Genomic DNA, 72089 nt, shown 5'->3' with positions numbered 1-72089 from the left:
GGGGTTGCATGATCAGGATCAGCCATTTTTATGATGGGACAATATTTTGTCTCCACATGAATTTTTCTTAACATATTGTCACAATCATATAATTCTTCATCTTTAATATATATTATTTTGCTATAAAATAATCCAATGTAAGCTAATATATTAATTATCATTTAAATTATCATAACTTTACACATTAAAAAAGAACAAAAACAAGAGGCACAGGGGCCACATCGCTCACCTGAGCAATTGGCTTGGAAAAATCACACATCAGATCAGAACTGAAAGTTTACTGAGGGGGGGGGGGGGGCTTGAATTTTAACCCCCCAGGGCATCATGATTTGAAAAAAACTTTGAAAATCTACACTACCTTAGGATGATTCCCTATAAATATCATTAAGCATGGCTTTAAAGAAATTGAAAAGAAGATTATAAAAGGTTTCTCTATATATTCCTATGTTAAAACTTTGATCGGCCATTTTGGCCCCACCCTACCCCAGGGGGTCATGATTTGAACAAATTTGAATCTACACTACCTGAAGATGATTCCACATGAGTTTCAACTTTCCTGGCCCGGTGGTTCTGGAGAAGAAGATTTTTAAAGATTTTTCCTATATATTCCTATGTAAAACTTTGATCGGCCATTTTGGTCCCACCCTACCCCAGGGGGTCATGATTTGAACAAATTTGAATCTACACTACCTGAAGATGATTCCACATGAGTTTCAACTTTCCTGGCCCGGTGGTTCTGGAGAAGAAGATTTTTAAAGATTTTTCCTATATATTCCTATGTAAAACTTTGGTTGGCCATTTTGGCCCCACCCTAACCCAGGGGGTCATGATTTGAACAAATTTGAATCTACACTACCTGAAGATGATTCCACATGAGTTTCAACTTTGCTGGCCCGGTGGTTCTTGAGAAGAAGATTTTTAAAGATTTTTACCTATATATTCCTATGTAAAACTTTGATCGGCCATTTTGGCCCCACCCTACCCCAGGGGGTCATGATTTGAACAAATTTGAATCTACACTACCTGAAGATGATTCCACATGAGTTTCAACTTTCCTGGCCCGGTGGTTCTGGAGAAGAAGATTTTTAAAGATTTTTCCTATATATTCCTATGTAAAACTTTGATCGGCCATTTTGGTCCCACCCTACCCCAGGGGGTCATGATTTGAATCTACACTACCTGAAGATGATTCCACATGAGTTTCAACTTTCCTGGCCCGGTGGTTCTGGAGAAGAAGATTTTTCCTATATATTCCTATGTAAAACTTTGGTTGGCCATTTTGGCCCCACCCTAACCCAGGGGGTCATGATTTGAACAAATTTGAATCTACACTACCTGAAGATGATTCCACATGAGTTTCAACTTTGCTGGCCCGGTGGTTCTTGAGAAGAAGATTTTTAAAGATTTGTTCTATATATTTCTATGTAAAACTTGGATTTCCTATCGTGGCCCCGCCCTACCCCAGGGGGTCATGATTTGAACAAATTTGAATCTACACTACCTGAAGATGGTTCTACATGAGTTTCATTTTTCCTGATCCAGTAGTTCTTGAGAAGAAGATTTTTTAAGATTTTTCCTTTATATTCCTATGTAAAACTTTGATCGGCCATGTTGGCCCCACCCTACCCCAGGGGGTCATGATTTGAACAAACTTGAATTTACACTACCTGAGAATGATTCCACATGAGTTTCATCTTTCCTGGTCCAGTGGTTCTTGGGAAGATTTTTTAAAAATGCCATTATTTTTTCTCTAATTCATAATTATCTCCTCTTGGAAAAGGGCGCGGCCCTTCATTTGAACAAACTTGAATTTCCTTTACCCAAGGATACTTTGAAGCAAGTTTGGTTGAAAATGGCTCAGTGGTTCTTGAGAAGAAGATGAAAATGTGAAAAGTTTACAACGACAACGACAACGACAGACAACGGACAAATTTTGATCAGAAAAGCTCACTTGAGCCTTTGGCTCAGGTGAGCTAACAAAAAAAAAAAAACATCAATTGAATCAAAATTTTCGGTCTACTCATAATACAGAAATATTAAATTTAGGAGGGAAGGGGTCTCGAGTTGTTTTCAAGGGGAATATTACAGTTTCCCAAGTAAATACGATAAAATTAGGGCGGTTGGTCGTGGGTCATATGAATGCGGCTTCCCCATTTTATTGGGTGACCGAAACCTATGGATTCCAAAGGTTTCGGCCATGTGGCATTTGCGCCGAGCCATTCAACTGATGCTATAATTCATTGTGCTGCTGCTGCTGCTGCTTAAACAATCTCATTTACTGTGAAAATGTGTGCTGCTTTCATCAAATTCATGAATTGGTGTGCTTTGCTTACTTGAAACAAACTCAGTTGCTGTGCAAAATGTGTACTGCTTTCAACAAATTACATGCACAGTGTTTTGCTTCCTAAAATATCTTTTGTAACGTTCGCGGTTTGATAACCCGGAACGATAACTACTACATACATATAAATTTGTAAAGTTTATTTAAAATACATCATTACATGTACATAAAATTTAATTGTAAGGTTAATTACCATTCGCGGTATACCCGGAACGGCCATTATTATGCTTATTATATGTACATGTGATATTATGCTTTCATGTTGCTTGCTGCTGCTTGTTGTTATTTGGGGTCGCCCTTTTACGCTTGGCGACCCCTGCTGCTTTTAATATGCCACGACCAACAAACGCCAATATCAAAATAAACGTGTATAAAATCGTGTTTGTTTTATTTTCCTCTATACAAATAATCGAGGTTTAAAAATCCGAATATTGATTTGAAATTGTCATCTTATTCTGGCAATAAATTGTACCGACTTATAAGCGGGTCACTAGCAAATTCTACCAAGATAACCCCTGCTAGACGATCATGAATAATTCATGAATTTCCTTGAATTTTTCATGAATTTTATTCATGAAATGTTCATGAAGATCCTATGAACTTATTATTGGACATTTTCAAATCATGAATTTTTTTTCATGAAAGAAAATTGATGAATATTCATGAATATTTTTTTTCATGAATAATTCATTAAGAGTCATATTCATGAAGATTCGTCATTTCAAGAATGTCCAATAATAAGTTAATTGGATCTTCATGAACTATTCATGAATAAACTGATGAATTTTTCAAGAATGTTCATGAATGAATAAAATTCATGAACCATTAGCATTCATGAATATTCTTGCTTATTTGTAAACAAAAAATGTAATATTATTATTCATGTTTATTCATGAAAATGCATGAAGTCATGCAAAAAAAGTAACAGCAGATGATTTATAATACAACATCTTGAAAGATTTCACAGAAATGTTGTTTGTTTACCAACCATGGCAACAAAATCTTTGTTAAAAAACTTATAATAGACAATTCTGACACATTAAACCATAGTAAATCAGTAATGTAGTTCATTCCTGGTAAAAGTATAAAAAAAATTTCAATTCAAATGCAACTCTTTGCAGAATGTTTAACCTTACTTGGTCAAAGGGAGAGGGGGATCCTTTATCAGCATGTTTCAAATTGTGTTTTAATGTCAGAAATTGAACAGTTTTTAATTCCAGTCTAGGAGAAAAGTTTGTTCAGCACCAGGGTAACAGTTTTCAGTGCTTTCAAGCACTTCGAGCAGAGATGGTCAATTCAAAAATCCTTATTGTCTCTCCATGTGGAATTTCCAGAATTTCATCATTTGGATCCTTTGATTGAATATCATTCATATCTTCATTTCTTTTTTTCTTTCTTTTTCAAGAGCTCAGATTTCTGTGCAGCCAGAGTTTCTTGTCTTCTGCCCATCAACATTTGTGAACTGCTTCTCTTTTTCCTTCAAAAAAGAAAGATTTTCTGAAAGAACCCATGATTGTAAAACATAAGACTTTTTTGTATTTTCTTGCATTTTAAATTCATTTAATTTTGCTCCAGAGACACTTCCAAAATAAAACATTCTGAGTGGAATTTAAGCCTATTTTCATGGACCGCCATTTTGTAGATCACTCAGGCCTATGAATGTTTTGAGTCTCATCTATAATTAATGTATGTTATATGAGTTGGATCCAAACTCAAAGCAAAGTTAGACAAAAATTGCATTAAAAAAAGAAACATGTTAATTTATCATTAAATGTGCTTTAATTAGTTATGTTATAATTTTACAAATAGACAGTAACATTTATAGACAGATTTCTGACTCAGTGATTGCCTCCATTTTTGTCACTCACCAGTTATGAAGTAGATGATCCTATATATTGTCTTCCTTCTTCATATTCTGTTATTTTCTTAAAAAGTTGACAAAGATCAGTGACTGTACTGTTTATTGGACACACCTCGTGAGAGGGTGAAAAACTACAAATTACAAAAGCATAATAAGAATTTGACAAAATATCAAAATCATAAGCAATCATACAAAATTAAATGCGTAACTTTAACATGTGAGCTGAACAGGCCTATGCCTATCGTATGCTGGAAATGCACGGTTTTACAAAACATTGTAGTTGCAAAATTTAAACATGATAAAATATGTTGCATAATAATGTTAGATACAGATGATCAAGTTAGATATAAATTCAAGTAAAACAATATAAAACTTACTCCTTCGGGAGGCCAACATCACCAAACTTAACAGCCAAAACGCCAGGCAAACCGCATGGCTACCATAATTAGTATAAACAGAATATTGAACCCGATCGAAATAAAATTATGCAATACGAAAACGGCACAGTGACTATGCAAATAATAGATCACAAATACTGATTCTTCCACTCTATACAAATTCCCACTTCCAACGTCTCGCGCGTTTTCAAGTTTGCGCCTATTCAAAAGTGTATGGTAGAGCTAAGAAATACGTTAGTTTCGAATTTCCAAGATTTCTGTTTAAAAAAAAATTACAAACACTATCTGAATAATTTTTCACTGAAAATACAATTTTTTATATCAAAATAAGTTTTATCAATGAAGAAATCGAATTTTTTACGTCATAAATTTTACATGTATTGACTTTTAGTTTCGTATATCAAGGGCGGCCCCCTATGACATGATAATAACAATCTCTCGCCCTCAGACAGAATATTCTGAGCTGTGAAGACACATAGGAGAATTAAAACTACAAAATACGAATGTGGATTATGTCATAGATACTTTACAACCATGCAGTCTGTGCTCTATCATTTACGCACGAAGCAAGGGAAACTTAATATGACATTTTAATGTATATAGCGTTTCGATCCAGGAATAATACGGTACGGTACAGACAAGTGATATAATTTTTTAGTTGTTAATAAATATATAAAACGTTTTTTACGCAGCTCACAAAGTTCATTTTCCAGAATGTTTCATTTTCCTACAACTTGTTTAAAGTTTCATGTTAGAGAAAATTCGGTCGAACAAAGTTGTGTGATGAAAAACGACATTAATTAAAGCACATTATGATGAATATATCTGTTTAATTTAAATTATGAAGAAACACAAGTAATGAATTTGAAAAAAAAATTCTGTCAATGGTGATGCAGTGTTTGTTTAATTAAAATCAAACTAGTGCTAATTGTAACGGGGACCGTTACAGATGTTCCCCAAACGCTCCCCAAGTCCCTTTTGGTGCCATATTCCCTGTAATCTCTATTAGATAAGAAATACTTTATAGAATTTAGACTTAATCAAGGTCTTCCCAGAAAAATACAAAATATATTTAAAAATAGGCATTGCACGCGTGTTCATGTGCGTAACGACCATATTATCTTGTCTACACTATCTCAAATTTTAATATACTTAAAATCAAAGCATTTAATCCAAAAGTATTAAAAAATACACTTATTCGAGTGTATTTATAATTTTACTCATTTCACGTGCACGCACGCGCAAGCACGTGCATAATGACTACACCTTCTTGTAGGAGTCCTTTATATTTATCTATGTTCTAAATCAAATCCTGTTTGGTTGAAAAACAAGGGAGTTATAGCCATTTGAAGTTTCAGCCAATCGGATTACAGCACACATGCATGCGTGTGATTTCACAATTTTTTATCTTTATCGTATTGAAGGATATCTAAATGAATGACTATATTTTAAAATTCGAAACATTTCGTCAAAAAACAAAGGAGATATTGCCATATAAAGTTTCAGCCAATCAGATTGCAGCACACGTGCATGCGCGTGATTTCATGATTTTTTTCTATATCATATTTTAGGATATCCTAATGCATGACTATGTTTTAAATTTCAAAGCATTTCGTCAAAAAACAAAGGAGATATAGCCATTTAAAGTTTCAGCCAATCAGATTGCAGCACGCGCGCATGCGCATGCTTTCATGAATATTTTTATATATTATGCTGTAGACCTTCATAATGTAGGACTATGTTCAAAATTTCAAAAGATTATGACAAGAAACAAGAAAGATATTGAGGTTTTAGTTTCAGCCAATCAGAGCGAAGCGCACGTGCATGCGCGTGAGATCTTGCTATTTTGACCATGCCATCTTGTCTATACTACTAATGTGTCCTTACATTATGAGTTTCAAAAAAATTCATCAAGAAAAAGAAAAGTTACAGCAATATCCATTACATTGGTCATTTTTCGTGTTGCACGTGCGCGCTCTTGCAAGCACGTGCGCGCAAAATGACCTTCGTTCGGCAAATCTACATAAGATGTCTACTGACCCTAAAAACATTTTACCTTAGTCGGATGTGTAGTTTACAAGATCACTCGTGGACAAAATTTTCCCAGGAAGAAGAAAAATAATAATAATAATAACTAGTGCTAATTGTAACGGGAACCGTTACAGATGTTCCCCAAACGCTCCCCAACTCCCTTCTCGTGCCATATTCCATGTAAGTTTCATTAAAGAAGGCAAAATCTATGCATTTAAACAACGTTTTCCCAAAAGTATACCAAGTATTTCAAATTTAAGCAATGCAGGCGTGCTCATGTGATTGCATGAGCGTAATGACGATACCATCTTGTCTACACCATTTTACTCATTTGCACGTGCACGCACGTGCATGATGACCATACCTTCTTGTAGAAGTCCATTATGTCTGTCTATGTTCTTAATTCCATCCTGTTTGGTTGAAAAACAAGGGAGTTATAGCCATTTAAAGTTTAAGCCAATCAGATTGCAGCGCACGTGCATGCGCGTATTTTCATGACAATTATTATATATCATATTGTAAGACATCTTAAAGTATGCTTATGTTTTAAATTTCAAAGCATTTTGTAAAAAAAAAAACAGAAAAGATACTGAGATTTTTGTTTCAGCCAATCAGAACAAAGCGCACGTGCACGCACGTGCATGCATGTGAATGGTGACCATACCATTATTTAGAAGTCCTTTATGTCTATCTATGTTGTAAATCCCATGCTGTTTGGTTGAAAACCAAGGGAGTTATACTCATTTAAAGTTTCAGCCAATCAGATTGCAGCGCACGCGCATGCGCGTGATTTCATGAAAAATTTTATATATCATATTGTAGTACATCCTAATACATGTCTATGTTATAAATTTCAAAGCATTTCATCATAAAACAAAAAAGATATTGAGATTTCTGTTTCAGCCAATCAGAGCAAAGTGCACGTGCATGCGCGTGAGTTCATGCAAATTTGACCATGTCATCTTATGTACACAACTTATATATCTTCATATAATGAGTTTCAAAACATTTTATCGAAAAATATAAAAGTTACAACCATATTAAATATATCAGTCATTTTACTCATTGCACGAGCCCGCACGTGCATGCGTATGCGTGCAAAATGACCTTCGTTCGGCACATCTACACAACATGCCTACTAACCCTAAAAAGGTTTTAACTTAGTTTGGGGAACAGTTTCTGAGAACACTTCCGGACAAAAAAGTACCGGAGAAGAAATAAGAAGAAAAAAGAATAATAATAATAATAACTAGATGCGTTCTTGTTGCTAGGGCAACAAGTAGGTCTTCCGACCGACTTTTCTTTAGAGTTCTATGCTGCGTCATCCCATGAAATAGATTTCAGATTTTTTTTTTCGTTTACGTTCATTTACAGTAGTTTCACAACACAGATCGTGATTGTTCAAGGTATTTCACAAAATATCTCCAAATATAGCTTTAAAAAATCGGTAAAATGTTCCACACATGTTATAAAAGAGTGAAAAGTAATTTGCAACTGAAAAAAGACAAAAACAAAGAAAAAATTTTGGGAACGCCCCGAGCGGGATTCGAACCCCCGACAGTAAGACAAAGTTTGGTTCGGTCATATCTTTGCAATAAACACACGCATGAAGAAAATGAAAACATATATAGATATCTTTGAAGACGCTCTATAAACCCTGTAAATCCGAAAGAAAAATATTGAAAAACAAAAAAGTTGAAAAATTGGACTTTTTGAATTCACTTCCGTTTGCGACCGGAAGTAAGAACGACAAAAAATGAAGGACGTTCGGCACATCTACATGTGATGTTCTTTCATGTCCATAAGTTTCAATGTCATATCTTTAGCCGTTTTCGAGAGAAGTAGTGTACAAAAATCTATTTAAAAAATACAAATTTCCCCAAAAATCGCGAACGGAAGAAAATTTTGAAAAAATGAAAAACACGTCTGGAGATATTAACCTGATGCATCTTTCCTGTAAAAATCTTTGAAATCCGTACAGTCACAGCTGAGATATCGCCATAAATATGAAAAAAATAATAATAATAATAATAGGAAACCGACGGAAAACAATAAGGTCTTCCGAAGGAAGTCGGAAGACCTTAATAATAATAAACTAGATACGATCTCGTTGCGAGCAACGAGTGGGTCTTCCGTCCAATTCTTGATGAGATGAGATAAGATTTTGATTGCGATTTTCATTCTAAAATAATGATTTACCACAATCTGTAAAAATACATTGAACATTAAAGACTTTAAAAAATTGCCCTTCTGCCCCCTTACGCCCCCTAATTTTAGGATTCAGCCCTTTTTTTTCAAAGCATCTTAAAGCTCTTAAGATTTTGAACATTTTGTGTTCAACAACTATTCAGAAATTCTTTTTCGTTTTTGAGATATTAGCAAAAGAAATATTTAGGGGCCAACCCTTCAACTCCTTAATGGGGACGTTGAACAAAAAATAAAAGTTTGCATTTTGTTCAGAACATTATTTTGAACATCTTTTGTTCAATATTGCTTATCAAAATATTTCTCCCTTTCGAGATAGAAAGCATTAAACATTTAGCATTCTGGCCCCTTGTGGCCCCTAATTATGTACCAAGCGACATGAAAATCATAATATATAGTTGTAGATGGTTGAGATAAACATCTTTGCTTCAGTAATGTATTACAAAATATTAACTGATAAAGAGTTATCGATTGAAGACTTTTGGCCCCTCTTAGCCCCTAATTTGAGTGCCCAGCCCCTTTTTCTTGATCTCATTTTAAAGATCTTAAGATTTTTAACATTTTGTGTTCAACAACTGTTCAGAAATTCTTTTTCGTTTTTGAGATATTAGCAAAAGAAATATTTAGGGGCCAACCCTTCAACTCTTTAATGGGGACGTTGAACAAAAAATAAAAGGTTGCATCTTGTTCAGAACATTATTTTGAACATCTTTTGTTCAATATTGCTTATCAAAATATTTCTCCCTTTCGAGATATAAAGCATCAAAGATTTAGCATTCGGGCCCCTTGTGGCCCCTAATTATGTACCATGCGACATGAAAATCATAATATATAGTTGTAGATGGTTGAGATAAACATCATTGCTTCAGTAATGTATTACAAAATATTAACTGATAAAGAGTTATCGATTGAAGACTTTTGGCCCTTGTTGGCCCCTAATTTGAGTGCCCAGCCCCTTTTTCTTGATTTCATCTTAAAGATCTTAAGATTTTGAACATTTAGTGTTCAACAACTGTTCAGAAATTCTTTTTCGTCTTCGAGTTATTTGCAAAAGAAATATTTAGGGGCCAGCCCTTCAACTCCTTAATGGGGACGTTGAACAAAAAATAAAAGGTTGCATATTGTTCAGAACATTATTTTGAACATCTTTTGTTCAATATTGCTTATCAAAATATTTCTCCCTTTCGAGATATAAAGCATCAAAGATTTAGCATTCCGGCCCCTTGTGGCCCCTAATTATGTACCATGCGACATGAAAATCATAATATATAGTTGTAGATGGTTGAGATAAACATCTTTGCTTCAGTAATGTATTACAAAATATTAACTGATAAAGAGTTATCGATTGAAGACTTTTGGCCCCTCTTGGCCCCTAATTTGAGTGCCCAGCCCCTTTTTGTTGATTTCATCTTGAAGCTTTTAGGATTTTAAACACTTTGTGTTCAATAACTATTCAGAGATTCTTTGTCGTTTTCGAGTTATTTGCAAAAGAAATATTTAGGGGCCAGCCCTTTAACTCCTTAATGGGGACGTTAAGCAAAAAATTAAATGTTGCATATTGTTCAGAACATTATTTTGAACATCTTTTGTTCAATATTACTTATCAAAATATGTCCCACTTTTGAGATATAAAGCGTCAAAGATTTAGCATTCTGGACCCTTGTGGCCCCTAATTATGTAACATATGAAATAAAAATCATAATATACAGTTGTAGATTGTTGAGATTAATATTTTTGCTTCAATATTGTATAACAAAATATTGATCATTTAAGAGTTATCGAAAAAAGACTTTTAGCCCCTTTTGGTCCCAAATGTGATGAGTCAGCACTTTTTTCTTGATATCATTTTAAAAATCGTGTCATTCTGCACAAATTTTGTTCAATATGTTATAACAAAATAATTATACTTTAAAAGATATGATGCAAAATGTCTTTAAAAATCAGTCATGATTCGAGTCCTAAATTTTGACCCCTACGAGCTTCCATACTGGGCACTTCCGGAAAATATAATGACCCACGTGCACCATGGCAACATGTCCTCTATCATCCCTGAAAATTTCAGCTTTCTAGCTTGAGGCGTTTTTGAGTAACGCGACAGACACGGAGGTCCTCTAAATTTCGATCAAAGGGCGATAACTCTCAACTGAAAAGGAATTTCCAAAAAAGGACTTGCCGGAATTAACTTCAGATGTCAATGCAATAACCATGAAAATTTGGATAAAATCGAACGAGCCATCTCCGAGAAATCCTCTGCACAAATTTTGTAAGAAGAAAAAAGAATAAAAATAATAATAATAATAAAGGGGAAAAAGAAACCGAAGAATAATAGAAGGGTCTTCCGCTGAAGACGGAAGACCCTAATAATAATAATAATAATAAGAAACAGAGTAAAAACAATATGTTCCCCAACTTCGTTTGGGGAACATAACTAGATGAGAAACTCGTTGCGAGCAACGAGAGATCTTCCGTCCGATTCCGGTAAGAAAGCGTAAAATCGACCTAAAAAAGTAAACAAAAATTGCACACAAGAGGGATTGAGTTGCCAGCATGAAAATCCAACGAGCTAAATATTACAGTATTGGGACCTCTGCTCTGAATCTTCTTGTATATACCTCTGTATAACAGTGCTTTTTGTCTTAGAATTATGAAAGGCGAGTCACTATTCATAATTTCGCGCCAAACGCTACGAGTTAATTATAGCGCCTTTTCTTTGGAATGTTTTATCAAATAGGTGTGATAGCTTCAATGAAATAAAACAAATTGTTCGTATGCCTAAAATTCGAGGATTAGAAAGTACCCGGTATATTTAACACATTTTACAAATTCCATATCGTTTGTAAGCAAGTGACACTAAAGCGGTGAAACAGCCATGGATTTTTAACTTTTTAAAAATTCCCTGTTTATCCCCAAAGTGAACTCTCCCGATTAGTTAAACTTTCATGAAAAGGTTGAACTGTTTCGCCGAAAAAAATGCTCGCCTCACGACGGTCAGGGAATTGGATACCATTTATGCTCAATAACTTGAATAAGCTCTTTGAGACAAGAATGCTGATATAAACTCCATTAAACGATCTGTCAAAAAATGGTTCTCTTATTTTTGTCTTTTCTATTAGTTTAATATGACACGAATGTGCATCGGAAAGACAGTGGTTAAGTTTTATACTTACAATTCCATTGATATTCTTTCTGAGAGAGTATTACTTATAACTATGATTTAAGATCTGTTTTTCCGTCGTACACAAGATATTAAGCATCGAATTTCATTTGCATAATATTATGATGTCTCTTCTTTTTTTTTTTTACTTTGAGATCCAGCCAAAACCCATTATAGAAGATACGTTAGTTTGAAACAGAATTGCGACGTAACTACGACGTGTCAATCCAAGAATTCCTTTACATTTCATTTATCCTTATGAAGCAAACGCTCAGCTGCCTCCGTAAACCCCGACTGCGAAATACCGGAGACAGCCGCCATTTTGGACCCGCTTCAGATTTTTGAATGCTTTTATCTTGAGTTTGGATTAATGAATATTCAAAAAAATTATAAAGTAAGCATTATAAGAAGGGTTTCTATTAACATACCAAAAACAAATGAAAAATATTGAAAAACAAAAAAGTTAGAAAATACGATATTTTTTAATTTGCATCTCGTAACGACCGGAAGTATTGACGACGCACGAAAAGGTGATTCTGCAAACCAGAAAGTCATGATCTATCATCTCCAATAAGTCTCCATTTCATATACTTAGCTATTTTCGAGAAAAAGGGGCGACAAAACTGCATTTTAAAATCAGGAAATTGTCCATAACTTGGCACCAGAAGAGAATTTTCCAAATTTCTCTTCGGATGTAACAACTTCATATAATAACACATATTTTGTGAAAGTTTTATGAAAAACCGCTGAATAGTTTTCGAGAAATCGCCTGCACAAAATTTTGTCAAAAAAAAAGAATAATAATAACTAGATGTGAAACTCGTTGCGAGCAACGAGAGGTCTTCCGTCCGATTCCGGGAAGAAAACGTTAAATGGAGCTGAAAATGTAACCCCCCCCCCCCCCCAAAAAAAAAAAACCAAAATATTTGCACAGAAGAGGGATTGAACGCAAGTCATCAGCATGCGCTCTGAATATTACGCTATTGGGACCTCACGAAACAGTGCTTCTCTCTAAAATTTATCAAAGGCGGGTCACTATTCATAATTCAGCGCCAAACGCTACGAGTTAATCTTCGTACATTTTCTTTGGAATGTTCTATTAAATAGGAGTGATAGCTTCAATGAAATTAAAAAAAAGAACGTTCTTATAGCCTACATTTCGAAGTTTAGGAAGTATATATTTAACACATTTTACAATTTCCATATTGTATTTATGCATGTAACACTAAAGCGACGAAACGGTTATAAATTTTCAACTTTTTTTTCAATTTCCTGTTTATCCCCAAAGTGAACTATTCCAATTAGTTAATCGAAAAAGGTTTAAACGTTTCGCCGAAAAACATGGCTCGCCCTACATGTACGACAGTCTAGGAATCAGATATCATTTATGCTCAATAACTTGAGCTCAATAACTTGAATCAGGTCTTTGAGACAAGAATACTAAAATAAACTCCATGAAGCGATCTTTAAAAAAAATCGTTTATTTATGTCTTATTTTAAGTTTTATATGACACAATTGTGCATAGAAAAACAGTGGTTGAGATTTATACTTGATATTGATATTGATATAATTGATATGCTTTTTTGAAAAAGTATTATTTATTAGTATGATAAATTTAAGATCTGTTTTTCCGTAGTGCACAAAAGATATTAGGTATCGAATTTCATTTGCACATTTAGTCTTTTCTTTTTCTACTTTGAGAACCAGCCAAAACCAATTATAGAAGACGTTAGTTTCACACAGAACTGCAACGTAACTACGACGTGCCAATCCAAATATTCCTTAACATTTCATTTATCCTTATGTTACTTTCGTTCAAGCAAACGCTCGGCTGCCTCCGTAAACCCCTATTGCGAAATGTCGGCGTTGAAATAAACAGCCGCCATTTTGGACCCGCTTCAGATTTTTGAATGCTCGTATCTAGAGTTTATATTTATCAGCATTCAAACAAATTATATAGTAGGCATTATTAGAAGGGTTTCTATTTACATACCAAAAATAAATGAAAAATACTGAAAAACAAAAAAGTTAGAAAATACGATTTTTTTCAATTTACATCTCGTAACGACCGGAAGTACTGACGACGCACGAAAAGGTGATTCTGCAAACCACAAAGTCATGATCTATCATCTCCAATAAGTCTCCAGTGCATATCCTCAGCTATTTTCGATAAAAGTGCGCGACAAAATCGCATTTTAAAATCAGGAATTTGTCCATAACTTGGCACCAGAAGCGAATTTTCCAAATTTCTCTACGGATGTAACAACTTCATATAATAACACATATTTTGTGAAAGTTTCAAGAAAAACCGCTGAATAGTTTTCGAGAAATCGCCTGCACAAAATTTTGTCAAAAAAAAGAATAATAAGAATAATAATAAGAAACAGTAGAATCACTATAAGGTCTTCCGTGAAGACGGAAGACCTTAATAAGAAGAAGAATAATAAGAAACAGTAGAATCACTATAAGGTCTTCCGTGAAGACGGAAGACCTTAATAATAATAATAATAATAAGAAACAGAGTAAAAACAATATGTTCCCCAACTTCGTTTGGGGAACATAATAAAAACACGAAATGTTTAGAGATTTTATGATTTATTTTTTCAGATGGTGAAAGAATGTTATTAAATATAAATTATACCAGGGGCTTGTTCAACAATTGCATCTGCATGCAATAGTTTTATCATGAGAGTATTGAGTGTTTTCTGTCAATCATTTTTGTCAATTATTTTAGTCTTCATGAAAATTCATGAACATTCATAATACCTTGAACTCTACATTTTTTCTGTCTTTAAAATGAAAATTACCAATATTCATATATATTCATCATTTGTTCATGAACTACATTTGATGAATATATTCATGAATAAAGTTCATGAACCATCTTTATGAACCAGTCATGAACACATCATGAATGTTCATGAACGATTCATAAAAGTTCCTGAAATTATGAAGCTGGGTAATAATTTGCAGAGTGGTTTCAATAAAATGTCCAATAAATTACTCAGTCGTTGGGTGCTTGATGCAGGTCCAGCGATGATCGGACGTATTTTAAGGTCAGCAGGTTGGGATATTTTTATATATGCGTCATCACAATTTTTCACAGTCTACATATTATAAATGAACGATTCCCAAAGGAATTCATTTTAGAAGGACTGAAGATAGTGTTGGAAAATAACCATTTCCATTTTAACAATGAGTTCTACCTACAAATAAAAGGAACCGCCATGGGGACAAAAGTTGCTCCCTCATACGCAACTTTAGTGATGGGATATTTAGAAGATCAACTCTATGGAAAAATACCTGAACTGTTTGATGTCGACTTTGCTAACTACATAAAAAATAATTGGAAACGTTACCTAGACGACTGCTTCATATTTTGGACCAGGAGTGAAGAAGACTTATTAATAACTAAATTCCATTCACTTCTAAATAACCTAAATGATTCCATACAATTTACTATAGAAAAAAGTCGTACGGAACTTCCATTTTTAGATCTTCTTATTATAAAGAATGGATCGTGTATAACTACAGACTTGTACTGTAAACCCACGGACACACACCAATATTTGGATTTTAGATCGTGCCACCCATCCCACACAAAACGTAATATTCCGTTTGATTTAGCACGAAGAATTTGTATAATTATTACAGATGAAACCCTACGATGTAGACGTTTGGAAGAATTAAAAATATATTTAAGACGACAAAATTATCCATTGGATCTAATAAACATTGGAATAGAAAAGGCATCCGAAATTCCAATAGAGGACCTAAGAAATCCACGCCATATAGACGACACCGATGATGACGGGAAAATAGCCTTTGTAGTTACCCATAACCCAAGGAACAGAAACATCCCTATGGACGCTAAAAGATTTTATCCCATTTTAGAACAATCGGAAAACATGAAAAGTTAAGTTCAGCCAAATGATATCATAAACAGTCGACGACAAGCACCAAGTCTTAAAAAACTGTTGACCAAGGCCCGTTTTACTACACAGGAGGAAATTCCAACCATTAAAAAATGCGGAGATCCGAGATGCGGAACATGTACATATTTAGAAGAGGGGAATAAAATCCAACTTAAATCAGGAATGGAAATTCGAACCAACTCATCTATGAACTGTAAATCCGAAAACGTCATCTACTGTGCCATCTGTCCGACGTTTAAAGAATATTATATTGGACAAACGGGAAAATTAAATGCCAGGGTTCGTGTGCACAAGCAACAAATTAAAGACCCTAGTGTGCGTTATACACCATGTTGTGAACATTTCGCAAAATGTGGCAAAGGAATATTTAAGATTTTCCCTTTTTATAAACTTCAAAATGAAAACGAAAATTTACGTTTGGCAAAAGAAGACTATTTTATCAACCTCTTTAAACCCAAACTTAATCGCAAATGATACTGTATATTTTATATTTTGAAATTTCATTTGTATAATGTGTGAAAGTTAGTGCAAGATTTGTACATTAACAATTACGCCAACTTAACGCTACCTACATCTATTATGACGTCACAATGAACTTTATGCTTTTGACGTTACCAGGTAACCTACCTGACACTTGTATAACTGCCTGAAGAGCCGAACATGGCGAAAGCGCTTGCAGTAAATGTTTTGTGATATTTTTGGATTTTTACTTTTAAATATACATATATATATATATATATATATATATATATATATATATATATATATATATATATATATATATATATATATATATATATATTATTTCCATTTCTAAATTTTTTCTCTATAATAACCCTTTGAAAGTAAGCGGAGGTGATTTCCTGATAATTCTGCCGGAATGTAAATAAGAAGGTCGATAGGTCAGCAGCTAAGGAGGCCTAATACGCATGCAAATCTCGTGCGCATCTGTCTCTGAGTCTGACGCTAAGGAGGCCAAATATGCATGTAAATCTCGTGCGACTGCCTTTGTGTTTGACTTCAGTGTGCGAGGACTATTGAAATTGGCATGGAAGTCCTCGTGTAATTTAAATCGATTAGTCTACATTCTTAATGTCTAAGTCTACAATTTTATTTCACAATGAAATGGAAATATTGCACGTTATGCAAATTATCACATGTTTCCCACTATTGTTGATGCCCTGGCATACTCTCAAAACTAGACAGTGATTCCTTAAATACAAGAAAACATTGATGGAACCATCATCTGTCGCCCGCGAAATATATGAAGTAAACAATGAAAATGAGTCTTGTTCAACAAACCGCTTCGATATGTGTAAAAAGGCATACGTCTAATATGACGGAAATGAAAGTCGCAAATATTTAAAAAAGAACTGGTAGTCGGATTAAAATCAATCAAAAACGATACCATTTTAAACTTGATCAATTCCTCAAGTAAATATTGGCTGCATAAAATATAAATTGAAGTTAGACACACGCATCATTTATATTTAAAAATGTCACATTAATTTTCAATTTTAGAATATAAAACATGAACTCTGCAGAGTACGTCTTTATCCGAGAAGTAAAATTCGATGTTCTGAAAAAGGGACCTGTCGTTTTTTCGATAGTAAATGATAAGCAACTTTATATATTAAATATGAAAAACATAATTATTTTTACAGATTTACTTTATGGAAGTAAATATATTATGTATCTCGTAATTTATAAACGAAAAGAACATTTTGATTAATAATCTTTTCAATGTTTAGAAAATCTTTAATTCTAAATAACTACTCCCATCCCAATCTCCACACACCAACACTTAAACTTATATGTATAGAGCAACCCGGTCCTCCGAAATAACGAAATTAAAAACATCCAGCATGCAGATGCTTTGACTGTAGCTTTAAAAGACGAAATATCAATGAAGCGAACTTTGGGTAATTACTAGAATTTTGTAAAAATGCGGTTTCAAAAGTAAACAGTCGCCCGCTTGGCGCAGTTGTTAGAGCGTCTGCTCTAAAGTCGCGAAGTAAGGAGTCAATCCTTACGTCGGGGGTTCGAATCCCACTGTAGGACGTGGATACCGGTCCTTCGGATGAGACCGTATAAACCGAGGTCACGTGTCGCAGTAGGTGCAGGAACGAAAAAGATCGCTCCCTGCTCAATGGACCTAAGTGCCGAGTATAAGACAAAATTTGCAGCTCTCCACCGGCAAGTGATGGCGTCTCCATATGAGTGAAAAATTCTCAAGAGGGACGTTAAACAAGATACAATCAATCAATCAAAAGTAAACATACATAAAACATTTTGTAATTGGATTTAGGTCTGAGCGCAATAGAAAAATTGTATCACTAAACACACTCATCTCTTATGTTGCCAATAGAAATTACAAATATAAGATGTATTGTTGACTGCATTCCTTAGATGAAACTAGCTATAACATTTTTAATCATGTTAAATCTTCAATTTTTTTCTATGCCTACATTATGAAAAATTTAAACACTCATGTAGACTACAGACTTTTTAACAATTTTGCATAAAATACTTCTTATTTTTCTGATTGATTGATTGATTGTGTATTGTTTAACGTCCCTCTTGAGAATTTTTCACTCATATGGAGACGTCACCGATGCGGTGAAGGGCTTCAAATTTAGACCTATACTCGGCACTCAGGGCCATTGAGCAGTGAGGGTTCTTTATCGTGCCAACGCCTACCGTGACACGGGACCTACGTTTCTAAGGTCATATCCGAAAGACCCGTGACTTTCATTTCTAGTGCCGAGCGCTTGGCGAAGGAACAGTCACTACCTTTGTTTACGTCTTAGGTATGACGCGGCGCCGCGATCGAGAATCGAACCCGGACCTCCCGATCACGAAGCGAACGCTCTACCACTAGGCTACCGTGACCGGTTCTTATTTTTCTGATAACTTGTTTCTACATAATTATCTTGCATGATGACATAAATAAGTCGCATGTTGACATACTTAATTTGCATGTTGACATAAATAAGTCGCATGTCTACAAAATTATCTTGTATGTTGACATAAATAAGTCGCATGTCTACATAATATATGTAATTTTGCATCTTGCAACTACAATGTCAGATACGAGCGTAAGAATGAAAATATAACCATATTTAAACTAAATTATACATTTTTTTAAAGAAAACTTAATTTTCATTTTCATGTGAATTTTCATTCCCAACGCTATATCTGTTCTATTTTTACTTAATATTTTACTCAAAATTTCCAGTAACATTATCACTTGCTGATTTAAAGTAACAGAAAGATTATCTTTATAAAAAGTATTACAACTAGAGCCGAGCTCGTTGCAAAGCAACGAGTAGGTCTTCCGTCCTGTTTGACCGGAAGTAACTTTCATTAAAAAAAAGTAATGAAGTCCAAAAATGGGTTAATCCTCCAAATCTATGCTAAGTATTGCAAAATTAAGCCATTCTTTGGTACTTCCGGTTTGACCGGAAGTGACGACGACGGACGTAAAATTAATATTTAAGCTTCTAATGACACATGTTAACCCAAAAACTGTCAAAAACGGCAAAAATATGAATTTTCTGACTACTTCCGGAAGTGACGTCGCCGGACGTATTTTGCCGACCCCATTAGATAAAGCTGATATTTTGAACAACTTTGCTTCTTTGGTGTATAACAAATTCTCAATACTTTTTGAGATATCTGGAAAAAAATTTTGGCCCCTCTAGGTCCCTTAATTTAGGGGTCAGCCCTTTTTTCGACATATCATATGAAAGATCTACTAATTCTGCACAAATTATGTTCTATATATTTTAATAAAATATTTTTAGTTTAGAAGATAAAAAGAAAAATATGAGTAATTTTTCGTTCTTTTAAGCGTTCTAATTTTTGACCCCTATATAGCGCCATTTTGAATAGAGAAATCGAAAAATAAAAACCGATGTGCACAACTTCAATCCTTCTATTATCTAAAATCAGTAGAATTTCTGCTCCAGCTTTAGCCGTCTCTGAGCCTTTGTCTGGAAACGAAAGCCTATAAATTTTCCTTTAAAGGGAAATAACTCAAAACCGGAAGTGGCTTTTTGAAATTTTAGACAGCATTCTGATAGAGTTTATTAACGTCTATAACGTCTGATTGATTGATTGATTGATTGATTGTATACTGTTTAACGTCTCTCTCCAGAATATTTCACTGATATGGAGACGTCACCATTGCCGGTGAAGGGCTGCAAATTTTGGCCTATGCTCGGCACTTACGGCCTTTGAGCAGGGAGGGATCTTTATCGTGCCACACCTGCTGTGACACGGGGCCTCAGTTTATACGGTCTCATCCGAAGGACCGCCCCATTTAGTCGCCTTTTACGACAAGCAAGGGGTACTGAGGACTTATTCTAACCCGGATCCCCACGTCTGAAAATTTGAGCGAAAACCGTTGAGAAATGAGCGAGATATGAGAAGAAAAAAAAGAATAATAATCTTTACCAACAGAATCAGTAGAAGGTCTTCCGTTGGAAACAGAAGACCTTAAAAATTTGCAATAGATCAATTGATAATTTTAAAATAAGGCTCATTCTCAAATGTCTGATTTCATAATCTTCTTACGGTGGTCTGATAGGCAACATTTCAAACTACATGTATTTGAATAAACAAGAGGCCCATGGGCCTTATAGGTCACCTGAGCATTACGCAACAACTTTCCACTGACTGAATTTTATTCATGTTTTAAGCCGGATGCTATGGCATTCACAATTTTTGAAAGAGGCACCATTGATCATTATAACGATACACCTAGCAGTTGCATAGTTTGGTTACTGAATACCCAAAGGCAGGGTAGGGGAGCAAAAAATGCATGTCAACTAATTAGTAGTGCCCCTTTCACACATGATCCCCTGACCCTTGCACAATTTTTAAAAAGGCATTTTCAAAAATATTTCATACCAAGGAGCAGATTTCAAACAATTCATTCATTTTTAGTATATAGATAACCCCCCCCCCCCGTCTATGGTACCCCTGACCCAGGGGCCTTGAAATTCAAAATTCTGGAAGATTGGGACCCTTGCTCATCATAACTATATAGGTATGTTAACCTGCTTAATACATAGGAGCAGAAAGGAAAATTTTCAAAGAATTCATGTATTTTCACTATAATATCAATAGAGAGCCCCGCCCTAACAATAGAAAGCCGACCCTGGGGACATAAAATTCACAATTTTGGAAGAGGCATTCTTGTTCACCATAACTATAGTATAAACTTAGTTTATTTAATACCTAGGAGCAGGGAAAAAAAAATCAAAGAATCCATGTATTTTCACTATATAATCAATAGAGCCCCGCCCTAACACCAGAACCCCTGACCCTGGGGCCATAAAATTCACAATTTTGGTAGAGGCACCCTTGCTCATCATAACTATGCACTTAGTTTATTCATTTAATACCTAAGAGCAGATTGTCTAAGAATTCATGTATTTTCACTATATAATATATAGAGCCCACCCTAACACCAGAACCCCTGACTCTGGGGCCATAAAATTCATAATTTTGGTAGAGGCACTCTTGCTCATTATAACTATGTACTTACTTGGTTTATTTAATACCCAGGAGCAGAGAAGAAGATTTTCAAAGAAATAATGCATTTTCACTATATACTTATTTAGCCCCGCCCTAGCACTAGAACTCTTGACCCCAGGGCCAGGAATTTCACAATTTTGGTAGAGGACTCAGTGCTGACTACAATCATGCAAACAGTATGACTGCTTGATGTCCAGAAGTAAAGAAGAAGATTTCAAAGATTGCACTAATTTTAGTGGTTTTGGCCCCACCCCTCAGGCCCCAGGAGGGGAGGGATCATGAAAATCACAAATTTTGTTCCCCTTTACCCATAGATGCTTTGTGACAAATTTGGTTGAAATTGGTTCACTGGTTGCAGAGAAGAAGGTGAAAATGTTCAAATGTTAACGTACAACGCACGACAGACGACGACAGACGAAAACAGATTGCAATAGGCCACCTGAGTTTACTCAGGTGACGTAAAAGTGTGTGGTTGAATTTCTTTCATATCATATATAAAGAGAGATTTTGTTTCCTAGAACAAAATATCAAAGTTTTTAGACTGGTTCGATTTATACTAAAAAATAAACTTCTAACGGCAAATAATTATTTTTTGGCCCAGTATTTAAACATATTTCGCGTACGCTGAATCCAAAAAAATATGTTGGCCTTCATGAAAATTTCGTTAAGTAGGTCAAAATGGCGATTCCAAATGGCGGACACCAAATCTTTCAAAACTTTTTGTTATTACCGTTCAAACGAGAAACAGTGTGCTTAAAACATCAAATATACATAATCTGATATATTTTTTAAGGTAGCAACTAATAATGGACCACTTCCACTCTGATTAAAACAAATTACGCGTTTAATTCCCAAAGTTCGAATTTCCTCTGTTTTTTGCTTTAGTTCTACATTCTTTTTTGCTGAAGTTTTTGCATTTACAGATGTTCATACATCAGAGACTGGCTCATTTGCATCCAAATTTCTCTGTTCTACAACCTTCTGTGCAGTTGCAAGCTACAAAATCTAAGCAAGCTCATAATTATCTCTGAATACCCACAGGGAAGATTTTTTTTGAAATACCATAGAAATAAGATGTTGTGTCACACCCTGGCAGTACATGAAATGCTACTAAATATTTGCGTAACTCTGAAGAAGAGAAGTTTTTCTAGACAACGACATGAACAGGAATGTTTTTTAACTTTGAAAAAGTTCCTGCATTCATTCATAAGTGCTTATCTGATAAGAATTATATAAGTAGCAATAAGACATGAGTATCGGATGCTAAAATGGCAATAGAGGTGCAAGCGGATACTTTAGATCATTGTATGGCATGAAGCACTATTCTAATGTCTGCCTTTTCATGCGTGGCCTCTAGCGTAGACAATTCTAACATCCAATCATTGCATTTTACACATTTTTTTTTTACAAACCCCCAGTAATAACGGTTTTCCCAATAGGGGCTTGAAAAATTATTTCTGCAGACAGCATGGCAGCAAGACCCTTCTTGTTTTCATTCAAAGACAAGAAGGTAGCGAAGTTAGTTGGAAGAGGAACGTCTCGATTTTCAACAATCCTTCTAACTGGTTGGTGCCTTTTTGGATTTTATTGATTGGTCCCTGTAGCGGTTGAGCAGTACATCGATTCTAGAGAAAATGTTTCTTTTTCTAAAAACAGTTTAAACAAACACGTCTGCAAAGTCTCCAAATGTTTTTATTCCATGTGTTCTAAAGCTTAAACCAATTTTGCCCATCTACAATTAGAGCCATTGAATCACTTTCATGTTGAACTCGCGCCCAAACTTCGACATCCTTCAGAATTTCAATCTGTATAACTGATTTGTTTCCAGATTTCAAGGAACCAATAGTATCAGCAACTGAAAAAAGCACTGGTAGAAGTTCGTGCTTCAGTATATGCCCCAAATCAACCTCTTTTCCTGTTTTGTATACAAAGACAAGTCTTTGCAATTTGTTTTTGTCAGCCTTAAGAACTTTCTTTTTTCAAAAGCTTTAGAACCGACCCATACCTTGTATAACGATTCAAATGTTAAAGGATTATTTTTTTTTCAAAGTGTAATGCAAAAGAATGTTTAATGTACCTGTTAATTTCTTTGTTAATGAATAAACGATCTGAAGCAAAACCCTCTAACTGTACTTGTCTCAAATGCGCTGAAGATAGTAAAGAGTCTTTGATAGGATCAGTAGCTTTGTCTTTTTTGATCACGTTGATTACTTCATCTCTTTCGCCCTTCTTACCTATAGCGTTAAGCCATTCTTGACTTTGATCTGGATCCACTTGTGTAAATGTTCCTTGGCTTCTTTTAACAACAAAATTTCCCAGTTTGAACTCTTCAAGAACCTAACGCGGCAGTTGGTGACAATCAGCCAGATAAACACTTTCCCACCTTGCATAATTTATATGGTCATATCGGAAGAACCATGGGAGCATGGTCCTGAATGAGTACAAATACAAATCCCACAAATCTTCTCTTTCTGATTTTGTAAATTCCAGGAGAATAAAAACTAAATTCATATATGACCACCAAAAGAGTACATTTGGATTGGTAATTTCCTCTCTGAAATTTAAAAAATATTCCCTATACACAGTATCCTGCTGTAGCTCTAAACAAGACCCTATGTCTTTCTGTTCGTTCATAACACTATTCAATATTTGTGAATGATTAACGTCCTTGTTAGGTACGAATAACAAAAAGCTGGGAAGCAGAATCTTCCAGAGAGCTTGGGCGGTGATTTTATGGGCTCTCGTGCCGCGATTATAGTGCTTTCCTGCTAGAGCATTTTGAGCAGCAACGGGCCCGAGCAATTCACATTCTATCCAGAGTTCATACAAACCAGAACCACATGAATGATTCCCAATACATTTCTAAAAGTTCATGGCAATATGTAAGCCACCCATTCGTGGCACAAGTCTGTCTCTGTATTCTGGAACTGACCATTTTAAATCCATCAACTTGAAGTACAGAGCTTGATCAACTGTTAATACAATATGACGTTGACCAAGACGGTCAGATATGTACATGCATTTCTGGACAACTGTGTTAAGCGTACCTATTTCGTGAGCAGGTGCTTGTACGATAGGAATGTAACCAACGATAGTGAGATCGGGGTTTATGCTGCTGATTGACTGATTAAAAGCAGACCAAGTAATTGGGACATCTTGTTTGTTTCTTTTCAAATGAAACAGTAGTTCTTTTGCAAACGCATCACAGGATGATTGATCTGCTTTATCAGGAGCTTTATAAACATCTAGAGTAACTTCTTTTGGATAAAGGGGCTGTGATTACAGTGGTTTCTACTCCTTTGCAGATGGAAACATGTGTTTCAGGTCAAGGTCATTTCATTTCCTGATCCACGTTGCCAACAAGCAATCTGCATTGCATGAAATGTGTTATTGCCATCCAGTGTCGAGTCACTAATGTCTTTATTATCGGCCGTGAAATGTGTGAAAACATTAGGTTTTTAATTTAATGGTAAAAAATGGCCACTTCTCTCGTCCATAGACTGGAGGCCTCGTTCTGCTAGACCTGTGTCTATTCTAAGCACATCCTTATAACTAAGCGTATGGCCGGTGTAACGACGAAAAGTGACCCCCGTAGAATATTGACTGGGGGTCATTTTTCTACATAGAAATTTGACCCCTTGGTCAATATTCTACGTAGAAAAATGACCCACTTTTCTGTAGAAATTATGGCCTTGGGGTCGTTTTTCTTTATGTGCATTGTAGAAAAATGACCCCGTAGAATAATGACCCCTTGTCATTTTTTTTAATGCAAAAACATTCGTTTTGGTAGGAATATTTTTGTTAGGCGAATGTATACGGGTAATATCAAGCAGCCTTATGCTTTGAAGTGTTAATTTCAGAAAGCTTTTAAGCTTAAATAACGAAATCAAAGCTATACAATACCTTATATTAATAATACAAATCGTTTTATCCCCATTAAAGGAAAACAATATCTAATATTTACATTCGCTGTGTTTTTCCACAAAGCCAAGTGTGAAATTGATTTGAAAGTCATTTTTGTGTATACTCACGCGTAAAAATATACACGGAGAAACGTTAAATTATATCTTATAATAATACTTGGTTTTCTATTAATGAAGTTTCAAACTTCTCATAAAAAATAGGGATGATTTAATTTGTAAAAATAAGTACGAAATTAAATTGTGAAAAAGAAAAAGTGGTTAGCTCAAAACCTGTAAAATGTCTTGTCGTTTGCGAGTGTTAACAAAACCTAAACAAAATGGGGGTTATAGCATAAAACATGATTAACAAAAAAAAAAAAAAAAAGAAGTGCTTGTCTTCCCCGTTTTCTCCGTTCTACATGTACTTACATGTGATGACTTTAGGAGTTGTTTTTTACCAATAGAAAAAGAACAAATGTTGGATGATGAAAAAGTTGTTACTTTACATATTATACTTACATGTATGTCCCCGTTTAAACGAAGTTTCGGGGATATATGTTTTTTTTTTTACCTGTCCGTCCGTCTGTCTGTTTGTCTATTTGTACGCAAAAACTTGAACCTTGCCCATAACTTTAGATCGGGACTATGGCTTTCATATTTCATGTGTTTTTTTGTGACAAGACATTTTTTTGTGTACAACCAATTTTAACCTTTTGACCTTGGAGTTTTCACACATTTTTACACAAAAATTTTAAACATTTAATTTGGCATTAACTTTTGGACGGTATACAGCTGGTATATGCTAGGACTTTAGATATCGAAGTAATGGCATGATAGACTAAGAGTTCATATGTATTTGCAAAGTTAGAGGTCTGAAATCTCAGAAGAAAGGGGATTTACACCAACCATTTGTCAGGTGTCTGTGGGCTAAAAAATGTTGGAAAGAAAAGGTTTTTTTTTTAATTTATAGATATCTCAGACTCTGAGGGTTGAACTATTATTCACTCAGATGTAAATATTTTTGCCAGTTTTGGAGTTTTTTTTTAAATATATCATAAGAACGTTCTCGATGTGTATGGTATCCCCGCACGCTTATACAGGAAAAAAGTATAGTACCTTATATAAGGTACTTAAAAAGTATGTATTTTAAACCTGAATGCATACATATGTATATGTAAGTTTAAAGGTAAAAGGTAAGGGAATGGAATTCATATAGTTAAATTACTTTGCTTTTCTTGCTTCTAGGCTATGTTTTTGGATTTGTAAATTTTTCAAAGTTTATGGTTATCAGAAACCTATCATATCATTTTCGGAACAAAACCTTTGAATGATAAAAAAAACAACACCCAAAAATCTAATCATAAATTTATGCTCCTCAATGAAGAAGGATATGAAGATCATGAACAGTATTTAATATCAAAGTCCATAAAACAATACAAAATAGGAGCAGACCAAACACACCTCCAAAACATCAGAGGTGGGATCAAGTGCCATGGAGGAGTGAGCATCCCCTGCCGACCGGGCACACCCGCTGTGTGCTCCTTGTCACGATCGGAAAATAACGGAAAAATCTGTCGTCAATTCAGTGTATAAATAATGTTATAACAATTAGTATGAAAAACGTCAGTCAGTATTTCACTCAATGAAAAATTGTGTTTGCTGACAAGGTCATTGTATCGACCATAGAACTTACGAACTGATGACTTAAAACGAGACTGCTGATATTCTTGTTTCATCAACTTGCTTGTCAATAATTAACCTCGTTTTATAAATTGTTCATACGTAGAGCATGCTCTTGCGTACTGAATCAACTGAGATATATATACTCCGTATGCAGGTGATGAAGGTGTATATTGCTGCATAAGTAAGGGAAGTTGGTGATAGAAAAGTTAAAGTCATCACGTTTATCATATAGATTGGTTGTTAAATAACCATTGACATCTTTTTCAAGTAAAATATCAAAGTATGAAACAGATGTGTCAGACTCTGTAGTATCTTTTATCTCAAGCTAACCAGGATATATCGTATCGACGTAGGAGTTAATAAAGAGTAGGTGAAATAAAATCTATTTAATCTGGAGTAAGTGTTTTGCATCGATTGTATGATAAATACATTATCTTATATTTAAAAAAGGGACTTTTGACGACTCTTAAACATAGTTAGAGCTTTCATCATATTTTGGTAATTACATTTTAACAATATTGATATTACTTTTGTGATTAACCTTAGTTTAACTACCTAAGCTAACACCTTTTACTCACCAAAAAATGAAATAAAAAAAAGGAAAATATAAAGTCAATAATTCACTTAGTGATATTTAAATTTCAAAATATCCCGCTCAAACATATTTTGCGCGGAAGTTGGGGAGGGGGGATGAAATGCTTGAAATGCTAGATATTTCTTATGCAAATATACCTTTGTATTACATGTGCATCATGCATGTATATATTCTGCATTATTCATTGCCCAATTTATTAAAATATGAAACGTAAATCAAATTATTGGATAAAAATAATCGAATGAAAACTAGATATCGAGTATCTAAATATGACATTTTAACAAGTAAACGGCAAGCGCAAATATAAAGAATGTGCATAAAACATATATGCATGGTTAGAAAGTTTCTATTCGAGAATTGGTACCACCTATCAAAACTCTCTGTTTACTTAATTTCATATGAAATTAATAAAATTTACATGACAAATTGTACAATTTAATATTACGGTCAGCCCCGATACCCTCGGCAACAACATTAGCAGTCCATTCCTGTTTACGCCATAAGTTACGACTACCCTTGGCTAGGGTGGGTGCAAAGTTAAGCATTTTAGTGAAACGGACCTCAGTCCAAATATTTGACTTAATTCCGGACTTACGACAGGCGTAAGGTTACGCCGGGCGTACGCCTTTTAGTGAAACGGGCCCCTGGACTTTAATTTATCACGGGGTATGGTTGTATATAAACTTGAAAAGTCGTAAGTTGTTAAGCTGTTGATTTTGGAAAAATCTTGTGATTTCAAATTGTCCAAAAGTTCTTTGGAATTTTTGAGTATCCACATCTGATTCACACTACTTCTTGAATATATTGTTGTACAGTACTCTTGAAGTTTTTCATTGGGATTCTGCAAGCCAAAAATAAATTCATACCAGATACATTGATTGTGATGCTACTATTAAGATATGCAATCAAATATATGTTGGAAAGGATTAAAGTACATAAAAAATCCCCTTTCTTACATCTGAGAGTATGAAAAAATATCAGGAGACACAGATATAAGGTTTTATAGTATAAAAAAGCATGGGGTCAAATTCCTATGGGGGTCATTTTTCAACGTGTTGGAGTCGTAGAATTAATGGTCTGGAATGTTTTTCTACAGTCGAAAAATGACCCTAGTTGTCGTAGAATATTGACTCGGGGTCATTTTTCTACGTAGAAAAATGACCCCCTGGTCAATATTCTACGGGGGTCACTTTTCGTCGTTACACCGGCACTATTGAAAAAATTTAAGAGCTGTTTTGATCTTGTCATTTGGTGTAATGTACAAGCAAGGCCAATATGCTTTGGAGTCCACTTTTTCCCATCACTTACCCATATAGACAATATCTTGAGCGACACTTAATGCTTTTTTTGGTCTAGTGCACACCGGACACTCTTCGCTGGAAGCAGTTTCAATAAGTTTTTGCCCGCCATAAAGAAGATTTAAAAACATGAGAACACTTTCTGGAACACAGTCAATTGCATCGTCCTCATTCACGTTTAAACCTTTATGCCCACTTCTATCTTAATTTCAATGCAACATGTACAAGTTCGTGAAAAGAGTTGTGTGTAGGCTTATAACATGGCATGGTGAGAAATTTATCATCTGTGATATCTTGTCCCTCATTGAATATTTCTCCAAAATGAGATGCAGACCAAGTATATGGCACTAGAAGCGTTTCGCGTTCAGAGATTGTTCTATCCATAGGACGGATAAACTGAAAGATGCTTTTCACCTTTAATTAAAGGTTATATTGGAATGTGGAACTTCGCGTAATGTAAGACTGAGGGATCTCGGACCCAATCTCTTTGATCAGTCTACAGTATCTATTCCAAATATCAGAAAGTTGCAAAATTTGGTGCTTATTCCCTGCGTATTCAAGCTCACGAACAAGAAAAATCATGGCTAGATCCTCACCTTGGGACTCTTTCTCTGTTTTCTCGTTTCATACTTAAATGCATTCATACATTTTAAATGGTATTTACCCTCTGCAGCAATCAAATCGCTTACATTCCCTAATTTAACTCGCAATGCCTCGTCATATTTGGCATTCTGTAAGACCATGTCACTAACAGAAAAGGTTGTCATGTTGAATAACTTTTCTCGATTCTGTTTTTGACAAAACATACATAACTCCCAATCTACAGGAGAAAATGACTTTCTCGATGAACGGGTCGTTGAGGGGGAGAGATTGGAGGACGTAGAAGTAGACGGTGATTTCTTTGAGTCTGTATTCGACCTTGGAATATCTTCAAGGACACTAGCTTTTGTTTCTATTGCTTTAATAGATTTTGGATGTATAAATTCACTGTGACATTTCCTGTGACAGAGTACTCTTTCAGCTGAACTCACTGCTCATTTCTATCAATAGCATCATAATTTTCAGCATCTTTAACTTTTTACGTCGAGATGCTCTCTCAATTAATGATTCTATCGACTTTCTGGATTTGAACTCTAAAACATCTGGTTTTCTGTCCTGACATACCACACACAAATCGGTATTGTATTGATGTTTTCGTTTACGTCCTAATGATTAAGTCATATTGAAGCCCCATCAATGAATTGTTTTAAACACTGGTTAAACAATATCATTTATTTATAAGCTACTTCAAGCTTTTATTCATGATGTTATGTATTACGTATAACTTTATTAATGACGCACTGTATTACGTCTCATAAAATTTGTTAATGCAAACATGAATTCAGTGTGCGGACTGTTAATGTTTAATTCATATTACTTTGGTTTTTATTATGCTAATTTCTAATTCAAAATTGAATTAAAATATATTATATATTTTTGTTTTTTTAGTATGATTCCACGCAAAAGAACTAATCTAAAATGTATGAACATGCATGTATGCAAAGAAATGAAAGATTAAAAAACAGAGAAAATTCGAATTTTTGGAGGAAAACGGCTGATTTATTTAACTAAAGTGCTTCATTTCTAGCTGTTAGTAATTTTGTAATATAAAAGTAGTATATACAAGGCTATTTCGGCATCCTTTTCTCGGTTGCGCGGTTTCAACGGAGGATTTGGAAAATTTGGTGTCCGCCATTTTGAATCTCCATTTTGACCTACCAAACGGCAGTTTCATGAAGGCCAGCATATTTTTTTCGGATTCAGCATACTCGAAATAGGTTAAAAACTATGCTAGACCAAATAATAACTATTTGAACTTATTTCTAGCCTTCTTTTTAAGAATCAGGACCAGACTAAAATGTTCGATATTTTCAATGTCATTTAGATTATGCCTGCTGTGCGTTGTGTGTACGTTTGTCATGCACAGAGTTTGAAAAGAGTTTACAAATATGTCAAAACAAAATGTATTTTACTGTCTTCTCTACATTCTGTAACCTATCATTAAATTTGTTCAATGTAGAAGATCGGGAAAGACAACTCAGTCTAAACCATGTCTATAACATATACCATGGCTATGTGCCATCATATCTAATACCCCATTCATATGACGAAAATTTGCTTATGTGTGTAAATTTACATATAAGTAAATATACACACATAAGTAAAAGTTAATTTGCGATGCGTTCAGACGAGATTTATATACTGTAAGTAAATCCGTATATTTTCATATAAAATAAGGAGATCCACAGATTCAGAACTGTGGATTTGTATTTGTATAGTTTTTACTATTTGGGCATAAAATCAACTTTTGAATGTTCCTCAAAGAAAGAAAGGGAAATCCGATCTATTTATTTTTTGGTACGGAAAAAAGCAAAGTTAATAAGTTTTAGGAAAATTTACACATGAAAAAAGGAAAATTGATTAAAATCATTTTTTAAATTTGAAAATGCCTTGGCCTCGGTCCTAAAGTCTATAGAAGAGCCGTTGGGTATTAAGAAAAAGATGGCTGTTCTACTGAATGACGTCTTCAGCAGAACAAAGTACGATTGGAAATCTTTTTGGTCTTTGGAAATCTACAGTACATTAAGCTTGCGAGGTCATTATGAAGTATCTGCTTGAATATTACATGTATATTTATTTTCTAGGATAATGAAATGGGCAATCAATTTTTAAAAAAAAAATCAAACGAAACAAATATATTTTCATAATGAATAGGAAATAAACACGAACCCCCTAGAAATTCATGGTGGGACCGGTTGCCAAGGATCAAAAATGCTATAAAATGCTTATTATCAACAGGTTTGTTGAAATTCCTGTAGCATCAATTTATATGTCAGTAGCTTGCCTTGGTTTAAAAACAAAGGTAGAAGAAAGTCAATCTATAATGGCCCGGGGGCCCGGGCGATTGATGTAATGCCTATTCCTATCACACCTCCGGAGCATTCCCATGAAGACTACTTGAATTGTAAGGGGACTACTTGTTAATCCTGCAGGGCACATGTTTGCGGGACCACAGCTATATCTATTTAATTTAGAGGCATAAACATAGGTATGCCAAAAAGGGTGCAAGATGCGCATATTTTTGCAAATTCAAATTTATCTCAGAGGACACTGGAAATATACCGGTAGTGTGGATTCTTGTTTTCAGAGTTGAAAAATCCATTTGTGGAAAGAACTATGCTAGAACAACCCGGCGTATCCTTTAAAGCAGTACCCTAATCAAAACTCACATTACTTTCAGCTGTCTTTGAAGTACAGCAAAAAAGACCATAAAAAATCCATTTTTTTTGTTTTGCTTTTAGCCGCCATGTTAACAGACTGATATTATACACACAACAATGCATAAACAACCGAAACAACACTTAAAATGGAGATTTATGCAATAAACAAAACTAAATACATACATAAGTAAATTTGCTGCGTGTTCATACGACAATATTTACACACATGAGCTATTAATTTGCGACAACATGTATGCAAAAGTTAATTTGCACCTAGCCCTGACCAGGTGTAAATCTACTCAACTGTGCATAATTTACATTTGAGCAAATCAGTTCATACGACAAAAATTGCACCTGTGAGTAAATTTACATATGAGTAAAATATACTGAGGTATGCAAATCATGTCGTATGAATGGGGTATAAGTGAAAATTTTACTTAGATCAGCACCAGAGCATCCTCTAATGATTTTTTTTATTACCTGATGTGAAAACAAGTCAAGCAGAAACTTTTTTATTATTATGGCATTAAAGTGGCACAGTGACGCACAAAGGGGAAAATTGACAAATGTAGAATTTTTGCATGACCTCTATCAATTTTGTTCATTTCCTTAAGGTATTAGGTTTCAGAAAATTACAGGTTTCAGAACCTAAAAATTAAATTTTTATGGGGAAAAATAAAAGTAAAAATAATTTATGTCTGCCCCAGAACGAAAATATTGCAACATACCCTGGTACTTCTTCCTCCCTATTATACATGTACGCGTGCGCAGAAAAGTGTTGAATAAGTTTCCATAGTTACCATGGTCTCAGATATCCAGGAATGAATATAAGTAGACCAAAAAATTTGATGTAATCTTTTTAAAAAGTTGTTCGAACATATTTCTCACCTTAGCATGCTCCAGTTAAATTTTGTTTACAAGTTTGAGCTAAAATAAGAGTAGCGTGACCTTGACATATACGAAACAACGAAACGGTAGATACAACCTTTGTTTTTCTGGCACTTATATTGTGCAGTCAATTCTTGCAGTTTAATTGTCATATCTTCGCTATATACTCATAATTTTCGTAAGTCTTTCTCTGTATGCTACAGATATCTTAAAATTAAGATATGATTTTGACTCACTGTGCCGCTTTAAGAACTGATTTTTTTTTATCATTCTCTGTTCTGTCCAGTGTTAGAGTGATCTTTCTTTACCTATTGAATTTTTTTTATGTTAGAACTCTTTTGTGAACTGTTTTGTGTTTTGGGGATAAAAATGTTACATTTAAGCCCTCCATTTGGGAACTCAGTTAGACACAGTATATTCCGCATTTACCAATTTACCATAAATGAAGCCTATCACAGAGTGAGTATTGGAGTTTTATAAAGAGACGTACTTTTACATTCGACAGCTGACTTTTACATTTTAGTAGTCGGAGTTTGTCTTTGTTTAAATTGTAGAAGTAGTAGTGGATTGTAAAAGTATGTCTCTTCACAAAACTCCATCAATTTTAAAACACTTAATTGTTCTGTAAAATGATTATTTCAGCATGTCTAGACCCTTTTTAGAGGCTTACCTCTAACTAAAAGATACCTAAGTTAACTATAGTTAACTATAGTTAAAACTTTGACACTTTGAAAACTTTGATTTTCTATGGTGATAACTTTGAGACTTTAAAAAAAATTTTATCGAAAACTTTGATACTTTGAAAAACTTTACCGAAAACTTTGATATTTTGGAAAACTTTGTCGAAAACTTTAATACTTTGAAAAACTTTAGCAAAAACTTTGACACTTTGAAAAACTTTACAAAAACTTTGACACTTTGAGAAACTTTACAAAAACATTGACACTTTGAAAAACTTATAAAAAATTTTGCCTAAAACTTTGACACTTTGAAAAACTTTGGCGAAAACTTTGAGACTTTAAAAAAACTTTATCGAAAACTTTGAGACTTTAAAAAACTTTATCGAAAACTTTGATACTTTGAAAAACTTTATCGAAAACTTTGACACTTTGAAAAACTTTGGCAAAAACTTTGACACTTTGAAAAACTTTGCCGAAAACTTTGATACTTTGAAAAACTTTAGCGAAAACTTTGACACTTTGAAAAACTTTGGCGAAAACTTTGACACTTTGAAAAACTTTGCCTAAAACTTTGTCACTTTGAAAAACTTTGGCGAAAACTTTGACACTTTGAACAACTTTGGCGAAAACTTTCAAATTGCCAAATGGAGACAAATTTCTGCCCCCTTTATACATTAATTGGTAAACTTAACGCATGAATCGTAATCTTGTGAAATAAAAAAAAATACTAAGGTATATCGTTTTATAATAAGCTTTCGTTAAATTAAATTCGATAACAGAAATTGCCATGATTATATAAGTCTATATATTGAATTTAAAAAAAAAATGAATACATTTATATGTCGATTTTGTGGGTTACAATTATGATGCATGTATTTAGTTTACATAAAATGAAAAAGAAAATTTTGTTTTTGAATGAAAATTACGATTATGATTATTTCTATACAAATTGACATATGCAGTATTTATGTCATGTTGTAAAAACAGACTATAACGTCGTGAGACGTTATTGGCAAAATCATTAAAACATGTTGTGATCAAGCAGGTATAGAACTAGTGCAAATAAGATGCTCAAATTTTCACCGTGTGTCTTAAATTTGTTGCAGATTTGAAATATACAAAAAGTAAATTTCGAAAACCTGTAAGACCCCTTTTCACAGAGAACAGTCCATATATATTGGATTCCAAAACTTCATAAGAATCCTTACAAACCAAGATACATTGCGGATTCCAGTAAATGTTCTACCCAGTCTCTTTGTTTACTCCTCACTAAGACAGTGACATAAGTGAAGGAAAAACTTCAAGAGTACTGTGCAACAATATATTCAAAAGTGGTGTGAATCAGATGTGGATACTCAAAAATTGCAGAGAACTTTTCGACAATTTGAAATCACCGAAATCAACAGCTTAAAAACTTACGACTTTTCAACTTTATACACAACCATTCCCCACGACCAATTAAAGTACAGACCTTATGATATCACTTTTTCAATAAAAATGGAACTCCTAAATTTACTTACTTGGTCATTGGTCATTTGCAATTTCTTTTTAAAAACACATTCTGATTGCACAAATAAGTACTCTGAAGTTGACATAAAATATGCTTGATTTCTGATTGACAATATCCATTTTTATGATATACTTTTTAAGACCAGGTCTTCCAACAATCTATTGGGAAATCCAATGGGAAGCAATTGCGCCCCGTTATTATCAGAACTATTTTTGTTTTCATATGAAGCAGAATTTGTGAAAAATCTTATGCGTGAAAAATAATAAAAACACTTGTTGTGGCCTTCAACTCAACATTCAGATATATCAACGATGTATTGTTAATTAGATATGGCTATTTCCATTCCTATGTCGATACGATATATCCTGGTTAGCTTGAGATAAAAGATACCACATTGTCTGACACTTTTGTTTCATACTTGGATATTTTACTTAAAAAAAGACGTTTTTGGTAATCTAACAACAAAGCTTTATGATAAACGTGATGAATGTAATTTTAACTTTTCTATCGTCAACTTCCCTAACTTATGCAGCAATATACCTTCATCACCTGCATACGGAGTATATATATCTCAGTTGAATCGATACTCAAGAGCATGCTCTACGTATGAACAATTTCTAAAACAAGGTAAATTATTAACAAGCAAGTTAATGAAACAAGAATATAAACAGCCTCGTTTAAAGTCATCATTTTGTAAATTGTCGCTACAATGACCTTTTCAGCAAATACAATTATCATTGAGATAAATGCTGACTGACTTTTTCATACTTTTTGTTAGTAAATTATTTATATACTGAATTAAAGACAAATTTTACCGTTATTTCCCGATCATTGCAAGGAGCACACGGCGGGTGTGACCGGTCAGCAGGGGATGCTCACTCCTCCATGACACCTGATCCCAACTCTGATGTTTCGGAGGTCCGCGTTTGCTCTGATCCAATTTTGTAATTGTTTTGTGGACTTTGATATTGAATACTGTTCGTTATCTCCATATCCTTCGCCAAAAAATATTCCATTATTTTCCTCTTTTCTATTGCCTTCATTGCAATTTCTATTTCAATTTTTCTATTGCCTTGATTGCTTGTATTTTCTTCTTAGTGAGTGTATTGTACATATCTTTACTACCATTTGTGCATTTATAAAATATATAAAATATAAAAATAAAAATATAAAATTCTCTGATGTCTATTTCTTTGGCGGGGGGCACTTTTTTTTCCCAACATTACCTTAACTATTGAAATTGTCTATTGAAACGTTGCCCCCCCCCCCCCCCACTTCTTACCAGAGTATAGTGATATGAAGGAAAATGTGGTGTTATTTGGAAAAAAATTGAAGTGAAAATTAAGTTAGCCTTGAAAAAAGGTGGCCACTATTCCCCTCCCCACCCCCACCCCCCGCCGAAATAGGATTTTCGAGTTTGAACCATTTTTTTGGCTTGTCAACATTTACGGGTAAGTAGAATTTTTTTCTCTCAGGTTGCCCCCCCCCCCCCCTCACTTTTAAAAACGATGCTACTTGCCTGTTCTCTCCCTTCGTTTGTTATACTTTGTTTGTCTTTCACGACAGTAACTTTGGTGGAAAGCTTATACAATAATTACATCAAAAGTACTCCTACATGTAAAGCCCTGCTTAACGACGTGAGGCTCATTACAGTAGTTCGGCACCAAGTCAAAAATGTCTTGCCGTGAACCTCTAGTACGCTTGAGTGCACCAAATATGTTTATTTGTGAATCAATATTTTAACATCTCTTAAAATTCATAGCACTCCCTAAATGTATAATTTTTGGACATTTTGCATAATGTGTGAGAATGGAATGTGCAAGTAGTCTGGACAGCTATTGCGCGCGCAAAATTCATAGTGATGGGCAATGAGAAATGCATATGTCAGATATTCACTGCATATATCTAAGATTCTCCGCATAAAGATATTAACTGAGACATAAAAATACTTTCAGATGTACTATGCTATAGCATATTTTGGAATGGAAGTTGTGTGAAACAGATATGGTTTTACACAAAAGGTTTTTACATATCATTATTTTAAAAATGTCAGTAACATCAAAATATAGGACTTCTCTTTATTCATTCTCATGCCAAATTCAAAAGTCACGCTTTTTGACATCGGACTTGATAAACAAGATGACTTCAACCTTTCTATTGTCAATATTTCTTGTTCTGGAAACACTATACCCTTGTCACTTTCATATGGAATTTATGTGTCCCAGTAGCTTCGATACGCATAAGCACACACTATGTACGATCGGTCTTAAATCCAGACAATAAGACTTTGATGACACTAGAACATGAACACGCTGGGTTAAAGTCAATATTTATCAAGTTTACTTTTCCCCTTTGTACGCGATTTCACATCTGATGTTTCTGGAGGTCCGTGTTTGCGTTGCTCCTGACTTTAAGTTTCGTTTGTTTTGCAGACGTTTGAGATTAATTACTGTTGGTTATTATGTCTGTTTTGATTCATCACCCTATCAAGTAACAATAAAAACTAACTTAATCACATATGCGCCATTTTTGCTCCCTATAAAAGTTTTGAAAAAAATCATTGACAGGATGAAGTTTAACCATTCAGTTAACTGAATAGTCACCAAAAGGTCGGCAAATTCAAGGTCAACATCGGTGAAGCCCTTCATTTCAGTCTCTATATAGTAAACCTTCAGTCATCTTCTAATTGACTCGTAACGAATATTCTTTATCAGAAAACCTACTCTAAATGCGTTTTCCAAGTTTTTCAAGCTTACTTTGAATTTAAATTAAAAACAAGATGTGTTTGTGAAACACTGATGCCCCCGTTTAGCAACATAGCAAAGATAAAACTTTTCTTAAATGCAAATTAAATATATCAGTATCCAAAGTAAGGTCTTCTCACAATTTGATTGTGAAATATGAAAGCCCTAGCACAACCTGTTCAGAAGTTATGGCCAAGGGTATGTGTTTGAAAGATAGGTCAAACTCCAGGGTAAGGTTAGAGGGACAACGTTGTTGGTTTCTTAAGAAAGGTCTTGTCACAAATATTACTTATGTAAAGTGTGAAAGCCCTAGCCCTAACTGTTCAAAGGTATGGCCAAGTTTAAAGTTTTTAAAAAGTAGTTCAAACTCCAAGGTCAAAGGGTAAAAGATTTTGATATCGAATGAAAGGTCTTGTCACAAAGCTTAAATATATATGAAAGCCATAATTCTAGTCCTTCAAAAGTTATAGTCAAGGTTTGTTTATTAAAAGTAGGTAAAACTTAAATGTCAAAGGGTAAAAGTTCTTTGTATCCGATGGAAAGTCTTCTAACAAAGATTACATATGTGAAGTAGGAAAGCCCCAGTTCGTACCGTTCAAAAGTTAAGGTCAAGGTTAAAGTTTTTACATAAGTACTGAAGTCTCCATGGTCAAGGTCAAAAGGTCAAAATTGCTGGTTTCCAATAAATAGTCTTGTCACAAGAAATATATATGTAAAATATGAAAGTCCTAGTATCTACCGTTCAAAAGTTATGGCCAAAGTAAGTCAAATTCCAAGGTCAAGGTCACAGGGTCAAAGTTCTTGGAAGGCTATGTGTCTTTTCACAAGGATTATATATGTGTAGTATGAAAGCCCTAGCCCTTATCGTTCAAAGGTTATGGCCAAGGTTAAAGTTTTTTCATAAGTAAGCGATATCTCCAAGGCCAAAAGGTTAAATATATTGGTACACAATGAAAGGTCTTGCCACAATAATACATATTTGAAGTATAAAAAAAGTCTTGGTATATACTGTTCAAAAAATATGGCCGAAATAAAAGTTTTGAACGTTTTGAAACGTAGACAGACAGACAGCTAGATGGACGGACACGACAAAAAAAAAAACTATATACCCCCGAAACTTCGTTTACGGATGCATAGAAATATGTTATTGTTAATCATTCAAAGCCTACTTCTATTTTGAAAAATTTTTTTTTTTTGCATATAAAGAAATTTGTATGTAGAGTCTGTAAGATGATTTTACCAAATTGACAGATAATTTAACTGCAAAAGGATTTAGGGTTTTCCGATTTTTTTTCCATTTTCTTAAATTGTTAGGAAATATTATTTTTAATAATCTTTCAATATTTAAATTTTTCTTATTTTGTGAAGTCATATAGAGGAACATCATGATTCAGAAACAAAAGGTTTGATCGTTTAGAAAGAGAGAAAAACACTTTTTGCTGATTGTTGGCTCAAATATGTGCTTAGATCTGGACATATTTTATACATTTTTAAACTTTTGTTTCTTATTATAAATTTTATGTTCATTTAAAAAGATTTTCTCGGGTATTTAATTGTGTTAAAAATTACAACTAAATTCATTATTCAATAATAAGTTTGAGAAGCAGAAAAGATATTTTCATATGCCGTCATTCCGCCAAAATATAATCCCTGCTAGTTACCAACTCATATTTTCATATATATTTTAAGTTATACAATTGTAATGAGGAAGGAAAATAGGATCTTTTAAATCTCTTACATTAAAATATATGACATACAGACAATCAATTAGACTTTAGATATTTCATCTTATCAAAAACAAGACAAGAATCCCATCTTACCATATTATAATTTTGTTCAAAATAAGTATTTTCAAATCAACACAAAAACCTTTAAATGTATGGTGAAAATCTTAACACCAAAAAATATTATTATTATTATTATTTTATAGATTTTATATACATCTGAATAGATGTCAACTATATGTATATTTTAAAACGCATAGATCTATGCAGTTTGTTGTTTTTTTTTGTTTTTTTTTGACGAAGTTCAATGTACAAATTATAAAATTCCTGTTACCGTTTAAGGACAGATGATACAAACAATTTTTTTCTTTGAAAAAGATTAAATATCATGTCACAAGTTTAGAAAAGTGGATGGTTCTTTGAATATTTTCTCTAAAGAATTGGAAAATGAAATTTAGGAAAATATTAGTAATATTTCAATAAAAAAACAAATATAGACAAATCACATTCAGTAAAGGTTTACAGGTGAGAACAAATTTCATAATATGTTATCTTGGTGCTAAAAGTATAATATAAACTGAAGAAAAATATACCAAGCCAGGTGAATTTGAAGAGGAGGAACAAAATGACAAAAAATTAGCAATATCACATAGGCTGATTTTTACAATTTAGCTTTTCCTAATAAAATTCACCTGGCTTGTTTATATTACACTTTTAGCACCAAGATAACATGTTATGAAATTTGTTTTCACCTGTAAACCTGTACTGAATGTGATTTGTCTATATTTGTTTTTTCACTGAAATATTAGTAATATTTTCCAAGTGTTTTTCATATTCCATTTCTTAGGAGAACAAAATCTAAGAACCATCCACTTTTCTAAACTTGTGACATGATATTTAATCTTTTTCAAAGAAAAAATTTGTTTGTATCATCTGTCCTTAAAAGCAAAACGGATATACAAATAAGCCAAGTTTCTATAAAGGTATTTTGTTACTATTTGATATGAAACGTAGTTAATAAAATAAAGTTGTATTTCTTTTATATGATTAGTCTTCACAAAGTTTTATATGATGTACATGTAGTTACCAGTCTGATTAAGTAATACATAATTTGCTCATTTCATCAATTACTTCTTATAAAGTCTTTGATGGCTTTCACGGCCTTACTGTTGATATGACAGTCGTAACATTGTTCGGAATCGCTATATACAATATTAGCAAAAGAAGAAACCCTGCTATCTCTATTTTCTGTTAGAAGGTTTTCCGGCTCTATGTCACGTTCACAATAGTGCATTACAATAAGCATTATTTTGGGTTGACCTAAAAAATATATAAATTAGTTACCACATAAACTGATAAAAAAAAAAGGATTATGTATTTCATGATACAAATTTAATGTTTGCTATCTTAAATATGAACTGGTTTTCTTAAAAAAAAAAACAAAATTTCATATTTTATAAATAATTCGAATAATAACGATTACCTAATATTTCGAAATATTTCAAAGTTTCTGTAACGTCATCTTGAAGGATAGATTTCTTCGGACAAAGTATAATTACTGTGTTCGTAATTACTTGAAGATCTTTCCACTCGAGGTTGCACGATCGCAAATACTTGTTTTGAAAGTTTTGAAATGTATTTCTACAATATCCTTGAAGTGGGGATGTTGTCACTAATAGGATAAAAAATATACAAACAATGAATGCCTTTTACATCAGTTAAAATAATTATAAGGTCTTCCCTATTCATTCCAATCATCCTTATCAATTTACTTAATTTTCCTTTTATGACCGTACCTAAAGTCATTACTTCTCTTTCTTTCCGTACAATGAAAAAAATGGTCAAAAGAAAAATAAATCTTCAAAAATAAGAAATTGTCGTTTTGTTTTCTTTAATTTTGTAATTCAGTTTTTCATTCAACTGATTTTTATTTATTCAAGGTAGTCCGATCCTCAGGTTTATAAAATTAGCAGTTAAGTAATCAACAATACTCACAAAAGTATCTCTGAATCCACAAAGCTATGTAAATTTATCCGCTGTATTTATTTAAAGTTAATCATATTATATAGGGAAAAATGTCAAATCAACAATATTGCAAATTGATCAAGAAATATATTTTAGATTAAAAACGATAGGTATCCAGGAATTCAGAGAAATTGTCATGATTTTTATATTTATTTGGTATTTTTTGTCTTCTGTTTCGGTCATGTTTTCTGATAATACATAGTATAAAAGGCTATTGTTATCATTACAAGACACAACAAATCACTTTTTATTTCATATCATGCTAATAAACATTGGTATCTAAGGCTGGATTCAGGAAAACCTTGTTTCTCTAAAACTATATTATTTTTTTTCTCTTTTATAGGATACAAATGTCAACTTTTATAAGACCTTTTCTAACACTTTCAAAACCCCTGAATCTTATAAATTAGAATAAAATGAAAGTTGTTGCATGAAAAATTCATTTTTAGGCAGAAGCCGCCTTTTACTTTTGCATGCTTTGTTGACCTTTCGACCTCTCAAGATGTTTGCCCCGTTTCATGGTACTCCAAACGGATGTATCTTAAACTAAGGGCATACAACCCGCTTAATCATATTCGACCCCCTTCCCAATCTTTATCGTTATTATCATATCAAAAAGCGTGTGTTATGGCGAATTTATTTTAACAATTTATTTTGATTAATGTAAAAAAGTCCAATAAAAATAATAGCCTAATAATAGAAGGAATAGTTACTTTAGTACTGCTGATACGTTTCACGTTTGAGAGAAGAACGAACGACAACTCTGTATGTCTAAAACATAAACAAATCGGGTTCAACATTTGATTAGCACGGGATACTGAAGCGATCTTTAGAAATACTACGAGGGATAAAATAGTTCAAGTAGGTATAATTATGTTTAAGAATTAATGACAGGTACATAGCTACTGAGGAACTTATCTTTTCAATAATCTTGTAAAAAATAGAAGAAAAGAGGTATGTAACTCCTTTTATCAACTGTGTACTACATTCGCGTAATAATCTAACATATAGACGATTCAGCGTGACATTATTGTCAACAAACCCACGTGGAGCACAAATGATTTACAATGGTTGACTGGAAGTGACAGGCCTTCTCTTCAAAATAAAAAAGGTAACTCACGCTGCGTGATTATCCTATCTTTTATTGTCACCCTTATCTTTGATTGTTTTAACATGAAAATGTCGCCTCCCTTTGCAGGCATGCTTTAGATATCGTAATATGATAGCTGTTATGGTCGGGTCTTATCAAACGACCTGGTACTCTATAATTACCATGATTACATGCCTGGGAGAAATTATTTGAGGAATTACATGTATCATGCCGAGTTTGTGAATACATTTATATATCCTTTCTCATTTAATGTTAATACATGTATGTTGAAGGATGGGCCAAAACTGTAAAATCTGGACAGAAATTAAGACGCAAGCATAAGAACTACATTGTGTTTTGTATACATGTGTCCCTGCTACGGAGGCAGCTAACAGAAAGGGGATATAATTAAGATTGCATTGTGGATTTGCCCTGTGCCACCTCTAAATGGCAGAAGAAAACTCAACTCAGCACAACCAGAAACACTTTTCTGAAGGTGAGCACATCAATTTATTATATTTCTAGCTAAGTGTAAAAATATTCATAACATATGCTAAGTGTAAAAAATTTTCATAACTTATGATACATATTTTTTATAGCCTAACAAATCTTCTTGTTATGATGGCAAAACTGAACCGAATACTATTTTTGAAAGTATATTTTGACTTTTCTTATTTTTGTTGACTTATTTTCTTTTCATTTTTTTTTTTAAATACATGCAAATACATGATTACTTGTAATAGTAGGCTTTTGAAAGAGAAAACAAATACAAAAAAAATATTAGAAAAGTCAAATCGGTCAATATTTAACATGTTTAATAATCGCTTACTCGATATCTGACTTTTTCATTACATGTACAAATAATTATCAATTCCATTGGAAATAATTTTTGGTACTAAAATTAGTTATCAAATAAAACACAAATGCACAATACACCCAAAATTACAAAAGTTTGTTTTAATTGCATCTATTTGAAAAACTTCTGTGTACACATGTAGGTTATATAACTAGCGAAAGAGAGGGGACGGATGTTGTTGGTCAGGATCGCTTGTCTTATATTATTTCATTTGTTGGTTGTTTCCAGTATATTTACACTAAACTTACTACACAAGTTCACTTTCAGTTTTGAATCTTTTGTTATTTCTATATACCCACTTCACTTTTGAAGTGGGTATAGTGGCATTAATTTCTTTGCATGTCAGATTTCATTGAATGAATGAATGTAGATCAAGGCGATAACGGGTGTTTTACAGCTAAGTGTAGATGAAGACATGCTAATTACCATTTGCATGTTTTAGTTATAATTGATAACTTTCTGATAAAAATGTGTACCTTGAAATAAGAAATAATATACATCCGAATAAAGGAGTACCTATTTTTAGTATTCGATACTTGGACCTTGGATCGAGTACCCGGTAAAGTTGACTTCCCTAGAAAATATATTACATGTAAAATACCCGGCTTATCATAAAAGGTTATTTGAAGTCCTTGATTTCATTTATTGAAAGTCAGATACATAATGTGAAATAATTTTTGTTAAATAAACATTTTGAGATATTCTTATTTATTTTTTTTCAATTATACACTTTGTAGAAAATTCTGCCAAGAGACAGTTGTGAATGGAATCGTGTAGATAATCTCTAGAAAAGAAATCACCATTGATATTGGGATGTATGTTAGAACAATCATCAAAGACAAATTTACCACAGGAATAAAAATAAAACTGTCTGGCATTCAAGGGCCTGCCATGGTAGAAGCTCTCCTGAAAAAAATATTCCATTTATTGTGGACATCATGACACAGGGCTCAACTGTCACCAGCATTAGAGATTGTGTGATTTGTTCAACCTGGGCCATACATATATTGAATGAAAACAATTCATAGAACCACAAGCACATTGTAAATCTATGTAAGGTCTTCTGTGTATGTTGTATTCCTTATATAATTTGCTGTTTTATAACAAAACTTTGTTTCATTGGTACTAAAACTTAATACATGTACACATACAAAACCCAAAAGCAGTTGTGATATTTATAGTTTTTTATTACTCATTTAGTTCTCATTTTGTGTGAAATTTTATAATTTTCCATTTCTTGTTCCCCAAAACCATATCTTACAAATTTTATGTATTGCAACTTGCATTTCAATTTTAACTTGTTATACTTGATATAAACTAGAGATACTGTGAGCAATGAACTCACTAAATGATACCCCTGCCTCCCATATGATTACATGTATAATGGAAAAGTCCATGTTTTGCTGTGGCCGGGAAACCCAAAATATGTGTCGGATCAAAAAGCAAAAGAGGAGGTGCACAATGGTAATATGTAATAAAGATTCTGTGAAGGTTTCATTAAATTTCACTAGGTGGTATAAGAGGAATTGCGGATAAGATATGAGTACCCCTAAGCGTAACAGACGGACGAACGGACAGCTAGACGTACGTACGGACGGACATACCGATTACAGTATACCCTCCCACTTTTAAAGCGGGGATATAATAAATGTTAAAATGTTCATATTGCTATTGACGTGACTTATTCTCATGTATCCGCATCAAAAGCTAGACATATTGTTTATTCTTGTTCCTTGGTTTCAAAACTACAATCCAAAGTATTTATCATCCCCCCCCCTTTAAAAAAGATTATGCTTCAAATATGTGTCATTAAAGTTTTGCACATGAGAACTTGCAAACATGCTTCCGCCTATCAGTACTCTCAGTACTTTGATTAAGCTTCATTTTGATGCATTTCAAATTAAATATTAATTTTTGGAGATTTTCTTCCTGGCTGAGGATCGGATATCCTTAATGCGTAAAAAATCTGTAAGACTCACCGTGAATTGATTTCGTTAAAAGGCGACCATTTTCTTCACTGTCTTCTGATTGCAAAAGATAAAAAGGTAAGAAATAATTTACGTTGTATTATCAGAGAAAAAAATATTTAAAACTACATTCATTTCAATATTCAATGAATAGAAATTAATGAAATTAAAACAGTTTTTTTATTATTTAAATTTCCAAAAAAAGGATATATATTCAATCTGTTGATTTATTATTTTGTTTGATTATAATGACTTAAAAGTGAACTTTGTTTATAATATTTATATTTAGTATTGTACTATACAATACTAAACGCAATCTGTTTTTCAAACGGACTTTATTTATACTACAGGTTAAAGTGGTTTTTTTTTCATTAAAATACTAATTTATAGGAATACATTTCCCATGATTCTTTCTTGAAAGGAACATGGAATATTCCATCAACTAAATATCGTAAGAATAATCTCTATTTTTAATCAAATCTGTGAAAATTAATTCGGATTTAAAAGTAAAATTCTAGTCAAAAGTAATAAATCATCTAGGCTTTTCTTGCCCCACCTCCTCAGACTCTTTGTTTTCAAAACATCCCCAATACTCTATATTTTTTCTATAATCTTCTATGTTACTTCTAATATCATAATATGTTTGATTTTTAACTGTTTCATAAAAGTACAAAGCATTATAGGAGATCATAAAATTATAAAATTTTTGATTAATGCCAAGTTTATGCGATCCAAAATATGCTTAGTTGGAAAAAATAACGAAGGCCTAAATCTGAGTTAACCAAGCTTTATGCTAAACGTGAAGATCTATTTTTTTTCAATTGTCAACTTCTCTTATGAATCAATATACCGTCATCACCTGCATAAAGGGTTTATAAAGGGTGCGCTTGGGAAAAAAAATACCACAAAGTCTGACACATCTTTTTCATACTTGGATATTTTACTTGAAAAAGACCTGAATGTTAATCTAACAACCAAGCGATATGATAAACGTGATGACTGCTCCAGTTTTGTATTGTTTAATAGACTTTTGGGCTTGAATAATCTTAATGAAAGTATTTATCCCTAATGCATATTCTTTTCATTCAATCATTCATATTGGGATGGATGCCATGTAAGTAAAACAGGATTCAGGTTGGTACTTAAATCATTTATCTTCATCACTATTTCTTTCCAAAACAATCGTTTCAGAATAAAACAACAATTTCGATCCCAAAGAAATATTACTGCTTTTACAGTTCTTCAAATTTTTACAATTTGATTACATAATCATTGGACATTGACATCCAGAATAAACAATATTTTAGGGTAAAACGTATTTATAATAATAAAATTGATCACCTGCAAAGCAGCAGCACAAATTCCTTAGGAAATTGAATATTGCTTGTGAGCAATCATATAAACATCGGCACATCCTTATTAGGTATCTGAAAAACAGGAAAGAAAGAATACCTTATACAAGAATTAGCAAAATGCTTACATTTTGTTTTTTTTTTTAATTAAATAATCACTTATTTTGTGAAGCTGGCTGTATAAGAATAAAAGAAAGGTTTAAAACAATTCGTCAATATTTTCTTCTTCTTGTTTTTAGAGACCAAATCATAAAACAATGTACTAGAATTCCCATGGTATCAATTGGGCTCTGTAATCTGTATTCATATGAAACAGAATTTGTCCAAAACCTTTTACTTAAAAAAACCCACGTGCTGTGATCCTCAACTCCACATTTAGATTTACCGGCGATGTATTGTCAACGATGGTTATTTCCATTTAGTAGTTTTAACGATTTATCCAAGTAAGCTTGAAATAAAAGATACCACAAAGTCTGACATACCTGATTCATATTAAGATATTTCCTGAAAAAAAAGACGTTAATAGTAATTTAACATTCAAACATTTTGATAAACGTGACGAATTGAACTTTTCAATTTTCATCATCCCTCACTTATGCAGTAATATATCTTCATCACCTGCATACGGGTCTATATCTCTCAGTAGATTTCATACGTGAGAGCATGCTTTACGTATTAAAATTTGTTAAAGTTATTGACAAACAAGTTGCTTAAACAAGAATATCAGCCGTCTCGTTTAAAGTAATAATTTTGTAAGTTCTATGATCGATACCATGACCTTGTCTTGTCAGAAAATACAATTTATTATTGAGTCAAACGCTGGCTGACATTTTAATACGAATTTTTCGGCCATTATATGTTCATATTTGGACATTATATGCACACTGAATTGTCGAATTTTGAGCTTGAATACTGTTCGTTATCTTATATATTTCATTCTACTAACATTTCATAATACGAAGGTAAAATAAGCTATTCAAATAATGAAGCTGCGGATGTTCATATACCACATGCAACTCTTAAACATCCGATTTTCCTTTCAAAATGGGAGAAACCAAAGGGAGTAAGTGAACAACTTAGTAGTCTTCTTCTGTTCACTTGAAAAAAAAGATTATGAATAACTTGATCATGAACCAAGTTTATATTTTACAAATATTATTATTACTTATCTTGATAAGAGAGTAGTACAGGTTATACGTATCTCGATTCTATAATTGTTCTACTGTAGGTAATGCAAATAAAATTATATCGAATTAAACTTTTTTTTCATTAAAAAAATTAAGATACATATGTAGCTCAAAGACAAAGATTCCTAAACTGGTACTGAAATACAATGAAATTTTGCATTTCTGAGTACATATACTTCGACATTTAAACTTTTTTTCTCTCTTTATAAATAATGTTATAAATTCTAAAAATTCATATATAAAAGTAGTCATTATAAGGATTAAGCACCGTCCCTTAATAACACCAGATGTTGTATTTGATGCTAAACTAAGAACACATTTACAGTCGACTGATCGAGTTCACTAAGTGATGTTCATATTGATGGTGTAAATGGTGATATCCTTAATAAAAAGAATTTAAAAAAAACAATTCTTAAATAAGACCTGTTTGAATAATGGTAACACAGATAATTCAGATCAGATGTGTCAACAGAAGTCATCGACTACCCACCTACTACTGTCTCAAGTCCCTGTGATATTTAATATAGGGTGGACTTTTGTGAGGACCTCTGACTTTTACACTCGACGGCTTACTTTTACACTAGTACAATGTACGAAAACTGTTTTAAAATAAAAAAAATTAGGTCAACATTTATTATTGAACAAAAATAACCGGCAGAAATTTAAGCACATATAGAGAATCGGACAACCACTCTACCCTCAAATACCCCAAACATTATCTATAAGTATAACCACTATATATGTTTCCTTATCTTTTATCGATTCTGTACATCCGTACATGACATAGGTTTAAACGTCAAAGTAAACTATCAAATGAAAAAGTTCATGCTTTTGGCATAAGTTCATAATTCTGTAGACAATACTTGAATTTCGAAATAGTCATATTACTCATTAAACTAGTTAATATAGCTTAAAATGTTTTGCACTTTAGCAGTTATTTAGTATATTATAAAATATTAATGCAGATTAAAGAATGCCAAATATTCCATTACAAAAAATTCCACGTCATTGTAAGAATAAACATGACAAATCAATGAACGCTCCTCATATGTACAAACATGTATATTTTTGAAAAGGTATTCCTGTTTTTGTGTACACATGAAGTGGAGATAAAAGAGAATGTAGAACATTTTATATCTGCTAAACCGAGACTTGAGAAGAGGTACATGTATAGAGATGGAGCTGACAGATGCTCTAAAGGCCAGTCTATAATAGGGTGTACCACTGCAGCCCTCTCAGATGGTGTCCTAGCTTATGGATCATCCACTTTCATTTAGGTACAATGTTATGTTTATATATTTAATACTTGTCGATATCTTAGTGTGTACATGGTGTTATTAATTAAATGAAAAAAAAATGTTTCTGTTTTCCCAACCAACTCCAGTTTATAGCCAACCCATTTTTTAAAATCCTTTTTCGTTAAAAATATGAATATTCATTTTTTCATAATATTACCAAGCATAACAATTTCCATAATTAAAAACACTATTTTTGCATCAGTTTTTTATTTCTTACAGTTAGCCAGAACATCATATCAGCAATGAGCGGGTAGACCATTTGAACCAGTATGAGTATGTTGTTCCATAAAGAACAATCACTAAACAGGCAGACAAAACTACAGGTTTGAAAATAAATGGAAGAAAATCACTGGACACAATATAATTTCCTATTCCAGTATTCTGAAACTGTGGCATTGTCAACAAACTCCATGTGGAATTATGGATAAAAGATTTGATTGAAAAACTATTTGTGCATTATTCTAAATGAATTATGAATTTTATTTCAGAATTAAGACTTTTTCAGTTGAAGTTTGATACGAAGAGACATTTATCCTCAGTCTATTTGAAATGTTAATGGCATCAATTATGCCCTTTGAATGTTGAAGTTTTCCACATACTTTATGTGCTAAATACAATTTATAATTGAAAGAATTGTAAAAAAAAAAATAATAATAATAATAATAAAAAAAGATAAGAATTTCAAATAAAAATAAAAAAAAACATTTGAAATAAACAGTTTGAAAAACTTGTCAAATCATATTTTTCTTTTTCAGCAAAGAATAGTTGAATTCACACTTTTCAAAAGTTATGTCCCTTGGCTGCCATCTTTGAGGAAAACCCAAAGAATCCTCACAGTTCCCTTTATAGTTTTCTGGTTTGTAAATTTGTCATCTGCATGGCAAAAATATGTGCATCTTGTATAATGATTGCCCAAAGATGGGCCAACTCATATATCAAAAGAAAAAATTAAGACACAGTTGATTTATCTGAGCCTGACCAAAATATTTTGTAGCATAAAGAGGAGAAATGTCATTTTTTTTCCCATTTGACCTTTTGGTTGACCCATCAAAGGGACATAACTACTGCAAAGTGTGGATTGGATTATAGTCCTTATATTATCTATTTAGAAAAACAGTCAACAAAATACATTTAGATTTACGCTCCTTAAAACATATTGATGGTCATTTCCCAACTTTTTATTGATTTGGATCCATTTATAGTGATATAATGAAACAGCAGCAACTTGCAAAAACATTATGTCACAATATAAATAAACAATCAATTAAGGCAAGATTTGCTAGCACTACATGTAGGTCAAATTGTAGATCTAATTATTTATTTAAAATAAAATACTATATTGTATCGATTTTTTTGCATATTACATAACAATTTACCGGGTATCGACTGTTTTCGGTTGACATTGACTAGTTAGCCTCCGTGGGATGAAAATATTCGCTCCACCTTGGACAATATTTCAACCCTTGGACACTAACTATAAAAATAAAATTGCCCTCAACAATCAACATAATTCAATATTTGTTTTAGTTCATATAATTTAATGGCACTCGATCAAAGGACTTGATTTGGTAATTTGTTGTTCAAGCTTTATAAAATAATTTTTTTAAAATATTGTTTTTAATCTTCACCATATTATACACATGTGTAGCAAAATACATTGCAGTGTTTTGAGTAGTTGGAATAATCTAACGGTGTCTGGGTACAAGCCCTCACCACAGTTGTAAAACCGGGTCTGTAAGACAATATCATTTTAACGAAAGGAGTTCTATTTATGTATTGTGGTGGTGTAACTTTTTCCCCAGCATTAACAGGGTGTCCATGATGTGCGGTGGTTTCATATCGGTTATTGAATTATATATCATCTCAGGGACCTATATACTAACATATAGGTCCCTGATCATCTTTATATGCTACTGGACATAAAAATATTCAATGAAAGCAAGACGCAGATTTATAATTAATAATAGTTGTATGTGGAAATCTGGAGTTTGATGTTGGCTGGACACAGCGATTTAGAGAAAATCGAGAAAACTCGTTGCCATCCTGTCGCTTCGCTCGCTATCTTATTATAACTAAATAGTATTCAGAGCATGAGACAGTGCCAATGTCCACTACATGTAGGCATTCCGTTATTTCCGTCTTCGCCCGATCACTTTATTTCTTCAATTTCACTGTAACGTTAGAAACAATCGAACTTTAAATTCGTTTTTTTTTTTTTTAAATAATGATTATTCACGGACAATTGAAAATACTTCCTTTAATCAGCTCATTTGATTTTGCATCGTATCAATTTTGAGTTTGAGTTGCAAACTGGAAATAATTTGTACACTGTAATGTACAAAACTAAATCGTGAAATCGGAAGATTTCCGGATTGCTCGCCAAAACTCTGGCGAAAAGCATTATCCACCGAAGGAAATACAGCAACGATGGAAATATTTTAGTGTAAATTGATAAAATTGAGTGAAAAAAAACTAAAAACAAGCATTTTAAAATTGCAAACTCATTATTGTTACATTTCATAACAGCTGCAAGCAGAGGAAATTCGGGTCGAGGAAATTCGGAAGAAGATTACTCTAAAATTAAACATTAATTTAAATTTTTTTTTTCACCAATTTGTAAAACAAGCAAATCGCTATAAATATTGCATTAGAAATTAAACTTTTAATTATTCCTTACTTGCTTAAAATTACATTGTACTTTACCCATTTCCCCAACAAAGTGATATTATATAAACAAGTCAAAATAATTTAATAATTGTCGTTTAAGATTTTTTTTCCTTGTTCTTTTTTCTTATAGAAATTAAATTCCATTCCTGTTGAAGACAATATTTTATAAAATAATTATTTTTCTGATGTTTGTATGGGAATTTTTAAAAATTGCTTATAAAAATATCATTTTTTCATACAGAGTTACTACCCTTATTTCGGCGCGTTCTATTTTTAAATTTACGCACTAGAACCTTTTTGGATGTATTTTAGTAAAATACAGAAAAGTTCTTCTTTCAATTTGTGTATGTGTTTTAGAGTTTTAATTACTCTGAAATTAGGACCCGAAAGTCCCATACTCCCTTAAGGCCATACTGTTACACCGAAACTTTCTGTTTTTAAATGAAAACGCCCAAAGTTTCCAACAAGGTTTATTTTGTATTCCCGTGTAACACTTTACACACAGGACCCGACTGAGTAACTAATTGAACACACAAATTCTACGCTAAATAATAAGAACTGCCCAAACTACAAACTGTCAATCACTGCTAAATTAACCCGTTAATTGTGAACACTATGAATTCTGCATTTTCTCATGGCCAGCACTTCGGACATTCAATCCCCCTGAGACTCGGGTGATAAAAGTCAGCAATGCTGATACAAGAACTAAATTTCCCAGCCAAATCTTAATGAGCGGTCAAGACCTTATCACATAAACAGATCACTGCAGTCTGTAGCTTAGAGCAATTACTTAAACAATAAAATGCTTTCTTTGTTTGTTGTTACTGGAATGAACGGAAGCAGCTGTTGCAGAAAAAAATACATAACCCGCGTAAGCGGGTTATGTAATTTTTTTCTGCAATAGCTGCGACCGTTTTATTTTTATTGTTTATTTTATTGTTTATATTTATATCTGTTTTAATAATCATTAAGAGTTTAAATAAAAAGGTTAATTATTGTATTAATGATGCAAACGTCTTTATACGTTTAATTGATGGAACAGCCACTGATCAAGAAATCTGTACTGGCGACATGCCAATGTAGTTCATCCATTGATGAACGCAATGGGTTTTCTTAAGAAATAAAGGAGAAATTATTTAGTGGATGTAAATATTACAAATCAACAAGATTAAGATAATATAAATCAAGCATTAATTATACAAACAATTTCACACAAAATTTCACTTTAACACATACACGTATTTTGGTAAAGTTCTATGGTCAATACAATGACCGTGTAAGAAAATACAATGTACGATGAAGTCAAATGCTGACAAATATTTTTCATATTTTGTTTAGGCATTGTTTACACACTGAATTGTAGACTATTTTTCGTCGTTTACATTATACATTGCGACTATGACTGGTCACTAGGGGATTCTCACTCCTCCATGGTACCTGATCCTACCTCTGTTGTTTTAGAGGTCCGTGTTTGATTTGCTCCAAAGTGTATATTGTTTAATGTACTTTTGATTTTGAATTCTGTTCGTTATCTCCATATATTTCATTTGATATTCACCACTTATAGAATACCGTATAAGTGGAAATTTTAACTAGACGCAAATTTAGCGATTTTTCCTTGAAAATTTGTTGTTATTTTTTTTTTAAATTTTTACCGAAATGTAAATTTAGCGATTTTAACCACTTCTTTTTTTTTCTTTAATTTAGGGGGGATGTTAAAATCAGGTTGGATGTTAAATCTTAATTTATTGAATAACTGTTCATGTTTTATTTTAGCTACAATTATGTAGCCCTCTCCGATTTTTTTTTATCTGATATTTTTTGGAGAGGGTCCCCCCCCCCTCTGGGGGGAGGGGGAGGGGCTACATAATTGCAGCTATAGTTTTATTAAACCACCAATTCTTTTTAACCACTGAGTATGTTACCATGAATATTTTTAAGATACAAAATACGAAAAAATGTGGAATTTTGGGAAGTCTCTTAAATTTTATTAGGATGAGTTTATATATGTTTAAAATATTTATTTTAAATCATAATACGATCAGTACATTTAATTAAAATTTTGTTAACGCTCGATAATCGGACACTCGGAATAGGTTGTGCCGCAAAGAACCGGGTTTAAAAAACTAGTTCACTGTATATTTTTTCTAAAACCTATTAAAAGATCTCAAGTGGACAGGTGTAACTGAAAAATATATGAAAATATAAATGGACTTAAAATTCTTACCTCAATTTCAAAATAAATTAAATTAAAAAAAAGTCCTTACTCATCTATCAAGTACTCTCGTGGTTGATAATTGTACGTAGCGTATTGGACCGAATTATCTTGCAAACCAAAATGGCAGTATAAATGGGCTAAATTTTCAATAATCTCAATTTCAGGGTTAGGAGGGCTATTAAAACAATTATAAGGAATGTTTTGTTGTGGAAATAGTGAAAGAAGATGTTAGAAAAACACGGTTTGTAATATTTTGAGATGAAAGTTTTAAAAACATGGAGAAATAAATCAAACAGCGCACTTTTTTGTGCGCAATTAATATACAGTTTTGTCAATGGATAGCACTGTAGCTCTCCGGTCTGTCAATATATATTTTTTGGGAGAGCTACAGTTCTGCAACTAAATTTGTGGTTAATCTATGCTTGAGTAGACTATCCGTCAAAAAATGCAGTTTTAATTTTTGTTTGATCTTGTATAAAAAGAAGCATGGAATCGGATACAAAGCTGACGGACTACATGCACATAACCTGAGATGTTAAGTTTTAAAAACTATTTACGATATATGAGTCGAGCTGAACTCGATTGCCACCGATTTCTAAAAATATTGTAAATTGTATACAAGGACAGACCGCTGTTTGAGGCCGGAGAGTGCGTTAGATGTTTTAAAAATGAAAAAAAAAATACGCTTACCATTATTCATTTTTTTTTTCAAGTTATTACGAAAGAACATCTGTCACTGTAGAATATGCATCAACTTCCTATACATGTAACTATGTAATTGTTGCATAATGCTTAAATTCTAGCATAAAGCAATGTACATGTATATCACGTTTAATATGTACTCTATACAGATTGAAAATAAAGTAACAATACTTATAAGGGTAGAGGTAAATCATTCACAATTTACTTGGGAAAAGAAAAGAGGCATACAAAGTGAGGACTATTCTATTTCCGACTCTCAGTTTTCAAAGTTCGTACATGTCCTATAGAAAACAATTATTTTCAAAAATAGGTAATGAGAAATGTCTTTGACACATTTGATTTTTTTTTAATTTCATGTATTTAATGGCATAAAGGTTTGGCGTGTCAGGAAGACAAAAATATCCTAACAATATTTGAATTCTCTAAACAACAAGATATAGCAATAAAATACACGCGATTTGTTTTAGAGTTTTAATTTTCTTCATATTAAAAGGTGTTAACCTCTATATTACACGGTCACTGTAGAGTTTCAGACTAGCTGGTTTATAAGTAAACGAGTTTGTTTGGGTATATTATTATTTTTTTTTTTAGAAAAAAAAATTCATACAGAATGCGTTCAGAGTACTTTAATTTTTAAACAATATATTTTACTTCCGTACATTGTAAATACATACCAGTATGCAAATGGAAAGTTTGCCAATTCATATTCGGAAATAATTTTGATGACTTTAAGGTGGAATATCCCTCTGATAAGAGAGGTAACTCTTCTGATAAGAGAGATAACTTTCTTCAGACATTTTGTCATGAAATTCAGTGAATTGTCATGTTAGAGTTTACAACTTTTATTCACGGGAACCATTTTATGGTCAACTCCATCAAACTTATGCTGTGGTACAAATGTTTTTTTTTATAGTTTCTATTGCTAGTATGTACATTAATGATTTATAATAATTTACTTAAAACACTTATACTCAGTTCCTTTAAACAGTGTAAATTGAAAAATCTCTATCTCTTAAAGTATAATTCTTTTAATTGTACAGAAATTTCAGATGCAGTATTGTTTATAAACATTTAAATAATATTTTGTTTCATTTAAAAATAATTTCAAGGGCGATAATGGAATGATAACTCTTGTTTATGGATGCGTGTTATTTTACATGCACAGAAAACAATTGCGCTTCAGTATGTTTTTTAATGGGAATTAGATAGGTATGAGAGTAAATATTATTTATATATATATATATCATATTTCTAATTTAATTGTGAGATAAAAAATAATTAATTTTTCTATTTACCATATCAAAGAAGATGGGCGCATTTGGCGGGTGATCTGCAGGAATCATTTGTACGAAACATTTATGGTTTAAATGTCCATGATTTGGTTGGCTGAACATACCTGGTCAGATTTTACAAACACATCCATGGTTTTTTTTTTTTCATTTAGTTTGAAAGACATTGTGAAATTGTAACATTTATATCCATTTTTTTTCTAGGGGGTACTATAACATAGTAATATTTCACAAAAAATAAAACCTAAAATATATTTAACGCATAGATGCATGATACGTGTAAAAGTACATTATAAAATAGAAGATTAGAATTGATTTCGCTTGAGAACCAAACTGAACCAAAATTTATCTAATTCAAATGTTAATACATCAGTACATAAAACGAAACTGACAAAATGAATGGTTGCTTGCCTAAATAAAAAAAAAAATAACGCCCCATTGCCAGGCTCGAACCAAAAACTTTTTGTTTCGAGTGCACTGAACAGGTAGCCTAATTTACTGAGCTAACACCGCTACACATAAACAAATGTCTTTAAAAGGAGAAAGACGCACCACATTGACACATTTGGATTTTTTGGGGAAAAGTTCATTTTTCGTGGTCTCTGGGTCTTCTCTCCATTTTTTCAAAAAGCGTAATCGTTTCTTTGAATTAAAATACACACAAATAACGTTTCAAAGTCATGGAGAGAAGACCCAGACATAGAAAATTTTTAGAAAAATGTGTTTCAAAATGTACAATTTTGTACCAAATGTCTGATATGGCCAATTTTCAAGTTATTTTTTAGCAAATCAAAGCTCAATTTCAGGAAAATATTTTCCGTTCCTGTTGCACAGGAACCCGATAAATTAAAAAAATGTTAAAATTTCATGTAACATGTCAATAAAATTTTCACTTTTCAAATAAGCCCAGGTTCCTGCCGAATGCCAATCAAAAGCGCCCTCGTTCTTTTCTTCACATCATGATTTGACATATTATTCATTTCTGAAAAAGTAAGCAACGCTTCGTACTTCAAACTATTTTCCGTTTGAATTTAATGCTATAGTTGTTGCTGAAAATCAATGTCTGGATTTTAAAAAAAAAGTCGTGAAATTTGGAGCAGAGGGATATTGCCCCTTAATACATCCATTTTCCACTACCTATACTTCACAGTAAAGTAACCAAATTATCAATCAGTGCGTAAATCAAAAATAAGGAATCGACCGCGCAGCCGTGTACGTGTTGGAGATGACGTTATCTTCAGACAACACCATTTTTTTGAAATGTCACTTTTAAATAAAAAAAAATACTTTGTCTCAGATCATGCGCTGAAACAGGATCTTCCTCCATTAAAATTATACATAACGCAGGTGCTATTTACGTCATTGATACAAAATAAACCTGCAATTTTTAATATTTAAGCATTGAATTCATATTTTGGGATGTCTTCGGTCCTATAACACACCTGGCCGTGCCGACAAATTGAATACCGCGAGTTAGCGCGGTATGATAATTTGTCGGCACGGCCAGGTGTGTTATAGGACCGAAGACGTCCCAAAATATGAATTCAATGCTTATATTTACATTCTCTAATTTTTCTTTATCATAATTATTTATTTCCTTCATGTTTAATGTGAATTTAGCGCCCTTCGGTATTGGCGTGCTTGATAAACGTAATAGCCGTTCGTGACGTCGAAAAGCCGTTTTGACGTTGGAAAGTTAAATAACGCAAATAAACATTGCGAGGAAATAAAATGACAAATTAGTTTTTAATGCACCTTCGCCGTAGTTTATATTAATTTTACAAGGGTAGTTTTTAAAATGAAATCGAGTCAAAACAATATACATCTTGGTATTCCTACATACTGAAAATACATGTAGTTTCTTCTGTGTATTCTACCGCGCTGTGACAAGGTTTCGCGTGTGTTATAGAAAGTTGAACGTCGTGGATTTCTAATGAATTTAATAAAGAAAATTACACTGAATGTAAATACCATTGTAACGTCATTTACGTGTGACGTTACGTTTTTTGGCAATTCAAAAATTTACGTTGGCAGCGAAAGGGTTAAAAAACTAAAAAAAAAGAAGCTATAGCAAATAAAGCGCAATTAGTTTTTAGCGATATTTATTCGATATAGGGAATTTAATATAAGTTCCTTTATAACTCGGAACAAATTCTATGTATTATTTATATACATGGTAACATTATACATATATCACATGGCTTCGAGGGTGACATACCAGAATATTTGCCCCGAGGTGACAGGGAAGCCCTGGAGTGTTATGTCACCCGATGCCGGAGGGGCAAATATTCTGGTATAGTCGCCCGAGAATTGAAGCCATGTGGTATATGTTATATGACATTTTTAAAATAAAAAGAAAATTTAAAATCATTCAAAGTTTACAAAAATAATCCAAAAATGCCTTCTTGACGTTAAGAAATACGCTGTGTTGTTTACTTTTGCTTAGCAACCGACGTTATAAAATCTCGAACCCGAACTAAAATGCGTAACGTAAAAACACGTGAAGGTGATCGAAAGGCTGACATAACTGTTTCCGACGGGGGTGACATAACTGTTTCCGGCGTGACATAACTGTTTCCGGTGTGACTCAGCATTTTTCAGGGTTTATAGCGAAACTTATTACATTTGTGATATAACAAGAAAACTTATTCATAAATGTTATATACAATTTTATCACCCTCGCTAATGATGCCGAAATTCAAGCCTCGATAAAAATTCTGCTTATACGGTATGCTATAGAGTAGAATATCTGGTTTCTGTTTCATTGAGTTGGATTGAACAGCAAGCATAAATGCCTATGATCGTTTTCCTCATCGCTCACATTCGTGATGTAAAAATACATTGTAGATATTAGTTTTTTCTTGGGTTCAAATATTTAATTTCAGGTGATTTTCTTTATAAATATTAACAAACTTGCATGCATTTTATATTATTTCAAAACTGGCAAAATCCTTATACATTATGCAAATATTATTAACGTTATTCAAATGATGACTGAAAAAAGTTTGTGATACAAGTATATTGTATTGATCATAGATACATGTATCATTGATCCTTGATATTTACTGTTAGATATCAATTCACAATGCATACGTACTTTTGAGATGAAAATGATACAGCTCTATTTTTAAGCTAGATCCATTTTAAAATTTAATTAAAACGTTATATTTCATAAATCTTTTAATGTCTTGAGCAGCATCCCTGTTAGTAATGCTATCATAACAGGACTTCCTGTATTCACTGTAAAGAATGTTAGTGAAATCTGAAACTCTGTCATCCGGTCGATCTGTCAACAAGTTTTCTGGTACAACACTCTCTTCAGAAGCATGGATAATGACAAGCATGATTTTTGGTTTTCCTGTACATAAAAGGTCAATGAATTAGCAGAATTTACTATTAAGGGGGGACCTATGTCGTTCTACGTCAAGGCAGCGTTATGTGACGTCACAATAGCGACGTTTGTTTTTACCTGTTGACTTTTGCAACTGTGGTATAGGCATAACATTGTTGATAATCAATAACGTGCACAATTTACAAAAAGAAAATTTATTAATCATTTATAACAGTTTTATTTGATTTATGGGGTTTGTTAATACTAGAAATCTCTTCCTTTGGTTGATGATTCATAGCCATTTCTGTTGTGAAAAAATACCTCGATAATATGCTGATATAATAGTGCAAAAAAGAAATAAAATTCAGCAAAGAAAGCGGCTTAAATGAGGGAAATATGTTTAATCTTATAATTACCATTAATCGATTTTCTGGAGAAAACTAAGAATTTTTTTTTAGAAATGTACTTGTACAGGTGAATATTTGCTTACTAATTTATAGTACATGTACATTTTACTGTATAAAGGCATTCCTAGGTTCTAATAGGTGTTGGTTGTTGACGGGGAAATGAGGGGGGGGGGGATAGAATGAAGAAGAAAATTTGTCTGTTTAAATTGTTAAAGCGATCTGCGTCTGTATAAATTCTTTTGTTGTACTATCGGTGAATACAATCGTCAGGTGGATTCCCTAGTCAAAGCACATGATTATGAGTATACAATGAAGCGCATTGAAGTGGTAAAGGATGATGTGACATAACTGCTATATATTTAATCTACAACGATGTTGTTAGTTTTCAAACATGAATGAATAAATACGACGCCTTTTGAATAGTTTCAATAGTTCAGACACATTTTAGTTATAAGGAATACTGCATTATCTTTGATATTTTAGACCCTATCAAAGCTAAATTCGGCCAGGTTTGTGAGAATATTTTCTTTTATGGCAAGAGAATGGGCGGGTCTTAGTACAATAGAGGGATATGCGTGTCCGAGAAGACCTTATATGGCTATTGTTATTATTTCTTACTTAGTCATTGTCCAATCCGATGACAGAACAACAAAACATGCTGGTTTACTACGTGTACATTTTATCGCAGACACGTTTTTAAGGTAAATTTACCTGTTGTCCTTTTCTACATTTCAAACTTTTATAATGGTCAGCCAGTGCTGTTTATACTTAATAATACGCATGGACTTTCAGCATTTACGGTTTTTAGGACAAGAAATGCATTTGAAACTTGTATTCACCGATACTCGGAAATACGTGTAGACCTAGCGAATTGCTCACCAAACACGCTACAAAACTTAAATGTATATCATGTACATGTATATTCTATCAATTGTTTGTAACTGTATATAAATTTTACAGTGGTCTCCGAAATGGTACATATGTAGATCCGTGTCTAATCTGTAACTCAAATGCATAAAAAAATATCGGAAAGCAGTAAAATTCCAAGCATGTTTCCATAGTATTTTTGTGGTACTCACTCGTTACGAATTTCATCTAGCTGATTGGTCAGTTAGAAAGTATCGCCTGTGCCTCGATTAACATATGATTTCATTCTTGCGTCAGAAAATCTAGTTCCGTCGATCTGTTCATAATGGGAAAGGCCAACTAGATTTTACAATTTTTTTTAAAAAATAGCATGTGAGCGCAGTTAGGTACAAATTTCTCCTTTCACATATAGGTAGATTTCAATAAAATACAGTGATCAGGGAGAAAACTGTACCTATCTGCGCTCGTATATTTTAAGGGCTTCAAAGAGTGGGGCGGGGTCAAAATGCAATGGGAATTGAATGTAAACATGATACCCCTACCCCAATAAAAGATTTATATCTTTCAAATCACGTTGCTATTTTTGTTAAAATAGTATTATATAAAAGTACACATATCAGTGATTAGTTACATACAAAAATTTGAGTAACATTTTGACATTTTATTTTTTGTCAGATTACGAGGAGCCGCAAGTCATCTCATCCTTTTCCGTTTGAATGAAACGTTCTGAGTCATGTTTTGAACGTCAATTACAACATAATGTCACGCCCATATTTTTATAAACGAGAAAGAAATATTCGTCGTAATGTTTTAGGACACCCCATTCTTACACTGAAATGGAGCTTTAAAAACATTAGAAGAGAAAGTTAGAGACTCTCCGCTTCTGTAAAACACAAACTGCAACAAATATGTACATATTGTTTAACTTATCATGTCTATTGAAGTTACCACAACACATGTTTCGGTCAAACACGTGTGTACTCGATATTTATTTAGACCGTCAATTTCATTGGCTATAATATTTATGGAAAACCTGTTCTACAGGTATTCGAATAAACAAATTGACAGTTTTATCCATTTCTAAAGAAATGGGCGTGTAGAAAAGAAGATATTTTTATACGCAGCCATTCCGCCCAAAATGTAATCCCTACTAGGTTACCATCTCAATTTACAATACATATTTTAAGTTGTACAAATGTGATGAGGAAAGAATTGATCTTTAAATCTGTTACATCTAAATATATACATCATGTAAATAAGCTAATAGACTTCGAATATTCCAGTCAGAAACCAGACAATAATTCCCCCTTAACTGATAATGATTTTGTACGAAATATGTATTTCCAATCATTTAACTTTCTAACAAATATAAACTAACGTTTTTGAGTGGAGGCATCTTAAGCATATTGCTTTCATTCCAATGTAGGATTTCCTTCCGTTTTCATAAGAACGGATTGTGTTCGGTAACGCTTGACAGTTTGATGCCTGTTGTATGCCAAGATGAATGTAATTAACTCCAAAATCTTTATATGTATGGTCCAATAATTTCATAAACAATTTTTTTTTAAATTATATACACCTGAATAGTTGTCAACAATAAATACATTTTAAAATTCAAAAATATAGTTCTTTGTTTTATTTGACTTTATTAAATGTACCATCATATATTTCTGTAAACAATATTTTATACTATACAAATCTACAAATATTCAAAGTTTCTATGAAGGAATTTGGTTTATATTCAATATATATGAAACAATAATAACTCAAAGGAAGAGATATTTATTTTCCATGAAGATTTCACAACCTTTTTTATTTTTTTTAAAAAGAGATGTAGTTGCCATATTGATAAAGTAGCATATGATATGACAATTTCTTCAATTATTTTTTTACGAAGTCCTTGATCGCTTTTACGGCCTGTCTGTTGGTTTGGCAGTCGTAACATTGTTCGGAATCGCTATAGACTATATTAGCAAAACAAGATATTCTGTTATCTCTATTTTCTGTTAAAAGGTCTTCTGGCTCTACCCCACGTTCACAATGATGCATTACAATAAGCATTATGTTGGATTGATCTGAAAAAAACAACTCAGTTACTATATGTAATAATAAAACTTGAAGGAAGATTGTATATTTGATTAACAGTTATTTTTGATATCACAAATATGAACAAGTTTTCTTATTTTATATTACTTAGATATTTAAAAAAACGCCACTGATCATGCATACCTGTAATTTTGAAAGAATTCAGCGTTTCTGTTATGTCATCTTCTAGGCGAGACGTTCTCACGCAAATTACAATCACTGTGTTCTCAATTGTTTGAAGATCTTTCCACTCGAGTTTGCAAGATGGCAAATACTTGTTTTGAAAGTTTTGAAATGTACTTCGACAAAATGCTTGACTTGGAGATGTTGTCACTGAAATATAAAAAAAGTACGTACATACAAATTTAATTGCCTTTAAAGGGTGCCAACTGTAGGCCTTTCAACTGCCGCTAAGGGTCGGTTTTATGAACGATAAGTAAACTCACTGCTGAAACATTTGAGAGCAGGCTCGGGGTATCTAACTGTTTACACGCAAGGCAGTTTTTAGCATTTCCCAAGTGTTTTTTGCTCTCAGTAGGATCCAGTGGTTTTAAAATTTAGAACCAATGTTAAACTTATTTACTGTATAGTTGCAGACACCATTTCACTACATATAATTAAAAGTTTTAATTAAAATAAAAAGTTAAATCTACCCTCATTCTTAGTTTTAACCTAATTAAATTTTTATACTCGGTCGTTCCCCTTCGTGCTTAAACACACAAGTAAGATGATCAATTGCTGCATTTACTTGTAAAAATATATATATTAATATAGGAAGCGAAAAAGCGCGCGCACAAAAAACAAAATTTTCTTCTCCATAAAAATCGTCAAAGAGAGTTAAATATTGAATATACTAGTAGTCTGCTCCCCATTCATTTGTCCCTGTTTTTTCAAGTAGAGTGAAGGCATTCTCTTTCTCATGGTCAACACTTTTGTGTACAAAACAATGTAAGGAACCCTTTTGTGTACATAACAATACCAATTCTGAAGCAGCCTTTATGTCATTCCTATAAACGATAACTACGAAAGCCCAGAAGGCTCATTCGAGATTCGAGGTTCGAAATACGAAATTCGAGATTCGAAATACGAGATTCGAAATTCGAGATTCGAAATTCGAGTTTCGAGATCCAGATTAACCAATCAAAAGCAGGTTCAACATTTGATTACACCCCTTTATTATGATTTTACTATCAAGAAATCATTTGATATATTTATAACAAATGAGTCATTTGATTAAATTACAATGCAAGAAAGAGTATCATATATATAGGAAGGAAATTTAAATGATCATTATATTTTTGATCAGCAAGATACACTTCAATTTATTTTATGGCTTTTTAAATATTAAATAGAATACATATATCAGGAGTATATATATATATATATATTTGTATTGTCTACTTTGTTTCCGGGGTTGATGACACATAAATAAAGTTATAAATAAGTGTCAAGTGTCTAAAGATTAACGATAACCCTATCCCTACCTACCCACCCCTCCTGCGTATTTTTCCAAACACACTGTAAATGTTACTTTGTAAAACTTGAAAGGCGACTCAGTATAGAAAAACGGAAATAGCGTTCGTTTTCCTGATAGAGGAAATACATAAAAATTAAGTATTTATTACTTAAATTATTTAATTTAATCTTCTTCTAAGGCTTTGATTTCTTGAATTAATTAAAAATTATATATACAATACAGATTGGCAATATGAATTAAAATAAAAGCGGCATTTATTTTATCTTATATCAATAGTAGATGAGTCGAAATCAGATGCAGAACTAAAGTGTTATGGTTTTAAATTTTAGTCTCTGACACCGTTATGACCAAAGACTAAAATATACTCGTGAAACTTTATAAAGGTACAGTTCAATTCAGCAGCCAAGTCTCACAAATGTAGCCTTTATAAATGTAATGAAATATATACCCTTGAATTACTGTGCAGTGTAGAGACGATTCACAATACAAGTATTTCATATCTAATTATTATCAAATATAATATTCTCCCTAAGCAGTAATCTGATAAAAAAAAAATAGTCGACCTACTTGTCCCGCAAGTCAACGATAAAACCATATAATATTCCATATATATGTATTTACTATTTTGTTTAATGAAAAAAAAAAATAAAATTATAAATGTATTTTTCAAAATGTAATCCAACTTTTTATTTTTATTTCATTTTAATTCATAAAACATTTTTTCTTGCATTATCATTTAGCAAATGACCCATTTATTATAAATATATTCAACGATTTCTTGATAGTAAAAACATAACAAAGGGGAGTAATCAAATGTTGAACCCGCTTTTGATTGGTTAGTTTGGATCTTGAATTTCGAAACTCGAATTTCGAATCTCGTATTTCGAAATTTGAATCTCGAATGAACCTTCTGGGCTTTCGTAGATAACTCCTAAATCGGCACTAAGTTGGTCATTTTTCACACCTGAGTTACCTTTCCTTCAAACACAACATCGGAAAAGTCAGTTATAAATAATTAAACTTTTTAATGATGTAATTAAGTGTATGGATAAGTTATGATTTTTTTTGATAATTTCATGTACCTATAAATCTATCTATGCAATGTTTTTTTTATCATATGTGCAACTTGAAAAATTAGTTGAAAGGCCTACCAACTGGGGTTTTATTGTGTGAAAACTACAGTAGAGAAACTCTTGAATTTTATACTTATGTAACTTACATTGACTTCAGTGTACATTCCAAGTTAAGTGAAAATCAACCGTCCGGTAATTTTAAATGGACTTTATACGAATAACACAAGAGACCTTTGCTTAATTTATAATACCGGTATATGACATATAATACAATGCTGTATTGTACTTTATATGTAAGAAACACTAAATTCTTCTTCTTATTTCTGGAGGGGGCAACTCAAAATGACAAAATTAATGAAATTGCATGTTTTATGGAGTACTGCATAATATAACTGAAACAAAGGATTTATACAAAAAAAAAAAATACATAGAAAAGAGATAGAGAGTTTCAAATTCTTATGTTTTAAATTTTAAATGATACGAATTAATACTTTTCTTTTATACCAATTTTAATGACCCTCAATTTATCATAACGTCAAAAGCATACTTTTTCGAAATCAATGTAACAATTAGTTGAAAACTTGTTTTGAAAATCATTTTTTTTGTAGATTATATTGAAATTTTCAACCTGTAATTTCTAAATTTGGTTACATTTTATTAATAACAAGAAAGTAGCTATAAAACAGTAAATGCGCTTCATTTTACATGTACAATAATGCGCGAAGTTTTCCGCAATGGAAACCCCAGTCGCCCTACCTAAATCAATAAATTGTGTCAGTGGGTCTCGCCTATTCAATCCGAATACCGGTTTTTCTATGGAGTTTACCTACTTTAAGTGAAATGTATAAAGGCATTACTTTTGCGCTCGTATATTCAAAAAGGTCAGTAGAAATGAATTTTGAAAATAAATTATAAAAATAAAAAATCCCAAGTATTTTCAAGATTAATTTCTTTATTAAGTTTTTATTCAAGTGATTTTATTTATATGTAAAACAGCAAAATTCTGTAATACTCACCGTTAATTGATTTGGGTAAAAGGCAACCTTTTTCGTCACTGTCTACTGCATGCAAAAGATCATAGTGTTAGAATTGATTTACTACAAGATAAATCGAGATCTTTTAAATGAATAGATAAGTTAATAATATTTCTTTTTTTGCCTTTTAGTATCTTCGCTAAAAGCATGTTTGCATGAGATTTTAATATTCAATGATGAGAAATGGATGACACTGAAACTGTTTTTATCAAATTTTGTCTTTTAAAACGGTGAGATTACTTTAATTTTCAATTATGTAGTTCTCAAGAGGGACGTTAAACAATATACAATCAATCTATCAATCTATCAATCAATCAATCAATTACTTTATTTTACTTCATTGCGCTAATGCAATACCCATTATGATGTCACATCAGTTGGATATGAAAACGATATCACAAGAGTTATATCCACAGGATAAAGGGGTAAACATGGTATAAATATAAGATTAATTATAAAACATAAAAAAATAACCAATAAAATTCATATTTTCAATCAAAAATTATGACAAACAATTAATGAAGAACGCGGATTAAGAAGTAAAATACTATTCGATATTCGTAAATAATTCATTTTTTTTCGTCCGACATCCTCATATCCTTAATTCAAAAAAGCCATTAATTATCTGTATTTTTGTATAATTGTGAATATTAATTTAAATATCATAATATAAAGTCAAGTTTGGACGGTTTATAATCCGAAAAAAAAACGGTAAAGAAGAAAGTAACCGAGTGTAAAGCTTATATTAGAATTTATTGATTAGTGTTAAAATTTATGATATGCGAAATCTGATAACTTAAACAAATTAAAGGTCGAAGGATCAGTATCAGTCTTCTTCGCGGTTTTATCATTTACTTCGTCACTTTTTCTTGCCAAGACAATCATGTCAGTACAAGACAACAATTATCATTGTACAAAGTCCTCGTAAATATCTTGTAGTATCTCTTTTTTTCTCATGACATTGGAATCAAGAGTAAACTACATTTTACGGATTTATTTTTTATAGTTTATCAATTAGTATCATAATTAAACTTAATTACCTGCAATACGGCAGTAGAAACCGAAGCAACAGCAGCAGTACCTCAGAAGAAAATTGAATGTTCCTAGCAAGCAATTATAACAGCATCCACAACATTCATAAGAACATCGACTCATGTTTCTTAGGCACCTGAAAAACCTTACATATAAAAACAGTTCATAAATGTTAGGGTGATATTAGCACTTTTATTTTAAATTTTGCTTTTTTTTCTTACTACACGTAAAAAACTCTAAAAACTTTTAAGCCCCCCTCACCCCCCCCCCCCCCCCCCCCGCCCTCCAAAATAAAGGAAGCCAAAAGAACAAAGTTTAAATAAAAAACTAAATAATTTTTTTCTTTACGCTCTTCTTTCAAAGTAATGGACAGTTTAATAATTGACCTAGTCAACACCTTGAAACATTTAATCAGTTAATATTGACGTGATGAAAACTTGTAAAGGTTTTCTTAATTCTATAGTTATCCTGATTCTATAGCTATAATCTCATATTCAAAATACATGTATAATATTTTACTTTTTTTTTTTAGTTTTTAGATTTAAGATACCTCAAAGGATTAGATTCCTCAAATTGTGCTTTGATACTTTAAAATGTATCGTTTCTGAGTATATTTATTTCAACAATTTGACTTCTTGTTCCTATTAAATAAATACAGAAATACTATCAATTCCCAAATGTCGGTATATAAATAAAAGGAGAATAGGGCGTATCATTGTACCCTGAAAATCCAGAGGTGCTATGAAATATATGGGGAAAGCGGACAGTATTCAAGCTCAAAAGTTCATTAAACAATACAAAATTGGAGCAGAGCAAACTTTATGACAGGCCTCCAAAACATCAGAGGTTTGATCAGGTGCCATGGAGAAATGAGCATCCTCTGCTGAACGGTCACACTCGCCGTGTGCTCCTTGTCATGATCAGAAAATAATGGAAAAATTCGACGACAATTCAGTGTGTGTAAATAAACGCCTTACATTTTGTATGAAACACGTCAGTCAGCATTTGACTCAATGATAAATTGTATTTGCTGAAAAGTACTGTCACTGACATTATGAAAAAGTTGAAGATAAGAGCAATATTTAATCTCATGTATTTTCATCTCATGAAATTTGCCTATTTCAACGTCCAAATGTTTGTAGTAAAGCTAAAAAATTGTGACGTTTTCTTTGTTTATTCTCAAAATCTGACATTTACGTATTACAGTTGGAAATCTGCATTTATTTAGTTTCAAGTTAATAACACTAAAAAATTGACTTTGGAAAATAGTCTTAAATTTTTCAACATTTCAACAGTTAGTTTTTAGTCATGTCTTTTATCCTCTTAATTTGCATCCCCTCACTTTCGCAGTTGTTATCAATAATGGCGAAATAATGTATTCTAGTTAAAATTAAATCGCCCATTTTTTCATCTTCTTTGAGGCAATTCCATTTTCGTGGCATTCATAGCATCCCGATTCATCACTGTACAAAATATTGATAATTTCTTTGAAACGAGAATCCTTTGTTGGCAATGAAACATCAAGAGATACACCTTTAACGCAGTAGTGTAGAATAATCAAAATTGGCTTTACTGCATCTGTTAGGAAGAAAGGATTGTAAAGAATTACTTAAAGATTCACTAAAATAATTCAAAAAGCCCTTCTTTTCACCCACATCAGGTAAATGTCGACGACTTTCCTTACAATGAATGAATTTATGAAACACTGTAATTTAATTAAAGAACAAAGTTCACTTGTGGACTCTTTGGGCCTTGTTTATTTCTGAAAAAAAAAAAACGAAACCGCTAAATTTAAGGGGTACCGTCCCTCCGATAAGAGATATAACTTCCAAAGTACGAAATATGAATACTGCTCATTGTCAGAGTTTCCCACTTGAGACCTCTGATAAGTCATTCGGTGAAATTTAACATGTGATGGAAGCATATTAACCTCCTTTTTCTTTTACAAATTTCTTCCCAATTTAATTATATTTATATAAAAACATTTAAATTCAATTTAAAAAGCCTTATAAATCGATAAAGTTGTATCTTTTAAGGACCATTTCAAAAATGGTCTAACGCTTCAAGTACCAAATACAGAATTTTTCTTAGCATTTCATTTTTTAAAGTGAAGAAATATTTAGAAGAAAGATAACTCCTCCTCACCACATACAACATTATGATATTCTGACTAAGGAAGCAACGCTTGATTATATTTTCTAACATTATTGTGATAGGTATGATACTAAGTATTACTTTCATATAAACCTCATATTTTAAATTTTATGTTGTAATAATAAATCGTTGTTCTTTCTTATCTCTGTGTTGAATTTCCCCCATCTGATCTGATAATTTTAAAAGCTAATTTTCAATATTTAATATAGAGCGCAACCTCTGATCTAAAATAGGCAAATAGTAAATGATGGAACTTTTTCTGAAGATATCATTTTTAGATCAGAGCGTGCGCTCATATTATTTTTACTCTCTGAAAGTACTCAGATATATCTGTTTACATTAAAATTTAAGAACGTTGCAATTCCATACAGCCAGTGTTCCAAGAACTGGAGTTTAAAGAGAATTTTTTATTGGAAATAGAAGTACTAAGTCTCTACTTTTTTAATGTCTAAAATGGAACATAAATTGTGAGTCAATAAATTGGTATATCTACAGAGCCTTTTTATGCACAAAGTGAACCGAGCTCTTTATGAATAATCTACATGTAAGCCATTTACATTTTACTTGAGCTTTATTGTAAAACATCTGTTTAAGAAGTCCAAATAACATATAATATACATACCTGAAAGACAAACACTTGATATTGTGTGTGCTATATCATCTTCTAAACGAGACACCTTTAAACAGACAAGAAAAACCTTTTCCTGCAAGTCCACTTCGTTTGCACTTGTTTTCCAAATAAAATCGTATTGTAAAGAATAAACTTCTTTAAACATACATATTATTTTTTTGCATTCACTCTTTCTTGAATTGCACAAGAAATGCAGTATGGGTTTGCCTGGAAAGAATAAGAATTTTTAAGAATAGTTTTCAGCTTTTTTGACTTCATTTAATGACAAAAATGCTTAAACTTCTTTACCTGACTTTTTTGCAGACAAACACATTGACTTACTGCGCTTGGTGGTCTGCTTCTGTGAAATATTTGGAAAATATATTCTCAGTCAATTCAAATGAACTATGTGAATTTCACTTATTTTACAGTACCTACCGAAGAATAATGCGGACTCCATGTTTGCTTATGCATTGGAAAAGAAACTGTCTGACATTTTCGTCTCCGTTCATCTTCAGAATTGTCTAAATACATTTTTGAATTTTTGTTGATTTTGATTGATGGAAAGAAATTCCACATAAAGAAAAAATTACATGAAGAATACATACCACGATCTACAAGTGTCCATTCTTCTACTCCAGACTCTTTCTTTGCGTCCATTGACGATGAAAATATGGTTTGCCCTTGCTGTTTTTGTCTTCTCACCATGTTACATGTATCTAAAAGAATGAATTCATGAGAAAAACAATGATTTTGATCTATGTTTAAATATTTTTTTGTATGAGATTCTATTTTTACAAGAAGAACCTGATTATTCTTAATTAATATATTGATTTTGTTTCACATGATATCTTATTTGTCTATCTATTTATTATCGATTTCAAAATACAAAGACTGCCAGTCATCGTCTTAAGAAAAGAATTATAATCATTTTTTTAAGTTAATAAATAACGATGTTTATTTTGATCAGATAGCTTTAAATATAAACTAATAAAAAATAAAGTATAAAATGATGAAAATATGAATGTTAGATTCTATATCAAAGGCATGTTTGATACCGAAATAAAACAAAAGATTTAACGATAATTAAATTCTCCAAATGTATTTTATGTTTGAATTTTGTAATGACAGAAGAAAAGATTTTTATTATTTTCTCTTCTTTCCTCTCTTTTAAAACATATATGAAAAATTTTAGCCACTTTTTAAAGTTTTTATCAGGAATCTGTAGAAAATATTTAATAATGCTGATCTATGTTGAAAGACTGTGGAATTTCAAAGTAAACCAGAAAATCTGTAATGTATATGGTGGGATGATGTGAAATATCGTTCAGGAGAAAAGTCGATCGGAAGACCACCTGTTGCCCTAGCAACAAAAAAATGGATTTAGTGTGTGAGATATTTACATATGTTCCTTTTTTTAAAAAAATTAACTGTGCATTATACAAAACAACCCTTTTAAGAGTAACCATCCTTGTTACAAATTCTTAACTAAGTACTCGGAAAAAAGGCACAGGAATTTGAACAAATGATATATCCCCATGTAAGAATTTGATTCCCTGTTGTGGCGCCAGCCTAACTTTTGGGGCCATGACATGAAAATCTTGAAACTTTGAT

The 72089-nt window shown here is 32.5% G+C and overlaps 2 protein-coding genes and 1 long non-coding RNA gene across 3 annotated transcripts in view; 1 reads left to right on the top strand and 2 right to left on the bottom strand.

Moving 5' to 3' along the window:
• Positions 1 to 40728: 40728 nt before the first annotated feature.
• LOC134243947 (uncharacterized) lies at positions 40729 to 63754 on the bottom strand. Its single transcript, XM_062726183.1, has 3 exons — positions 63749 to 63754; positions 63240 to 63468; positions 40729 to 41074 (listed from the first exon to the last, which is right to left on the bottom strand). Exons 1-3 carry the CDS (start codon positions 63752 to 63754, stop codon positions 40878 to 40880), a joined length of 432 nt encoding a protein of 143 aa, XP_062582167.1. The 3' UTR covers positions 40729 to 40877.
• LOC134243933 (uncharacterized) lies at positions 42801 to 44669 on the top strand. Its single transcript, XR_009987143.1, has 3 exons — positions 42801 to 42890; positions 43163 to 43365; positions 44463 to 44669. It is a non-coding gene; the product is annotated as an uncharacterized LOC134243933 (long non-coding RNA).
• Positions 63755 to 70813: 7059 nt separating the features above from the next.
• LOC134243946 (uncharacterized) overlaps positions 70814 to 72089 on the bottom strand; it is a 4921-nt gene continuing 3645 nt past the window's right edge. The window contains exons 5-6 of the mRNA XM_062726181.1: positions 71084 to 71194; positions 70814 to 70836 (exon numbers count right to left, since the gene is read on the bottom strand). Coding sequence (XP_062582165.1) covers positions 70814 to 70836; positions 71084 to 71194 — 134 coding nt within the window. The remainder of the gene's footprint in view (positions 70837 to 71083; positions 71195 to 72089) is intronic.

Source organism: Saccostrea cucullata, unplaced genomic scaffold (assembly GCF_032062105.1).
Source record: "Saccostrea cucullata isolate Sc308-1 unplaced genomic scaffold, CSIRO_AGI_Scuc_v1 ctg79, whole genome shotgun sequence".
Classification (NCBI taxonomy): Eukaryota; Metazoa; Mollusca; class Bivalvia; order Ostreida; family Ostreidae; genus Saccostrea; species Saccostrea cuccullata.
The sequence above is the reverse complement of the archived record's forward strand: the minus strand, read 5'-3'. Positions and strand labels throughout refer to the sequence as shown.

What these genes read in the sequence shown, in the direction of transcription:
- LOC134243947 (XM_062726183.1), bottom strand. An exon ending in GAATTCTTTCAAAATTACAG is followed by an intron (nt 41,075 to 63,239) that starts GTATGCATGATC and finishes TATATTTTTTAG; the next exon opens with GTCAACCCAAAATAATGCTT.